Below are 72,089 nucleotides of genomic sequence, written 5' to 3'. Positions count from 1 at the left end.
TCATTCTTTTCGGTGAATTGTCCATATTGTTTGCCAAATAGGTCACTGGCCTTTTTCTAACTTATTTTGAAAGCTCTTTCTATATAAAGGAAGCAAATTGTTTTTTTTTTTCAAATAGGCAAATTGTTTTTCCTAGTTTGCCTTTCATATCGATTTTCACCCATTTTATTCAACCATGGAGAAATTTTCTTACTAAAGTTTTTTATTGTTTATAATTACTTTTCAGCTGGTTCTTTTGGATTTAAGATATAAGATCGTATCACCTGCAAATAACAGCAACTTTGCTTCCTGCTTCCTTATGACTTTCTTTAGTTATTAACAACTGTGACAATGTACATACCTGTACTGTTCCTGATTTTAAGGGAATGCTTCCAAGGTTTCATAATTAAAGATGATGCTGGCTTTAGCTTATGACACCTTTTCCCTAAGGAACTTTCTGAATGCATGGAGAACTTAACAATTTGTTCTTGAGTATTTTTTTTCCATGTTTATCAATAGGTTCTATAGCTTTTCTTCAACGTTAAAGTACCTCATTAGCTTTACCATTTACATAATGGTTTAAAAAGAAGTAACAGGAATCTAGGCTCTATTTACATTGTGCTACTCTATAAATAATTCATAACTACTCAAACTATTTAATCTACACCAAGTCCTTGTGCGATATAAAAAAAGGCAGATAGCTTGCATTACAGATAGAAAAACTGAGTCATGAAAATATTAAAATTCCACCCACCCCATTTCTTCATTGTGGCACTTTTGTGAGTTAGAAGTAGGATTCAGACCTTCTGATTCCTAAATCCAGTGTTTAAGCCACAAGAAAGCACGGTGGCCGTTAGAGAATTTAGGGATGCCCAACAGACGATAAAGCAGGCTGCCATCTACAACCCGTTCTCTTCCAGGTCCTGAAAGCAACCTCCAAGTTTGACTCAGGAGCTTCAAACATCTGAAATGCATCACCCAGCAGCCAGCATAATAGGTTCACGCTCAGTGATACATGATGTTGCCGACATTCCTCACCCAATTAGAATTCCTTTCAGCTGCAATGGAGGTGAACACAGCTGGAATTACAGAGTGGGGTGCATCACCAGCCGCACTGATTGTACATTATTTAAGCCTTGTTTTCAAACAATAAAAGGATTTTTCCCCTTTAATCCAGAAATATGGAAATAACATTCCACTTAGTTTAAATGGAGTAAATTGCATCTATAGACACAACAGTAATTCCAATATTTTAAAAGAAGATTTGCCTGATCCACATGGCTGGAGGCTTTTGTCTTTCCATCACAGCTCTGCAGCTTGTCTTTGACTAGAGTGGCTGTAGGGGCTGGTCAGCTAGAGTCAGTGTTGTGGACTAGAAGCCAGTTGAAGTTTGGGCTTTTCTCTCAATAAAATTCACCTACAACAACCAGTAACTTAAGTTGTTTGGTGACCCCAAAACACACATATTTTTATTCTCTATTTGTTAAAAATAATTTAACTCTGAAATAGTTTTGAAATTATGAAAATTTGATCCAAATAAGAATCCTAAAAGTTAGGGTTTCTCAACTAGAAAATAGTAAATTATTTCATCCATTTCAGAAGATCTTTTGAACTTCCCTTTCAGTCTTAGCACTCACTAAAATGCTTAATTCAGCTACTTTAACTTTTAAACAGTGCCCACAAATGTGTTACACAATAACCAAGCTAGTTAACTGGATCATTGAGCTGATGTTGAAATATTATGGGTCTTTTTTTATTATTCATGAAGAAATACTTCTTCATAAATGACTCAGCCCCCAGAATCATCCTGGTTCACTCAGTGTTCCACATTAGAACTTGACAATGTGACCAAATAGAGAAAATGAAAATTTGTACAAGGAAAAACTCCAAGTCCAGATACGACTCTCATGGTTGCAAAAATAGGAGTTTTGAACTCTGACAAAGACTTGAAGGCAAAAATTCTAGTTTGATAAATCACAACTACTATAAAAATAGAAATAAAGTACATGAAACATTTCATTTCTTAAGTCCGTTAGGTGGGTCAAAGAAGTATAAAGAAAATGGATTTTTAAAAAAGGTTTTAAGACAACACAAATGTGATCAAATCACAAATAAAATCAATAATAAAATCTGTATTTGGCAGCGTGACTTTTTTTTAGCATGTGACTCCTTTTAAAGTATAATTGCAATTTAAGTTTTGCAATACTATTTGATTTAACCCATCCCACACCCTAAGATAATTCCGCTGAAAGAAGTGCCTTGACTGTACCTCATAAACGTGAAGCCAGCCCTGAGGAAAATATGCAAACTCAGGTGTAGCACATGGTTAAACGGCTAGAAATTCCACCTTATCTGAGTTATAGTTGTTAAAAGTTTTGCCTACCTTACATAAGGGAAGCTTTTTGCTGGTACAATGTGACAAAGGCAATGCTCTTGACAACTTTATCTTTCTTAAGAAAAACTTAACTATTTTGAATCAATTAGGTCACCTGTTATTAATCAATTAAAGTTATTAACAACTATTTACTACAACTGTTTCTAAGTTTCACCCTCTGGATGCCAAAACACAAGTCAGCCTTCTATCACATGTGACACAACTTTAAAAATAGTCTCCATTCCCCCATGCTACCACGAAGTCTCCCTGCTCTTCCAACTAGAAATTAGAATTTTTCTTGCAATACAGTCATGCTCCGAAAGATATAAAAACACAAGGAGCACTGGGAGTATTTTAAGGCATAAAAGCACAAAAAAGTTTAGGCATTTGGTATTTCAACTAACCGGTTAATATTAGAATAAAATTTAATTTATTTGAAGAGCACTGTGGAACCCTTAGATCTCAAAATTCCATCTTTTTACCCAAAATGGCCTAAATAACGTATCTGGGATTCATTTGTGTACCACATAAGAACAAAGTTTTTACAAATCCTGTTTAAATTTAAAATAAAAATGTTTTCCAAGTGTTTGATGTGCCAACAAACTCTAAAATGCCCACGAGATAATGCTCTTTAACAAAGATCACTTAAATTGAACATGTTATGCCCCCAAAACCTACTGAAATCTTTAAAAACCATTATCCTGCTAAAAAACCACAGACATTAATTAAAATTATAGTCTTTCAAAGACTCAAACATTCTTCTACTGCTTAAGCCAGGTTTCCAAAGCAGTTCGACATACTACTCAGTTTTTGAAATCAAAAGGGGTTCCACAGGAAGAAAAAGAAAGCATAAATGTAGTCAATACACAAACGTAATGCTTGGCATAAATCAAACATGAGTCCTGTGTTTTAATATGAATTTCTGAGTATCAGGATTGAGACCTAACAGAAAGCGTAAGCACCCAATGGCAGTTTGGAATAAGCCAAATTGATAGATCTCATGAAGAGAATCAAAGAATGTTATAGAATTTAAATCTCATTTTACATATGAGGAAACTGAGAGCCAGAAAGGTTAAATAATTTGTTCCATATTATGCAGTTCATGGCAGATCTGACCAAAATCCAGTCTCTTAATTCTAAAGACGACATTCTACTCACCACCAAGTATAACTGTGGATCCCAAAGTCCTAAACACTCTTTTATAACTCCAGTGTCTTCATATTTTCATCAAATTACACTCTGTGTGCTACTCACTAGAATAGCTCTCATTTCTAAAAGTCATTTTTTCAAATATTACCCAAGGAAATAAACTCTGAAATCTGTAACAAAAGTATACAACTTTTGAAAAATGTCTATTTAACTTGCCAGAAGTGAAGGTATTTCAAACTTCCCCTGACAACCTAAAGATGAGGCCAAAACCTAGCCTATCTTCAACAAAATATCTAGCTCCAACGTTTCCATGTAAATTAACTTTCAACAACTAGCATCACGTGTGTCTGCAATCATCCCTAAACTCTCAAACCTGTTGCAAGATCCTCTGGTAACATTAACAACATCAACTAGGGGAAAGGGAAAAGGTGTTTCAAAAGAACACATCACCTGATCCATGGCTATCGAATAATATTAAAATTCTTTACAGCATTTATCTATGCCATTCCTGAATATGAACATAATTTGGGAGGACAAACCAAGCTCTCCTTTTCATGAGGAAAAGGCCCACACCCAGAGCTGCCTACTAGGATTGATTAATATACACACTTGACACAAACATTGTAATTAAAACTTATTCCTTTTAAAACATTAATCGCATTTCTACTCAGAAAATCAGTTACTTTTGCTTTTAACAAGAAAACTGAAACCAATCTGATGTCAATTATAGATTACTTTGTAAATGAAAACCAAATTAAGGTTGTCAGTAATTAAAGTTTTACAAGCATTACAAAGTAGAAAATGTGGCTTTTATGTAACCATAAAAATAACAATGTATGTACTGCTTCTACAGAGTGAGAAGTGTTTCCTACCAGTCTTGGAATAAAGGATCATGTTTCTCCAGAAGCAAAGATCCCTGGGATATGCCTGTTACTTTACAAAACCAGGGTCTAGGTTTGGATCCCAATCATTAGCTGATCTGGTCATATTATCTGGTCATAACTTTATCTGACATCTATTTTATACCTAAAACTAATTACAACCCTCTTCTTGAAACAAAAAAATGGATCATGCAACAACTATGAACTTTCAAAGGAAATCTGAGTTTGAAAACAATCACCCATTGCTGTTTTCACGGATTTTGCCAATGATTTAGGGCAAAATACTCATTATCTCTTTGAAAAGGATTGACTTTGGAGTCCTCATCAGACTAGCCACTGAACAGACAAATTCAGGGGAAAACCCCTTACAGGGATTAGCCTGAACTTTTTATTTCCTTTTCAGAGCTGGAAATACTCGAGTTTGGAAAGTCCCCCAGCAGAACTGTATTTGCGAAACTACAATCCGGCCTCAGCTATGAATTTAAAGTGGGAGCCGAGCAGAAGCCCCATAGTGCTGGAAAGAGAGAGAAAGGGCGAACTGGTAAAAGGCTTCTAGGGCTCGCGAGCGAGGGGGCACCTCCAGCAAACACCGTTGGCATCTACACACAGCCAAACCACCACGTCGCAGGCCCACAGTAGAGCTTCGCGCTCACCCTTGAAGGTGGCACTATAGAGCCACCTAGAAGACACAGGCATTTCATTGAAGACTAAATGAGTGAATCAAGGAGTCTGCGGTAGTACAGCTACCAAAGCCTCCAACGCGTGCGTGTGTTTGTTTGAGGGGGCGGCGGCGGGAATCAACGCCTAATCCGGGCTCAAGGATGCGTGAGTGGGAGGGGACGATGGTAAAGTGCGATGCAGAAAAGCGAAGAATGGAAGAAGAAGTACAGTCAAGAGTAGATAGTGAACCGGAGAGAGAAAGGAAGTGGACTAGACTGAAGTGGTCTGGCCCAGAGGGGAAGTGAGAACAGGCCCGGGAGAAGATACAAGATAGGATTGAGGAATTCGAGGCTGAAGGAAGGAAAAGAGGGTGACCACCAAGACAGAAACAAGAGAGCGGGAGAAGCTGGGAGATAAGGGGAGGAGGGCAGGCCTAGGTAAAATGAGAGAGGCGAATTTAGGAGGAAAATGAGAGAGGCAAGCTTCACGAGAGAAAGAGGCAGAGACAGAAGGGAGGAAAACTCAAAACAAAAAGGAAGAAAAAACTCGGGAAGGAAACCTCAATCGGGAAAGTGTCATCTGATAGAAACCAAAAGGGAGAAAAGCACACAGGGACAAGGTCAAGTCAGGGACAAAAGCAAATAGAGGAGAGGATGGGAAGAAAAGGAGGAAGCCAGAGACCAGAGGAGAAGGCATAAAAAGAACAGATAGGGAGAAGGAAAAAGCAAGAAAATGAAGGGGGCAGGAGTCAGGAAGGAGAAAAGCAAGGGAGACAAAGTGGGGAAGAAGAGATCAAGGGAAGCTCAGAAGGAACAGATGGGGGGAATGAGTGAAAAGCAGGGAGCAGAGACAGGAGAGCTCAAAGAGGAGCAGGAACTGGAGAAGGGCATGAACAAAGAGCCTGGAGAGGAGTGTGGGATCCTGGGACCAACAACCAGCAGTGTGAGAGGCATATCCCTAATAGAGAACACCTCTAGAAAATCCCTAGGCCTGCTCTCAAAGAATGTCCTGCAGTCCTAATGGTCGACGCTGGGGGGGGGGAGGCAGTGTGGGGCCTCCCAGCAGCCGTACCTGTCAGACGGATCTTGATGCTGGAGCCGTTCCTGCGCGTCCCGGGGTTCGACATCTCCCGCCAACGATCGGGCAGCCGTGGATCCAGCGCCGCCGCCCCCCGGCCCGGCCCGGCCCGGCCCCGCCGCCGCCTCAAGGTTACGGCTCCGGGCTGGGCGCCGGGGTCCGAGCCGGGACACAAACTCCGCGGCCCAGGCGTCCGGGCGGCGGGCGGATGGTCGAGCCAGGGGATCGGCGCTCGACTCGGCACCCCCGACCCTCGCTCGCTCCCAGCCCAGCCCAGTCCAGAGCCTCCGCCGCCTCCGCCGCCTCCGCCGCCTCCGCCGCCTCTGCCGCCTCCACCACCACCTCAGAGCCGGACGCCCGCCGCCCTCGACGCTTCCGCCGCCGCCTCCCGGAGCCGCGCGCGCGCCCGCCGCCGTGCCGGCCCGGCCCCGCGCGCGCCCGGGCCGTGCGCCCCCGCGCCTGCGTACGTGCGCGTTCCCGCGGGGCGGGGCGCGCTGAGCGGCTACGTCGCCCGCCCAGCTGCGGGCGCGCGGTGTCTCGAGCTTGTGACCCGGCTTCCCGCTTCTTCCAGGCCGAAGGCCACCTCTGTGGGATCCTGGAGGAAAGGGGAACCCCGCGCCCGGAGGCCAGCGGAACGGGCCGCAGGTGTGCGGAGACGAGGTCCCTGGTAGCCAGTGCCAGGGGTGCCCAGAGGCGGGCGGGAAGGTCTCCCTTGATCCTCGCCACGCTCTCTGAGGGAACCTATTTGCGGATGCGGACGTTGAGGTTTCGGAGAACCGAGCTTATTTTCCAAGTCTGACTCAAGGCTCTGGGCTTCTGATAGTTATTGAAGAGAGAGTTACATGAACTTGTGGCCTGTTACTACACAAGCACCTTGCACAAATAGGCAATATCTTTTTTTTTTTTTTTTAAGTAAAGAGCTTTTAGATCATGCAATTTCAGGGGAGTGATTCCTCAGAGACAAAGTCCTTTAGGTGTGTTTGCTCAACCAGTGCTCTCTATTGACCCGTAACAAAGTTGCCAGAATCACAGGAAGTGCCACATATGGACAAGGTGAGCAAGATTCAAGAGAAGGATAAAGTAGAGACAGATGTAGGCGATTGTTATTATCCAAGTCCGCATACAATTTAACCAAATAAAAAAGCTTTACAGCGTATATTTCCCTGCCTTCTGCTCACACTTCCTTTCCTCCCAGCATTGAGGATTAGAACTAAAAGCTCCAGCAAACCAACTCCTCTCTGTTAATGTGTTATAGAGAGGAAATAACATGCTCATGGAAAAAGCTGGGTTTATCAAACTTGTTTTTGATCAACTAATTCTTTGAACGCATTGATTTGGTTTGTATCCCAAGGAAACCAGGCTCTGAGCCATTGTTACCACCCCGTGCAGCCATGAGCCTTTTCTGAAGTCACAGTCCAGAATAGAGCCCTCTCCCTAGATATCTTTGACATGCCTTCCTGCCTCAGCCTGAGCCTGGTGAAAGCAGAGTCTCTCCTGGGCTGGATTCAAGGCTTCTTTGAGCTTCAATCTATCAAATAAAAGGACAGGCCTACATCATTTCTCCAGCCCCTTGCAGATCAGACATTCAATAACTCTAGTAAACTATCCAAGAATATAAGCTATACTTAAGCAACAGCGTGGTATATCTAGAATCCACCTGTTTCTTTGATAGTGAGTCGGGGTTGGAAAAATTCCTTCCAGAGTCTCTATCGCCCCCAAGTAATCCCCATTTCTCTTTCAGTCTAGTCAGTATTTCTCCCTCCTCTTTCCTTCCATATTGAATAAGTCTCTTCTCTCTAAACTAGACTAAATCTCTATGGCCCCTGTTCTGATCCCCAATTATTTTCTTCACCTAAAAGCATTTTATTTATTAACCTGTTTTCTTACCTGCCTAGATGTCTGCACCTTCTTTGCTCGATTGTTTCCTCAACACCTGAGTCAGGAGGTCACTTCTGGGATTTACTGAAAGGCATTATGTTTACTCATTAACAAGTAATTGCTGTTGTCATTCAGCTAGAAACATCTAACGGTGTCTTTCAACATAGCCTGCACAAGTAGAACCTTCCTAAATGGAAGCTAATATTTTATTCATCGACAAACAAGGGCCACCTACTATGTGGCTAGAGGAAAGGAATACAAATAAGTCGCAGCTATAGCATTTTGGAGGCTCAGTTGACTGGATGAAATGGACATGAACAACTGACAATGATACAGCATGGAGATGTCTACAGAGGGCTAGAACATCGATTATAAGAATTCTGCATGGGATCAGAGAAATGGGAGTGATCTTAGAAGAGTCATAGAAGACAGGATCTAGAACTCAAAGGCAGTACTGGTTCAAGTTTCTTGGGCAAAGAAGTGGGGAAGGGCATTGGAGACAGAAAAATGGTTTGTGCAAAGGCATGAAAATGAATGTATTTCAGTATAAATAGTCACCAGTAGCTGCTGTATCTTCTAGCTTTACACCTGACTCCATTAAAAATTGATAAAGATGATAAAAGATATTTGCCCACTTAAAAATCATCAGGCACAATTTTGTGCTAAGGCTGTGGGCCAGCCCTTATATTGAACTTAAGGTGTACCATGATCATGTATCAGATTTTTCAAAAAACTATCTTCTAAAGATATCTGGAACAAATAGTTGGGAAATGTCAAACAATTCTGCTGAGACAGAGATGAAATTCGGTGAATCTCTTCAAATATCCTCTTTGCAATGACTTTACAAAGAGCAGTTTTGACCCTGCTTTCTCTGTAGGATTTGGCAGCTGATTTTACTTCCCCCAGATGTATCACCTCCCTGATTCAGTGTTACTGGGCATTTGAAACATTTTCCAGTAAAAAAAAAAAACAAAAAAAACTCTTTGGATCTGACTGCTGTAATTCTTACTCTGTTTGGAGTCTCAAACCTCTTTTGAGAATATGATGGAAACAATGAACCCTTTTTTGAGAATATGATGGAAACAATGAACCCTTTCCCAAGAAAAACTCACGTGTGCAAATACACACCAAGTTTTGTTATCTGATTTCAGTGGGTACACAATCTGAAACTTGTGACTCTTGTAAAGTCTCATAGCCCCTAGATTAAGAACTCCTAATCCAAAGGAAATGATCAGGCAAATGTCCCGTATGTATTTGTCTAGAAGCAAGCACAGTTACAGTCCCTTTTGAAGGCAATGGGTATGCTGAAAAGAGGGCAGCAATGACCCACACATATCCACATGCTACCCTGGCTCCAGCTGGTACCAGTGCAGGTTAATTGAATTCTCCAAGACTTACTTTGTTCACCTGTAAAATGGAAATAATAATGCCTCTCATCCAAAGTTAAAAATAAATCATGGATTTAATTTAAATCCTTCATTTAACTGAAATCATGGATTTAAATTAAACCGTGGATGTAGATTTAATAGTCTATTATATCAGGCACTCAGTAAATGGTAGTTCTTATTAGTATGCGTAAAATGCATGTACTAGTCTTTGCTCCCAAACCCACTAGTGCTGTGACCGAGTGAAGTCTGTTTGGGATGTTGTACATAGGGCTCCTGGTGGAAGTGGACGGCTATAACAAATGTCTCTTGAGAGCGCATTGCTGTACCCTAGCTGGTGCCTCAGCAGCCAGTTGCTAGGTCGGATTAGCTTTTAAGGTCTTCCCTAGATCTGGGATCTAGGCTCCTTTTACTTTTCACATGAACATCAAGTTTTTTAAACAATTGGACGTACAAAATTGTGATTAGTTAGCACATTTATTTATTCTTTTATGCCTAGAAGCCTTTAGGATCTTCCTCTAAATTACAATCTAAATTTAATATTGCCAATATTTGAGTCTTACTATATGATCATTATTGGTAGGATTAATTACTTGGGTTATTCTAATTGAAGTTTTTATCGAGATAATTGTAGATTCACATGCAGTTGCAAGAAATAACACAGAGAGACTCCTTGAACACTTGACCTAGTTTCCCCCAATGGCAACAATTTGCAACACCATAGTATAACATCACAACCAGGATGCTGACATTGACACAATCCAATGAAATTCAGATTTTCCCAGTTCTACTTGTACTGATTTGATCGTGTGTGTGTGTGTGTGTGTGTGTGTGTGTGTGTGTAAAGTTCCATACAATTTTAACAGCTGTGTAGGTTGAAGTATCCCCCACTATACTCAAAATACTGAACGGTTCGAATACCACGAGATCCCTCATGTTTATAACTACACCTTTTGCCCCACCCCCAACACTTGGCAACTACTATTCTGTCCTCCATTTCTAAAATGTTGTTAATTAAAAAATGTTACATAGATAGAATCATGCAGAATGTCATCTTTTGCCATAGGTTTTTCTCACTCAGCATAATTCCCTGGAGAGTTATCCAAGTTGTTACATGTATCATCAAGTTCATCATTCAAGTTATTACATGTATCAATAGCTCATCATCCAAGTTGTTTTACATATATCAAGTTCATCACCCAAGTTGTTATATGTATCATCAAGTTCATCATCCAAGTTGTTATATGTACCAATAGCTCATCATCCAAGTTGTTACACGTATCAGTTGTTGGTTCCATTTTATTACTCAGTAGCATTCCATAGTATAGCTCTATCAGTTTGCTTAAGGATTCACCCTTTGAGGACAGCTGGGCTAACTCATTTTTGGCCATTACAAATAAACTACCATGAACATTCGTGTACAGGTTTTTATGTGCACATAAGCTTTCCACTTCTCTGGGATAAATGTCCAAGTGTGCAATTGCTGAGTCATATTGGAAATTACATGTTTAGTTTTACAAGGAAACTGCCAAACTGTTTTCCAGAGTGGCTATCGCATTTTACTTTTCTACCAGCAATGTTTCTCAGCATCCTTGCCAGCATATGGTGTTGTCACTATTATTCCTTTTCACCATCGTGGTAGGTGTGTAGTTGCTGTGTTTTATGGTTGTGGAATTATTCGAAGTATAGATTACTTCTTCAAATATATGCATCCAGGTAATTAGGGACAATTCTAGAAAAATAGTCTTTCTTTAAAGCCTTCCTTTAAAAAAAAGTCTTTCTTTAAAGATCCTAGAACTCCACAGTCTATGTTCAGAAACAGCTAAGGTCATCAGTGAATATGAGAAAATTATTGAATTGCTATTATTTATTAAAAATGTGATTTTATTTAGAGAGCAGTTCCCACTTAGATGAGCAGTGTTTTAAACAATTAAATTTATTATCCTAATAAAAAGAAAGACATTTTTAAGAATAAGCTCAATTAAAAAAATTCCAACATGAAAATTTTATTGTAAATAAACAAAGGAGATGTCCAGGCTTCTACCATTCCAAGATTTTACAATTTTTATTGGCTCAGAAAAATAAGATAAAAACTCTCCAAATTCATCATATGTCACCTATAATATACCTGCAACAATAACCAGAGAAATCAACAAACCAAAGGAAATCCCAGTAAGATCCTGAATCATTGTTTATTGGCTAAATATTTTTGGTAGTTTTTGGACAGCATTGGAGGAAGCTCTATTATATTCTAGGTCAATGGTTCTCAAAAGTGTGGTTGTGGGAACAGCAGTGTCACCTGGTCAGAAATGCAAATTCACAGTCACCACCCTAGACTTTTATCAGAAACAGTGTGGCCAGGACACCACCCCTGCTCTTCTAGGATTTAATGCCATCTGTCCTCCTTTTACCTTGGGGTCACTCTCTCAAGATTGTAAGCTCTGGAAGAAGTTCCCAATTGGCTGAATCTAGTCCAGGCCCCATGCCCCGGCTGTCTGGGAACAGCGAGAAGGAAAGACAAAGCCCCTTTTATTTTTGTAGTGAGAACTGGGCACTGCCTCTTGGCCAAACTACACTGGTAGGGCTTTCCTCCTAATAGGAAGAGAACCAAATAGCCCGCCAATGGGCTAATGTCTGCCTCAGGAATGTGATGGGGAGGAGGACAGTAGAGTAACATTGCTATAATTTGATTAAGCTGATACCAATAATTTAGAGTTCAGTTTTTAGTTCCCCAAGCACATACTGACTCGAATGTGAAGATGGAGGCAGCCTAATAAGAGGAAAGTCTGAAGGAAGCCTGTGATTTAAAACCAACTGGAAAATTCATGAATCACACACTCTTGCACTAATTATCAAAAAAGAGCTGTAGTAGGTGCCCATCTGTGGCAAATATTAACCATACTTTCTGCTGGCAAGGAAGTGACTGAACTTCCCAGTCTTACAGATGCATTGGGCCAGTAACCAAATCATCGCTCTATGATTTCTGCCCAGTGTTTAAATGAAACTTATCCTTCTGCTGAGATCCAGCGAGGCTCTAATCTTACCCTAATTGTGCAAAAATAGAAACAACTGCAGATGAAAGTGACAAAGATTCCCCTAGTACCAAAAGGGGTGGGAGCTGTACCTCATTACTTAAAGGCATTAATATAAACAAATTAAATTAATTTGGGGTTCTGGTTTGTGTGAGGAAGGGCTGCTATGTAATTATTAGCTTCTATTCTGCTTAGTGAATGTGATAAAGATTTTCAGTGGCAGGTTCATCCCTTTTTTGGTGCCTACATAGCACTGTGGTGTGCTAACACTTCTTCCATCTATCCATCCCTCCAGCCTGCATCAAGCCCTATGTGGCCAGGATCTCCCTGGATAAATGGGGCTTAGACCACAAAATAGCTTTAGGACCTTCAATTTTTCTTCCCAGGAACTATATTTTAGAAAACACAGTTTTGTTATTTGTATGCACTTATTTATGACTTCACTTTTCCTCTTTATTGTACTGTAGAATATTAAGCAAACATTTATTAATGTGCTAATGTGCAAGGAATTTTTATTTGCTGTTAAAAACATTTTTATTGTGAAATGTGACACATTTACAGAAAAGTGAAACTCCTACATTGTCACCACGAGGTAAAGAGATGGAACATTGCCAGGCCCCAGAAGACACCTGCATTCACCCTCCTGTCCTCAGTCTCTCCCCGCCTGCTCCATAGGTAAACACTCTGCTGCCTCTTACTGTAATCACATCTTTGCTTTTTTTTCATAGTTTCTTCCATTAAGTATGAATCCCAAAGTTTTCTTTTGCCTGTTTTTCAACTTTCTATAAATGGGACCATACAGTATATGCTATTTTGTATCTTTTTTTTTCACTCCACATTATGTTTTTGAGATTTATCCATATTATTGTATTGTGGCTATTGTTCATTTATTTTTATTGTTTGTGTAGTATTCTGTTGCGTGACTATACGTCAAATTATTCATGAACATTTGGATTGCTCCAATTTGGGGCCAATATGAACATTACATTAAATTGCATTTTGACTAATATGGACATTACATTAAATTGCATTTCCCGATTACTAATAGGGTATTTGACTATTTGGGATCCCTTTCATGAAGTACATATTCGAGGTTTGGAGGTTTTTGGAGAGGGGGTTGGTCCATTTTTCTGTGGAATTTTCTGTCTTTCTTACTGCTTTATAGGTATTCTTTATGTAGTTTGGGTATGACTTTTCAGTTTTCTTATTTCCAATTTTCTTTTTATTGTGGCAAAATATACATAATATAAAACTGACCATCTAAACCACTTTTAAGTGTAAAGTCTGTGGTATTAAATACATTCATAATGTTGTGCTACATCACCAAAATATCTTCCATCTCCAGAACTTTGTAAAACTGAAATTCGATACTCATTAAATATCTCCCCATGCCCCGCTTTCTCTGCAGCCCCTGGAAACCACCATTCTACTTTCTGTGAATTTGACTATTCGAGGTATCTAAGTGGAATCATAAAATATTTTACTTTTTATGATGGACCTATTTCACCTAAAATAATGTCCTCAAGGTTCCTCTATGTTGTAGACTGTGTCAGAATTTCCTTCTTTTTTTAAGGCTGAGTTGTACAGCTAGACCACACTCTGCTTGTCCATTCATCTGTGAACACTTGGGTTGCTTCCACCTTTTAGCTACTGTGAATAACATGGGTGTACAAATGTCTCTTTAAGATCCTACTTTCAATTCTTTTGGATATCTACCCAGAAGGGTAATTGCTGGGTCATATGGCAATTCTATTTTCCATGTTTGAGGAACCTCCATACTGTTTTCCATAGCAGCTGCTCCATTTTACCTTTCCACTAACAGTGCACAAGAGCTCCAATTTCTCCACATCTTTGCCATCACTTATTTTCTAGCTTTTTTGATAGTAGACACTTTAGTGGGTATGAAGTGCTAACTTACTGTGGTTCTTATTTGCATTTCCTTGATGACTAATGACATTTAATATTTTTTCATGTGCTTTTTGGCCATTTGTATATCTTCTTTGAAGAAATGTCCATTCAAGTTCTTTACCCATTTCTGAATTGGTTTGTTTGGCAAGGAATTTTAAGAGGTCAATTAGGTATAGCCTCTGCATTTTGTGGCTCACATCTAGTAGTGGAGACCATCACATAAACAAATTATTAAAATGATATATAAATGAGGCAGAAGAGCCAGACTAAAGGCTTCCCTTTCTCGTGGACATCAATATGCTGTTGGTGTCAGTGAACAAAAGGGAGGGTTCAGTTTTTTCACCTGGAAGCATGTGGAAGCTGACTGCTTGCTGAGCATTTTGGCCCCATATCTTAAGTAGCAAGTTTCTGAAGAGGTTCAAAAATTATCAGTGATTAATTCAGGAGCATCACCAATTTAAATGTATTTGGGACATATGGCTGATAACTTTCTCATAAAGCAGTCACCAACCTTTGCTTTTTAAAAGGCTTGAGCAGCTTTCTTGACAAGCCACGTCTATTTCTGCTGTGAGTTTTTACCTTACATCGTCACTTAGAGGTATAATCAATTCAGACATTGCAATTTGCTCAAAAGCAAAGTCAGTGATGTCTTAACTGAGCACAGGACAGGGCTGCTATGCCTCTCCTTGATGAGAGAGTCCTTGGAATCAAATGGGAAAATAGTTTTATTTTCATCAAGGAAAGTACTAGCTGCAAAGAAGACTGTGCTTACTACACTAGAGTTTATGGATTATGGTTGGATGCTCAACTCATTAACAAAAATTTAAGAGACTTGAATGTTAATTGTTATCCTAAATAAACCATATTGCATCTGAACGGAAAATGTTGATGATAACGTGCTGGTCTTAGGAGACCGCTTCCCTTGGAAAAAAGGTGGAGCTAAGTATTATTAGCGATGTTTCATGGAACCCATGGGGCAATGCATCCTTCCCCTGAAGGAGTTTCCACTGTCTGAGTGCACTCCTTTGCAGAATGAATCCCATATAAGTGGGAGGGAAAAGGAGGTGTCAGGGGGTTGGTGCCAACAATGAATGACTCAGGAAAGTTAGGAGCCTGCCAGTTGCCTAGAATGTGGTATTTGGGTAGCACTAGGTTGTTTTGCCAAAGAGCAATTTCTCTTCTTATCAGGAGGAATTGGCCTGGAACTTCAAAAGAAAGAGTTGCTGCCTTGACCTGAGTTCATTTCGATTAGAAATTTCCTGGGGTTTTGACAGGAGAAGAGAAACTGCAGGTGGGAAGCCAGATTTCTGGCCGTGGGCAGAGAGAAAGCCCATGTCTACAATATACCAGGGTTATCAGGGTGGGTACACTCCTTGGAAATCTTTCTAGAGGCATCCCATAAAAATGGCTTTCAAGCTTCCTCTGGATTCTGGTTTCTTGATCACCCAAACATTACTTTCCTTGCCTTTCCTTAAGTCTATAAACATGTCATGAACTGTTTAACAATCATCAGAGTTTCCTTCCCTCAAAATGCATAGGGAACTAGAAACCCAAGACAGATAAAACCAGAATAAACCCCAGAGCAATGAATTCCCTGGCAATCTCCACGTTAGGGATACAACCCAGACCAGAACTGGAATCGGCAGAGTGAGCGTAAACAGTTTCCTATGTACCAGCTGTGTGATGATGGGTAATTCCTTTAAATCTGAGCTTCAATTTCTTCATCTCTAAAATAGATGTCATATCAACATCAAACCATTATTACAAGCATTACTGGTATGGGAGATGATGTCTGTGAAAATATTTTGTAAAAGTGTCATATAAATGATTGTTCTTAATCAAGGGGTGTTTGTATCTAAACCTCCAAGCTCCCAGAGAGGGACTGTTTCCTTCATGTATTTACTCAACTGAATGCATAGGTAGTGACCAGAACTTTATAAATTCTAAAAGTTCCCATAATTTTAAACAACTGTTAAATGTTATGATTCCCTATTTCCCACCCCCATCTCCTCCGAAAAAACCACTTTAAAGGTTTTCTAAACAATCACATTTCTCAAAGACAAGCAATCAGGGATATGAAATATTTTCCCATCTATGATTCATCTAAACTGAGTGAAAGGGTGTTGACTTTGGAGAGACACTCACACACTGAAACGCCTTATTATTGGTAACTCCCAAGTCATTTGTCAGACTTTCATTGTATGTAGTTATGCTTTAGGAATTTAGGACTCAAATCCTAATTCATGCAATACACCATGAGATCACACAATTCTAATGTCTTTGAGGTTTTTAAATTTTTTATTACTAAAAAACTACCAATGACAAAATCGGGATTGCCCGCTATTGTGTTTCCCAGCCAGAGGTTAGCAGTTTGGTGAATGGTCTATCAGAATTTTCTTCTATATAGTCCCAGATATATAATATTCTTACAAATAATACATATACACTGGTATTTCTTGATTCATCGGTTTGTGACAATATCTACAGGCTCCCCATTAGGAAAGATGAGGAGTTGGGTAGCTCACACTTCCCTTCCTTTGCTTCCTTTTTTGTAGTTGCTATTTTTGGTTCTTCTATTTGTACTTCCACATAATTTTGTGAACCTATGTTTGCTCCTCCATCAGCCTGTAACTTGTGATCCCTTCCATGTTAGATGAAGATATAGATGTCACCTTCTGCTCCACTTTTCTACATTGTCACCTACATTTTTTGTCAGCTGAACTTTAACAATGTCAGGGATGAAAACATTCACTTTCTCTTCTGCATGTAGAGCTAATGTCCCCATTTTGTCAGGTGGTATCATGAGTTGATTATTTTAGGATCAAGATCAAAATCACACCACACTTTGGTTTGCTTCACATTTGGCCATGAGTTTCTTATACCATCTCCCCCATTGTTTCTAATTGCCTTACTTTTCTTTTTGATGGAAGAAATAGACATGTTTTCTTCATCATGTCATTAACATCATCTGGCTTCTTAGTTACTCTATTACTTGGATCTATTTCATTCCTCTTGTTGAAGACATTCTACTTGGAGCTCCCTGCCTTTCTGTTCTAACATGGAACAAACAGCTTTCCAGCTTCACTGAACAATTCTTATCTTGGAACTGCTTTTCATTAGACTTCTGGGTTGGTTCCACCATTACTTGTTTGTCTTTTTTTTTTTGGTGGGGGAGCAGTGGTAGATTTTTTATACTCTTTTTTGATGAAGCATACTCTCAAGTAGCTTACTTAGAAATACTTAAAAAGTAATGATTTTTAGTTTTATGTGAAAATACATTATGTTTTATATAGCTATTTTCCATTCAAAATAATTTTTTCCTCAGAACTTTGAAGGGATTGTTCCATTATCTTCTAGCATTCAGTATCCTCAAAGAGACATCTGATGTTAATCTGATCTTATTCTTTTGTAAGTAACTTATTTTTTCTCTGAAAAATTTTAAGATCTTCTATTTATTCTTGGTGTTCTAAAATTTCATGGCATTGGATATAGGTATTTTTTACTATTCATTCTGCTTGGCATTGAGTCCTTCAGCCTAGAGATTCCTTCAATTCTGATAAATTTTCTTTTATGATTTCTTTGATAATATCTTTTCCTGTGTTTTCTCTTTTGTCTTTTTTTGGGAACGCCAGTAATTCAGATGATGGGCCTCCTAAATTAATCCTCTCTCTTGTTTTTCTCCCGGCTTTATTTCTAACTTTCTGGCCTATATTCTGAAAGATTTCCTTACCTTTATCTTCAAACCTTTCTCTTTATTATTTTTTCCTGACGATCATTTAATTTCTGAGATTGTTCCTGTTTCATAGTGTCTTCCTGTTTTATGGCTACAGTATCTATGTTCTCAAATCTGTTGAAAATATATATATTAGAGAGTTAATTTCCTTAGCTTTTCTGACTTATATCTGTTTTTTCTGGAGATAGTTGTTGTTTCATTCACCTTGGCCTTTCTCTTTCATCACGCTGCTTTTCTTATGCCTGACCATGCATATTTAAAGAATAGGAGCCTGGGTTTTTCTGAACAATTGGTTCAGATTTCTTGTATATACATATTCATGTATTCCCATTAGGATCCTCCCATCAATAGATTAGCTAACAGGGTGCCCTATGCATGTGATAAAGGGTTTCTTGACTGGCAGCTGAGTAAGAAGAAAATCATTCTGATTCTTGATCTTTTGTATGTGACTTAATTTCACTCTCTAGAAATTCGTAGGCTCTTTTACCAGAGTTTTGAAATTTCACAATGATGTGCTTTGCTATAGGTTGATTTTCATCCACTCTTCTGAGCCATTCATTGGATTCTTTAAATTTGGAAATGTTTTCTTCTGCTTTGGGAAATGCTCTTGAATTTTTTCTTTGATCATTTTCTTTCTTTTTCTTTTTCTTTTTTTTTTTTTTTTGGATACTTTCTTTCCTCTATTTTTTTGGAACTCTTGGACTGCAAGATTTATATAATTTCACCTTTCTATTTTTTAAATCTTTGTTGTTTTGCTCTACTTTTGGGAGATTTTTCCAACTTCATCTTCCAATCCTACTTTGAGTCCTTCATTTCTGCTGTCATATTTTAAATTTTCAAGCCTTTTTTTTGTTCTTGGACTTTTAAAAAATAGGATTTTATTTTTGCTTCATGGAAGCAAAATCTTTTCTTACCTCTCACATATTCTAAGATTGTTTATTTTTCTTTTTCCTGCATGGCTTTTCTTCCAAATCCCCCACCAATGCCATTTGTTTTTGTCTCTATTATGCCAGAGGCCTTTCTCAAATGTCTAGCATTTCTTGGTCTATTCATGTAAGAGTGAAGTGCTAAAGAGCTGATCAGAAGCTCTGTGATTCCGAGGTTATCTGGCTGGGTTGTTTTCTTGTGGGACCCTCCATATCAGTGTCTTTAGGTCTTTCCTCTTGGAATAGTCAGGTTTTCCAGAGAAAAATCGTCTAGTCTCTTGCCTGGAGGATATCAACATGGCTGGCAGCATTTCATTTACCCAGTGGAATGTGGGAGTGGAGGGGCTCACCATTCCCTATGTAACTTACTCAATCCCCCTGCCATTCATCATGATAAATCTGCATTCAGTGTTGCTGAATGTATTCCAGTACAGAAAGTTTTTTAAAAAAATCCAACTGTGAAAATAAACTTCCAGTTTACTGCCAGGGTAAAGGGGAAGATGATCAGCTTCGTGGAATAAGAAGAGACAATGGCATCTTTTTTCTTTTTAACCTTTAGTTATGGAGAATTTCAAACATCCACAGGGGATAAAACAGAATAGTGTGATAACCCTCCATGGGTACATTTCCAGCCATCATCACATTGCTAGTTCTGCTCTGTATGTACATCTTTCTTCCACTTTCCTTATCCTGTGTCACTTTGAAACACATTCCAAATATCGTTTCATCTGTTTTCATTCAGTACATATCTCTAAAAGGACATTTTAAAGGAACATATTCTTGATTATAAAACCTAAAATTAACAATTCTTTAATATTATCAAACCTCCATAAATGTCATATGTTTTTATTTATTTTTATATTTGTTAGTTGCAGTCAGAATACAAATAAGGTCCATATATTCTGGCTAGTCAATGTGTCTTTTCACTTGCAATTTATAGATTCCCCCGTGTGCAATTTTTAAAATTGGAATGTATTTGATGAAGAGACTGAGTTGCTTGTCCTTGAGTTTCTCATGGTCTGGATATTGCTGATTGCATCTCTGAAGTGTAGGTTAACATTTTTCTCTGTCTAACATATTTCCTGTATATTGGTAGTTGGATCTGTATGTTTAATTGCTTCTTGTTATTGTTCATTCTTCAAGTTCACTGATCCTTTCCTCTGTCTGCTCCATTTTGATGTTGAGTCCACCCAGTAAAGTTTTAATTCCAGTTAATGTATTTTTCAGTTCTAAAACTTCCATTTGGTTCCTCTTTATCTCTTCTATTTCTTTGCTGATATTCACTGATCCTAGGCTATCATTGAAATGATGTCTTTTAAAATGTGAACAAATGAGAGAGTGGCAGAATATGGTAGTCAGCCTCCAAGGTGACTCCCTGTCTCTTAGTCTTCACACCCTGTGTAGCCCCTCTCACATTCAACCAGGGTTAGTCTGTGTAAACAATAGCATATGGCGGGAGTGATGGCACATCACTTCAGAGATTAGGTTGTAAAGGACCGTGATTTCTGTCTTGGGCACTCTCTCCCATGCATGCATACTCAGATCACTTGCTCTGGGAGAAGTGAGATGCTCTGTAGTTGAAAGATTACAGCAATCTGTGAAGAGACCCATGTGGTGGGGAACTGAAGTCTCCAGCCAACAGCCATGGAGGAACTGAGACCTACTATCTACCACGTAAGTGAATTTAGAAATATATCCTCCCCTTATTGAGCCTTCAGATGAGACTGCAGTTCCAGCAGAAGCTTGAAGGCAGCCTTATGAGAGGCTTTGAATCAGGACCACCAGCTAAGCTGTCTCCAGATTCTGGCCCACAGAAACTGTGCAATTGTAAGTTTTTTTAAGCTGTTAAGTTTTGAGGAAATTTGTTATGTATTATCAGATAACTAACATATCAGGTGTGTACCTGAGTCTTGGCTCTACCACTTACTAAAAGATGCAGGACATGCTGGATAGCCTTGTGAGCTCCAGTTTCTTTACTTGGAACTCAATGACCATTGTTTTCTCATCTACTTCTTTGGGGTTGTTATGAGTCTCACATAAGATAAAACATACAGGTATTTATCAAACCTAACTCCCCTATTTAAAGATGAAAACTGGAAAGCCAAAGGAATGAAAAGAATTGACAAATGAGCATTAAGGTACAGAGGAATTATATGACTTGTCCAGGCTTCAACTATTTAGAAAAAGAGCAAGGACCGGAATCCAGGGCTTATGACTCCAAGTGCAGTTATTTTCCCTATGATGCTTAATGTATCACATGCTATTAACATTAAATAGTAACTCTGTGTTTCTGGAAAATAGGAAGCAAGTAAATTGCAAATTGTACATGATTAACCAAGTGGATTGTATTTCTTCTATGGCACATGATAAATTTGAAATAAATCCAAGAGGGTCAGAGTTGTTCCAATTCAGCTTTTACATCATAAAGCCAACACAGAGCCAGTTAACCCTTCCTAAAGCTCTTCGTTGCTCTACCAGCCATCCCAACGTGCTCAGTCCAAGCACATAGACGCCCAGCCAAAAGGTGACTAATACCATCTCTTCACACCCAAACCATGTACATTAGGCAAATAGCTCCTTTAAAACCTTGCTAGACAAGTTGGTATCAGTATCATTAAACTACAAATACCCCTTTGTAATGCAGTTTTAGTAAAAAAAAAAAAAAAAAAAAAGTTGACTGAGAGGAGAGAAATTAACAGTATTTTGAGCTAACAAGGTCAGACCATTTGGGCAACAGTGATTAACCTCAACAGGGTTACAAACATTTTAATTAACATTTTTTTCCTTAAAGAAATACTTTGGTAAACCACCTCACCTGTTTTCCCCTCAACTTTAGTCTACTGACAAAGGAGAAAGTGACATTTTAAGATGTTGAAAAAAACTGATTTTGATCAGATTTTAAAAATATATATGTCGACACAAAGGAAAAATGAAAACAAAAATAGTTGTGTTGGAGTGGTAGGGTCATTTTTTCCATTCTTAAGTTTTTAATTTTTTAAAATATATTAATATGTAATATATAATAAAACGTTATATAAATACTACATAGTAATATATTTATATATAATTTATATTATATATTTACATTATATTTTTAATTTAAAAATTCAAATTTATATGTCTGTCTTGACAGAATGGGATTTAATAGATCTTTGGGATTTAAATAACTAGTTATGGTTTAATTTTTCACTTTATGTGCATCAGTTAAGATTCTTTTGTTGCAAGCAACAGAAACTAACTCCAGCTACTTAAACAAAAAGAGAATCTACTGGAAGGGTACGGGAGAGAGTATAGGACCCAAAGGGAGGCCTTAGAGAAGCAGGAAGCAGGTAGCCACTGAGTGTCCACCCCCCTGACCGTAAGTCCTTGCCACTGGCGTAAGCGAACACTCGCGAACTCTGTGTCTTCTGTGCTCAGTCCCTGGGTCTAAGGTGCAAAATGCTCAGACAGTGAGATTCTGCTTGGCCAAAGATGTGCCATGCTAGGATGTTCTAAGCTGGACAAAGGAGGAAGTTGAATGAAATCTCCCAGATCCCCTCGATTTTTGTGTGGGAAAGCAGAACACATTGAGGATAACTTCCTACCACACAACACTCAGCAGTGGGCAGATAGTCACCCTAAAAGGAGATGAGAATACTGATTGGCAGGTCTAGTGTCCACTAAATCGTAGATTTATTCTCACCACTGGATGAGAAGTTTGTGAGAACATGAACTGTCTTCCAGCAGTATTTTAGATGGACACTCACATCTTTCCTCCTCACCTATCAAAGACCAGTGAATACATGCTTTGGGCCTGACATTTTGGTGTGATGCTCTATATATGGGGTCCCAAATCCCGGACCATGGACCAGTAATGGCCGTGGTCTGTTAGAAACCAGGCTGCACAGCAGGAGGTGAGCGGTAAGTGAGGGAGCGAATCTTCCTCTGTATTTGTAGCCGCTTCCTGGTGCTGGCATCACCTCCTCAGCTCCACTGCAGATCATAAAGTATTAGATTCTCGTAGGAGTGCCGGTCCCTGGTGCCAAAAAGGTTGGAGACTGCTGCTGTGTATAACTTGATCTAATCTCTACACTCAAATTATATGAATCCATTATCAATACCTAGTGCTGTCTTTCTAGGTCCTTCCCATCCCAGTTAGTCCCTCTCCTTTTTATTCCCTTTTGATGGCCCACACAGCTTTCCCTGAAAACTGTTCTGTATTATCAGGCATTACATAAAAACAAAAAGGGAAGAGGATCCCCATGTTTAATACTGGTTAAACCAAATATACAAGTCAAAGTCTGTCTAGATTGCTACAGATCATTCTACTCTGTTTTGAAGATCTTACTTTGAGATCCTTAAAGGTAACCATTAAACCACATATTTTTAGGAGGTGAAATCCATATTGCTTTAAGACACAAGTGGTTTAATTGCATTTTTGATAGAAGTGACAGTGTCAAAAATTTTATTAACGTTCAGTTTAAAAAGCTTTATACCGGGGTACACCAAGATACAGGAGTGCTGCTTCTTAAAGAAGTTAACCTTCAGGGTTTGGTCCTTGGTTCAGAAGCTGTGGAGCTTTGGTAGTTTTTCAAGTACTTTAAGAATTCATGATCTTGGTCCAGGACTGGCAATATTGTGCCATTTTCTTCTTCCTTCAGGGGAGAAGAGATACTGTGACCCTTCTAGGCTCTCAACACATTACCACACAAGTGACTCCTTAACATCTTCTGTGGATTAGACTTTGCTCTAAATTGGCCTCAAGGCTCCCTCAGAGGAAAGACTGAAGGAGGGAACCATTGAAATTTCTCAGGATGGACCTTAAATGCAGTGTTTTTTTTGTGTGTGTGATAAAACATATATTATAAAATCTACCATCTTTGATCATTTTTAAGTGGAGGGTTCAGTGGCATTAAGTACTTTCACATTGTTGTACAACCACCACCATCCATCTCCAGGACTTTTTTTCTTTCCAAAGCACAACTCTGTGCCCTTTTAATGACTCCTCACTCCCTGGAAACCACCACTCTACTTCCTGTCTTTATGAATTTGACTACTCTAGGTCTCTCATGTAAATGAAATCATACAGTATTTGTCCTTTTGTGTTTGGTTTATTTTTAAATGCAGCTTTGCTACTCAGAACACTAGCCTTACAGTGAGTAAGGATACAAGTAGGTGTGGTTGTTACTTCTAGATGCGTCTTCAACCTGGATCCCTTATACAATTCCTATGGATCCGAACCTCCTTATTTAATAGACAGGTCTCCTAATTACCAGGTTTTCACAGAAGCTTTAAATTCAGATGATACTAATCACCACTCTGGGTCTTCTCTGCTTTGAGAGCATCCTTGGTCCCAGACCAAGATTAGCTGCTGCTGGTTAGCAACAATCACCACCATGGTCACACTTACTGTATGGCTTTGGATTTTGCTGATGATTCAAGTTTGACACCTAACAGAGTATCATTCGCTCTTTAAACCCCTAACCCCATGTTTTACCTGGCCACTTGAGAATTTTGAGCTCATTTTCCTTATATGAAAAATATCTAACACAATGTAAATCAAAACTACATTTAGATACCACTTCGCACCCATTAGGATGGCTATGATAAAAAAAAGAAAAATTAGTATAGGTGAGGATTTTGAGAAATGGTAACCCTTGTAAGATGGTATATTCACTATGAATAAGAGTATGGTGGTTCATCGAAAATTAAAAATAGAATTACCATATGATCTGGCAATTCTGCTTCTGAGTCTATACCCAAAAGAATTGAAGGCGAGAACTTGAGGAGACATTTGTATTTCCATGTTCATAGTAACGTTATTAACAATAGCTAAAAGATAGAAATAACCCAAGTGTCCACCAACGCATGACTGGATAAAATGTGGAACATTATTCAGCCTTAAAAAGGGAAGGCATTCTGACATTTGCTACAATAGGGATGAACCTTGAAGACGTTATGCTAAGTGAAATAAGCCAGTCACAGAAAGACATATACTGTATGAATCCACTTAAGTGAGGTACATGGAGTAGTCATACTTACAGAGACAGAAAGCAAAATGGTGGTTACTGGGGTGGGTGGGGAGTTAATTTTTAATGGATACAGAATTTTGGTTTAGAAAGATGAAAAGTTCTGAGATGGACAGTGGTGATAGTTGCGCAGCAATCCGAATGTAAATACCACTGAACTGTACACTTTTTAAAAACTGTTAAAATGGTAAATTTTGTCATGTATATTTTACCGCAATAAAAGAGAGTTTAAAACAATGTCTAAGGTTATCTGATCATTATTCCCTGCTCCTACAGAGTTTGTCCCCAAACATTATATTCTAGAAAGAGACAAAATGCAGTTAGTAGCAAAACAATGTTTCAAAAGCTGGCCTGCCTCAGTTGTTTGTATTTTTCAATAATAAGTCACTTTAGCATCATATCCCCTCCTGTCCTACTCCCCATTCCAAAGGATGCAAGTAGGGAAAAAAGAGTGAAATTTGAAACCGTAGGCAACAGGACAAGCTTCTATGGGGCTAGGACAGGTTCCAGAAGGCTGTTCTATGCAAAGGCGGCCCACACAACACAGGGAGGGAAGAAACTCAGAGCTAAGTCACCAGAGAAGCCCATCTGTCCCATCACACACCTCACAGTGGCAGCGCAGGCACCTGCCAGCTGATCACCTGCTGAGGTGGCCCGCCAGGAGGTATGGGCACTCTTTTACACTCAGAAGTTACCTACCTCACAAAAGTGGTTCTCTATAATACTCAAAGCAGTCAGGGCAACGTGTTGGTTCTCATGAAGTTGCAAAGCCTCGATTCTATCAACCCCACCAAGTTCTTCGATCAGGAGACACAGGTTTTCTTTCTCCGAAAGCTTCTCTGCTGCCTGGGGTTGGGAGAGAGAAGCAAGATTCTGGGCAAAAGCCTAAGAGGGTGCAGCTTGGCCCATGGATCTGACCAAGGCTCCTGCTCCAGGACAGGCAGTCTGGGCTTCACTTTTCCTAAACTGACATGATTGTCTTCCCGCTTTGGATATTTATATGTACTTAGGTTTCTTTTCACCACACAAAATACACCTTTTTTTTTTTTCTGAATGCGCTGCCATCCATAAATATATCACTATTGCTATTTAGTAGGTATCCCCATTTTATTTAATAGAAATTGTTTTAAATAACCGTTTGCAAGAATGTTCCAGCAATGCTGTGTAAATGCAGGTGTTCTGGCCCTGCACTCCCTGAGAGCATTGAGAGAGAAGCCAGGAAGCCCTCAGTAACGGCAGCCACACCACAGCAAACTGTGTAGTCCCCGGAAACAAGGCGAGAGGGTTTAATCCAGTTCTGGTCATCGGATTTATCATGGGGCCTGCCTATCCATTCACTCCAACATATGTCTATACGCGATAAGTGAGGCACACAAAACTAGAAATACAGATGTGATTTAGAGAAGGCCTTTTGTAACTCATAATTGTTAGGGTGAAGAAAGTATAATCTAGTAAATGATCAGAGGTTTACGTTAGAGAAGATGTGCCCAGAAGCCTTGGAAAGTAATACAAGATCTTAATGAACAAGGCTGTGCCAGGTTGATCACGGGATAATGACATTCCCAGCAGAAGGACCATGAGGACAAAGTTTTGAAGGAGTAAGTGCTGCATCTTAGGAGAAGAGGGAGTAGTTCAGAGAAACAGCATATATGGGGAAAGTGGAGAGAGATAAAGAAAAAACTGTGCTGTCATATCTAGAAGGTCTCTGCTTGCTTTTTTTATGAGCAGAAAGAAAAAACCTCCTGTGGATCAAAGTCATCATTCTTTGGGCCGTACTGTTTACCTGATGAGAGTCTGTACTGTCTGTCTAAGCCTTGACACCCTCTAGGTCTATCTGTAGGTCCAAATGAGTTACTGGTTTTGAGGGAAGAAACTAGGGCAGGAATCCACATGCTAGGTTAGCCTCAGAAAGAAAAGTGGGCCGTAGGGGACCACCCAGGGCAGCAGAAGCCCTGGAGAAGGATTTTGGACTTTAACAGCAAATGGCCCCAAAGTTACTTCAAAGAACCCCAGCTATACTCTGCTGCCCATTTGAAGCTTTCTGTCTCAGCTCGATCTTTCTAATGTACTGTCCCAAGTGCCTCTATCTTGGACTTCGCTGGTCCATCAGATGTGATTTGCTCAGACTCTCCCCAGAAAAAATCCCAAGTGTTTAATTTAAATGAAGCATATGAAGTTACATTTCTATAGCTCACAAGTGTGCTTTCACAAATTTGTTAGATCCAACTTTGTCAAGTCTCTACTCTTTGTCTGTGTGATTTGCTCAAAGTCTCAGTGTCTAGTTGGGCTATGTTTCAAACCTGTTCTTGACTCAGGTCTGTTCTTTCCAAGACAGTTACATGAAAAGGGTGCTTCAAGTGGGCTTTCAAAAGGAGTTCTCTGGTGTTACTTTAGAATTTTTCTAAAGGATCTTAACCAAGATGGTGCCAGATGGTCCCTGCCTCATGGTATTCACGCCTTTGTGTAGGCATGAGTGTTGAATAGGGCTGACCTGTGTAACCAAAAGGATGTTGTTGAAATGATACCCTTTATAGGTCCTAAAAGACATGGGGACTTCTACTTTGCTTTCTTAGATTATATGCTCTGGAGGAAGCCAGCTGACACGAGGTGAGGACACTCAGGCAGTCTTATGGAGAGGTCCATGTGGTGAGAATAACTTGCCAGGCATGTGAGTGAGCCATCTTGGAAGCTGATCCTGGAGCCTCCATCAAGCGTTCAGATGAGATTGAAGCCCCAGCTGACTGACATCTTGAACCTCACGAGAGACTCCGAGCCAGAACCTTCTAGCTGAACTCTCCCCTGATTCCCAACCCCAGGAACTGTGTGAGATGATGTTTGTTTGAAGCCACCAAAGGGTAATTTGTTATTTAGCAAAATAGAACTGACACAAATAGTACAAAAATATTGGCTTAACTTAACTTTATTTCAGAAGTAAGAATTTTCTAGACTTCTAATTCAAGGCTTTGTAGTCCATTTTCCCAGCCATATAGTTGAATAGAACAGGAGCTCCAGCATGGCCCCTGAGGATCGATCCCAGCTAACTTCCTGCTGCTTCTTTAAGTGTATCCTGTTTTAGTCTTCTAAAGGGCTTAGTTGTGGGGCTCATTGACTACTTTTTTCTTGCTTCAAAACTTCTTACTCAGAGTAAGTGACAGACCTTACGGATTTGGCCCCTGGGGGCCTTGAACCTGAACCCCCTCCCCCACCCCCATCCCAGTGCTTTGCTCTGCTCTGGCCACACCCTCCTCCTGCTCTTCCTTTCACCTAGAATGCTCTTCCCCAGATACCACAAGGCTTACTCATTTCTTTGAGATCTTTGCTCAAATGTTATTCCTCAGAGAAGTTTCTCCTGACAATTGCATGTCAGGGATCACCATGCCCTCCTCACTCTGAGCCATCACTGACTACTTCTTTACCAGATATAGTTACCTATCCCTCCCTACCTGAAGTGTCTGTTCACCTCCCCACTACCACACAGCTCTATGAGACCAAGGACTCCGCTCTGCCATCTCTTGAGCATCTAAGCAGTGCAGGGCACAAAGACACTCTTTGAAAGGCCTCTTGCTATTCTTATCCATAGAATGTGTGGTCAGAGGGAGGGGATAGGGGAGTAGAGAGGAAAGAGAATTCTACTTCGGTTTTAAAAACCAAATTGTTTACTTGTGCCATCACCATTTCTACACACGCACACACACACAAAATCCACGTCAATGACAAACCTTAGTAGTTTTCAGTTTTGTTACTAATGACAAGTCAAAACCCAATTTGTTAGTTTGTTTTTTTGAGTATGTTGTTGTGGCTGTTAATTGTTTGGTTTAGTTTTTACAGTTAAAGACTCTCCATTGAGAATTAAAAGCAAAATTTACCAATGTCAAAAAAAAAAAAAAAAAAAAAAAAAAAAAAAAAAACAGAAGAAACAAATTAAATGCCTTAAGTTTAGAGATTGCTATTTAGAAAGCAGCCTGTTCAGAATGACTCACCTGGAGGAGAAAAGTGATGATGTCAAGGATGATGATGACAATTTTGGCGTCTTGGACGGTGAGCAGGTTTACCAGTGGCTCCAAGACTCCAGAGCGGACAAGCTGTATCAACTGGTCCACAGTGCCCCCCGTTGTGAAGTTAGCCACTGCCCAGATGGCCTCTTTCTGGACTTTAAAATCTCCCTGCAGAAAGAGAACATTTACATTCTTTACAGACCCTGAAGAACTCACAGTGATGCTAACTTGGTTCAGTCTCCAGATAGGCTGGTGATGGCGAGGACTATATGTGAAATTTGCACAGAACACTTTGGCAACTTGCCTCTAGATCTTGAGCAGAAGACAGTGTCTTCGAGATGCCAAGAAAGAGGCAGGCAGACTCATTCGGGCTTTTAGAGGGACATTCTAGGTTCAAACAGACTCGTTTCCTTAAGTCAGGTTATGGGAAGAATAGAACCAAGGCAAACCAGTCCAGGCAATTGATGTAGATTAGGGATTATGCTTGAATTTGAGATTATAGCGGCCTATGTCTACATTTCTAGTCTTTCTGCCCCAGTAACACTTTGGGCCAGGAACTCCATAGCTACAAAGTTGAGCGCACAGATGTGATCTTGGGGACTGAGTCAGCACAGAGGTGACAGAAGAAGGTCACTGAAATATCACTCAATTCATCCCTTGTATTTATAAAAAGCATTTGGCCCAGAGATATGGGAGTAATTTATCACAGATCCTTCTATCCCTGGACAGAAGAATTATTCTCATTTTGTGGCCTGGGAAAATTGTGACCTCAGTTTAAAGCAAAAATCAAAAACCAAACAACTTAAGGCTCCAAGCAAGCTATAGTTCAAAAGGCACAGTTTGAAATAAGAGTATTTCTTGATTCATGACAAGATATTTCTGATTAGAATATGTACAGACTCACAGTAGAACACAGGATAGGAAGTGTCTAATAGATTGGAAAATGCTGTGATTTGGGTTGCATACCTGGCCTAACTTTTCCTAGTTAATGAAAACCTGGGGCTCGCCATCCAACCTCAGAGCAGAAATGCCTAAGCGAGAAAACACAGCTCATCCATTAAAAGGTGGCAATAAGAAATGCTGATGATCAGAATTGTCCTGGGGAAAGGAAGTGGAAATCAGGAGGAAGAAGTAAGCTTTACTGTATTTCTACTTTTACCTGGATTTTCTGTGTATGTTACCACTTTAATCAAGGTGATTTTTATGCACAAAAGGCCACCTGTCTTCAGTGTACAATATCACCATAACCAGATATGTTTTTCCTCCTACACAAAACAAAATCTTTTTCCTCCTTCATCAAGTAGAGAATGAATGGCACATTCTTTTAACACTACATAAAGATAAGCCATTTTTACCAGCTCAAGATTTTTCTGGATATTTAAGCTGTGGGGCCACCCTTTCATTGAACAATGCTTGTTTAGTTCTCTAAATTTTTCATGGATTGTCCAAAACGAGATGCCCCTACCCCTTCCTTTTTAAAGGAGAGCTAGAAAACTAAAGTTTCATAGCTTTGTTGTGATCTCAATTCATTTGCTTCTTAGCCTGTGTCTGAATTCCTGAAGGAATTCAATACAGGGCCAGTTTGAAAGCGGACTTTTGTGGTGGACACTGAGTGTACCACTTACATTTTTTAGCAGAGCCACCAGGGGAGGCAGCATGTTGCAAGTGATCAGCTGCTGGATGTGCTGGTGGGGCCCCGCAGCAACATTGCTCACGGCCCAGGCTGCCTCCTTCTGGATGAAGGACTTAGGGTGCATCAGAAGCTGGGGCAGCACGCCCAGCACTCCTGCGTCAATGGCCACCTGGGTCTGGTGATCCGTTCCAGTGACGATGTTCCCCATGGTGCGGAGGGAGGGGGTCTAGAAGAACAAGATTAGAAGTGTAACTTTGTATTGCAAATATATTACAGTGGAAGGTGACAATCACACCGAGATCTGTGCCCTCTCAAACATGAGTCATGCTATGCTTATGGCTGTCTGGAAGCCTGTGAACTTGATTATATCCATAACCCTTATGAATTCAGTGAACCGATGGCTATCGATATGGCTTAAAGGTACTTGACAGCCTCTCAACAGTTCTGGCTCGAGTGGGATAGAGGCCAAGGGATACCTTTATTAAGAAATATGCTGTCCTTTTTATATTCTTACACTGGGAAAACTGTGAAGTTGATCGTAGTGTTTATAATTTAATAACATCTACTGAATTTATATTTAGCACCAGTGTCAAGTTTCTGCTGTATATTTAATTGGAGCTAATGAGATCCCAATGGCATTTGTTGGTATCTTCACAACCTCCCTCTCAATAACTCTGAAGGTCCCCAGGATGGGTCTACGAATGGGCTCAAGATATCTGTCCTAGGAGGGTTGACTGTGGATTTATTTGTTTCTCTGTACTGTAGTGGCAGCTCAGCATGGCCCATCAACAGTTCTAGAGTTTTCCTAGCCTATTATGCTGTAGTGAGTATCTCACTGCTCAAGTGAGAAATGGAAGTAGTGCCATAAGCTAATCACAGCCTTGCCAGGATTGGCATATAGGCCCTAAATCCTCAGAATAAGCAATTTATAGGGTTATAAATATAGGGTTATAAACGTGAACAGGCTCTGTTCACACCCTCCATGCCACCAGCACTAACTCCCAAACTAGCCTTGATATCTGAGGACTACTATACTAATCTCAGATTAGATTATCACTGAGGCTGCATAATACACAGTATTAGGCATAGAAATCAAAACGGGCACCCATATTTTAAACTACACTTTCAAGAAGTATATTATGCAAGCGACATGTTTTGTAACATAGCAAAGTATTTGATACTGGTTTTACTTACTTTTCACCTATATCTGAAGTAGTCTTAGAGAACTGGGAAGAGGATAAGAAGGAATTTCCTTCTATATTTGAGTAAGAAACTCAAATGTTACAAGAGCTTTACATTAATATACATACACACACACACATCCTGTATTAGCCAATTTGTTAGACTACTGGCATAGACCATTAGGAGGAAAGGCCTCAAAAGAAGAGTTCACTGGGTAGAGGGATTATAGGCAATTTTAATTCGGTGCTTTTCTATATTTTTTAGTTATCACATTAAGAAAAAGTATGTTACCTAATACCCACTAGTGTTTTGGATCAAAATAGACTCGAGAGTCTGGCTTAGAGAGTAGCAGAGACCAGGGAAGAGCAGATGACAAGCTTTGCTCTAGGTGAAGGATTAGGGCTGAGTGTGGGAGGCCTGGGGGTGGGAAAGGAGCAGAGCTTGCTGAAGTGAATTCGACTCACGACTCTAATCGGGAGGCCCACACAGACATATGGGACCTGGGATGTTTACCAAGACATTGAGTTCTGAGCTGGTCATGAGCTCAACCAGCCTGGGCAGGACTCCTGTGTCAACCACGTGGCCAATGCGTTCATTGCTGCCTTCGGTGAGGTAGGACAGGGCCCAGCAGGCATCAGAAAGGACCTCGCTGTCTTTGTGTTGCAGGAGGTGGGAGAGGATGGGCAACATTTGCTCCACTGCCTTTTGGCAAGGGTACGGGTTCTTGTTTCGGCACAGGTTGGACAAGGTCCACGTGATGTTCCGCAGAAATGTAATCTGTAACGAGAAACTGCTTCAGGCATCAGGTGCAGGGAAGAAAAAAATGCAAACAGCAGTGTGTCCTTGCCATCTTTAATCAATATTATTGACCAGCACGAACCAGAGCAACTGAGCTTCAAACAGGAATTTTTTCTAGGTCATGATGTATACTAGGAACACAGAGAATGACCTTTATGCTTTCTATTCAAATGTTAGATGGAGGTTTCCTTATATTCTTCAAAATGTCCTTTCCAACTCCACTCAATTGATGACCTCATTTCATTTTTCATTGGCAAAACAGAGATGAAGCGGGAGTTACTTGTTCTTCCCATCAGTCTATAACCAACTTGTCATAACCATACTTCTGATCTTCTATTCAAGGATCAAGAGAATCTTACCGTGCCTATGGATTCCATCGCTTTGTGCCCTTAAAGATTCTGTCCCCAGGATGACCCCTCTTCCCTGGATCACTCCTATCCATATAAAAACACCCTCTGCAAACTTCGACCGTGACCCTTGGCACCCTCCTTGCCATCGCCCCACTTTTATTTTTCAGGGTCCATCCTTGAGGAGCCATCTGTATCCACCACTGACCTTGTGGCTTCCCATCTGCGCTTCCACCCCATTTAGTCTGGTTTTTGCCCTTACTTCTTTGAAGTTGGTGATGAAATCAGCTCCTTCCAAGTCACCAAATCCCAGAGTTGCTTTCAAGTCCTAAATTTACTGTCCCTCTCAGCTGTATTTAGTAGCATCTGTGACACCAAACCTGGTTTTCTATTGTCGAATGAGCTGTTTCTTCTCAATCTTCTTGGCAGGTCTGCCTGACTTCTGAAGGTCAGAGCCCCCAGGACTTGGTCCTGGGCTCTCCTCACACTCTAGGTCAGGGGTTGGCAAACTTTCTGTAAAGGGCCAGATAGTAAACATTTTCACCTTTGCAGGCCCAGAGAGTCTCTCTGTTAGAACTAGTCAACTCTGCCTTTGTAACACTACAGAAGCCACAGATGATATATATGTAAATGAATGGGTATGGCTGTGCTCCAATAAAACTTTATTTACAAAAGCAAGTAGCTGGCCAGGTTAGGTTTGCCGACCCCTGCTCTAGTTGATCTTGCTCAGCTGGATGACATATATGTGCACAATTTTCTAGACTTGAAAATCCACTGATGTTGCTGCAATGGTACCTCTCACTCGCTTTGATTTAATATATATGACTAAGGCTCTGATTTCCTCTTCCCTCCATCCTCCTCATTTCTCTAGGACAGTCATCTAAATAATCTGACCCAGAACCTGGGGCATCTTTGCTTTTTTTTTTCTCACTTCTATGTCTAGAAGAGTGGTACCCAGGATCCATCTGCTTCACCATTTCCCTCTGCTTTAATCCTACAACAAGCAGCCAGAAGGGTCTTTCTGAAAGATCAGACCACTTCACTTTCTGCCTTGAAACACTCTAAAGTAGGGGTCCCCAACTGGTAGTGGTCCGTGGCCTGTTAGGAACAAGGCCACACAGCAGGAGGTGAGTGGCGGGCGAGAGAAGCTTCATCTGTATTTGCAGCTGCTCCCCAGTGCTAGCCTCACTGCCTCAGCTCCACCTCAGATCATTGGGCATTAGATTCTCATAGGAGCCCTGGTCCCTTGTGCTGAAAAGATTGAGACCACTGCTCTAAAGGCTTCCTTGTGCCACCTGGATGATGTCCAAGTCCCTTGCCCTACTTCCCATCTTACACTGCTCTCTCCTTGAAAACTCCCTTGGTCATGCTGGCCTTTTTCAGAATCAATCATATCAGGTTTTCTCTCCCCTTGAGGCTAGGTGTGTATTCCCTTGGCTTTTGGAAGCTACCTTCTCTTCATTTTTTGTTTGAGGCAAAGCTAGAACCCAAATTTAATTTCTAATCCAGGGAGTCCTCTCTTGTTGCCACATCAATCAACTTTGACTTTAAGCTTCAAAACCTAGACCCTGTTATTTAGGAAAAGAACTGGTGAGCCACTAATTCTATCTGTACCCCTTGAATAGAGAGCTTAGTCACCTACTTTTGCAGGACTATAAGCTTAGAAAAACCTTAATGGACTTCTTCCAATGTCCTCAAAAGAAAGATCAGCCATATTGCCTGCTGAGGACAAATTTGGATCAATTTCTACCCAAAGTGATGTTCAGTCCTAGGACTTCTTTATAATTGCCATCATAAGGGGCCAGGCAGTAACCGCATGGCCCAACATTGATTCGGAAGAACTTTCTCAATTTCTGAACTTTGGGAACTTCTTACCTAGGTAGGTTTTCTAATTTAAAGACACTCACTGGTATGGTTGATGAGACCAGGGCCAGTAGATGTGGGATGGCATTGCTTGAGATAACAAAATCTCTTAATTCTGGGCCATCACCTACAAATAGATAAGAATATGACATTCAAAGAAGGAACAAAGAGAATCCTAGGGTAGCTGACTTATTTTTTTAAAAGTCTGTGTAAAAGGTGAGAGTCTAAAACTCATTCCTGCATTGGGTGTGTAGGCAGTATAGCCCTGAACTGGATCTTGGGTTTCCAACATGCTAGCTGGGTGGACTGGCCTAGTGTGGGAAGCAGGTACCACACCGCAGCAATTGCCATAGGCAGAGTCTGTGGATGCATAAAGAAGCCAGCCAGCTGGGCCCAGAAAGTGGATTCTAAATGCTGAGGGCATTTTACAGCATGGTTCTCAGGAAGACAAAGGCCATTGCATACCAAATTGTCTTCCCAGAAGACTTTGACACAGGGCAGTAGCTTCCAAATGCAACTCAGAACAAAATCTAGGAGATAGCTAGGTGTTAGCCATCAGCTATCTGTGACTTTGGCTAAAATAGCAATTTTAGACCACTAGAAGTCACCATTGGGCAAGGCAAAGTTAAATTATACCACCCAATTTTGCCTGTTCCTTACTGAATCAAGCAAGATAAGAGACAAAGTTTCTGCAATAGGTGCCTTATTTCTGAAAGCATTTAAAAAACAGACTGATTTTATATTCTGTGTTTGCTAATCCCAATATCTGAAGTCCTTGGAGGTCTAATCATACTATTTGTTTCTGCTGACTCAGTCACAGTGGGGTGTTGATTCTCTGAACTTGAAATGCTAATATTTGGCTGATCTTATTTTGTCAAAATCCTGAGAGATGCAACTGAGTTCGTTTCCCCCAGAGAGCATTGTATTAATATTCAGCCAGAAATCCAGGAGCTTCCAACCCTGCAGCACTAACTCCAGCTTGTGCTTTCCTGGACACAGGGAATACAGCATTAAGTCCCAAATCTACAAGGCCAATTTTAGAACTATGTTTATAGGCGAGACTTTTACCCCAAGCAAAGAAATTTTTTTGTATGTTCCTTTGGCAACTTTCACTGGAGGTAGAATTCTTTTAGGGTCCTGGGTTATGTAAGGGTCTGTCATAAAGCATACGCTGCATGAGTCAAAGGCTTGTGTTTTGTTCCTGAGCCATTAAGACTTGAGGCTGTAGGACCTGGTACTAGCAGGTGATCCTAGGCAGCCTGTAGCTTAAATATGCACTGTATTATCTGGTTTCAGCTTCAATTTCTGGGCTCTGAACTTGACTCTGAATTTTGGAAAAGCCAGTTGTATTTTCCTCAGCATTTCTAGGCATTTATACTTAAAATACCAAGTCTGAAATACTATCTAAAGGACGCCCATGGCATGCCACATGCCCGGCCCACTGTTTTCTTAGCCCCCTGAGGGGATAGTCTCACCTGCTATATTTCCAAGGGCCCACACTGCCTGCTCACACACAGTCATATGCGGGGAGGACAGGAGCCCAACCAAGGGCCGGATGGCCCCTGCTTCCACAACAGCCCGAGTCTGCTCCGAAGTCCCCGATGCAATGTTGGTGAGAGCCCAGGCTGCCTCAAACTGCAGGCAGGGGTGAAGTGATGACTTCAGGAACTCCACCAGCCTGGGAATGAGCCCCGCTTCTACAATCAGTTTTAGAGGAGGGTTCCTTTCCCGGGATAGTAATTTCCTTTGCAATGAGAAAGAAACAAAACAAAGACCAAAAAGCAAGTCACGTGAATCAGGTTACTAGAATCTCCTTTCTAGATGTAGTTGGCATTCCCAGCTACCACGAGAGACAAACCGCTGGGCCAGAGCTACTTAATATCCTAGAGTTTAGCCTATAGCACTTTGCAGTGGTGAAGCAACATTTTCCCTTTCAGGTATTATCTATCACTGAGATTTCTGTAGAGGCCAATTCAAATTAAGCTATTCATCTCTGACAACATTTGTATATCTTAAGTTGTTTTCAAGGACAGTGTAGAGGAGATATTTTGTCTCACTTTTGGATGGACTAGCCTTTCCTTATATTGTGTCGGCATTCTGCTATTGTCAAGAAACCAAATAGGCCACTGGAGCTCATTTCTAGCTATGAACCTGTAAATAGCAGAAATCTGTTTGGTGATACCTGGCTGCCTGGGTGGCCTGGAAATATAGGTCTGGATCTGAGGCATTCACACCATTGATTATTTCTTGCAGGGTGAGGCTGACCTGCAAGGAGACACACATATTTGGGTCAGAGTTTCTGCCAAAAGGAACCAAGGTGGTCATCTAATCTAGCCATCTAACTGATCAGAGCAAGCTGGCTTGAACAGTATGTCCCAGTCTGCATGCTGGTCTATATTAGGGAAGGGAAGAACATTTGGTGGATTCATAGAACTCTTGGACACTCCTCGCGCTCTGGGAGAGAGGTAATACCTATCTCCACTTGGAACCCCAGCCCCTTTTTACCACATGCAGTATGAACACGCTAATGGATGTCAACAAAAATGATAGTGTAAGGACCTCCAAAAACACTCTCCTCCACTAAAACAGGAAAACTGACAATAGTCGGAATCAACTTTTCAGAACTCTAGAAACTGACCAAAGGCCTGCAGCAATTTGTTTTATTCAAGCCTAAGAGAATTTTCCTCTTCAAGAAAAATGACTAGGTCTAAGTAAGAACAGTGAGCATTGTGATATTTTGCCTTATCTTATTCCCACCCACCTCCGGCTCCACAGTAGCCTTGAAAACCAATAGCTCAGCAGCCACTGGAGAAGGCAAAATGTGTTGGATGCTCCCTTAAAATCTCATTCCCAGAGAATTATTATTTGACCTGTCCGGTAGTTTCCTGGGAGATCCCATTTGTAAGATTTTCTTTATTTTGACTCAGATCTCACACAGTACAAGTCTTTTCTCTGAGGGTATTTGTTAAAAAATAATTAAATAAGTAAAGTTATTTAACTTCACAACTGCTTGGGGAAGGGGGGATGTTGAATAATAGTCAGGGCAAACAATAGACTAACCAAAAAACCTAAAAGGAAAAGCTAGAGAATGAGATGTTCATTGAGGGCTTTGAAAGCTCTGACATCCTGAAAATCTAGAAGGCCCTATGCATATACAGGGCTATGTACATGCTTACAAAAAGCTGAGAAGGCCCTAAGCTCTCACCTCTGACTGGCTCTGATGCTACGTGCAAGCAGACAGGGAAGATTTAAAGCAGGGTTGTCAACTGCCTGGCTGAGTGTTGAAGGCATGCCACAGTATGCACATAGACCCCTCAGCAAAGACTGGTTGAACGTTTAGTTCCAAGGGTTTAAGGAAATCTTTCCAATCATTAACTGACCCCTAAGCTAACTGAACAGAGAACTCAATGGTCACATAAGAATACAGACTTTACAAAACTAGTTCAGAAGTCACGGAACAAACAAATGACAACCAGCAACAACAAAAATCCCTGGGCCAAAGGGGATCTGATATCCCAAGTGACCACATTAGATTACTGAAAATGACCAGTTGTCTAAGAAATTGTAAGACATGCAGAGTACAGCAGGCACACATGAAACAAAACGATCAATAGAAACTGTCCCTGAGGAGCCCAAACATTAAACTTACTAGACAAAGACTTTAAATATGTTCAAAGTAAAGAAAACCATGTCTAAAGAACTATAGGAAAGTATGAGAATGATGTCTTGCCAAATAGAAAATATGATAGGAATTATAAATAGGAGCCAACTAGAAATTCTGGAATTGGAAAATACAAAAACTGAGATGAAAAATTCACCAAAGGGGCTCAAGGGCAGATTTGAACACAGAAAATAAACAATTGGTAAACTTAAAGATAGGTCAATTGCGATTATCCACTCCGAGAAAGATAAGTAAAAAAGAATAACAATGAAAATTAACAGATCCTTACAGATCTGTGGGACACCACCAAACATACCAACATATGATGCATAATAGGATGGAGAGAGAACGGGGCAGAAAGAATATTTGAAGAAATGATTTCCAAAAACTTACCAAATTTGATGACAAATTAATCTATACATTCGAGTAGCTTAAAGAACTCTAAATAGGAAAAACTCAGGAGATGAACACCTGGACACATCATAATCAAACTGTTGAAATCCAAAAACAAAGAGAAGATCTTAAAATCAGCAAAAGAGAAGCAACACATCACATATGAGCCCTCGGTAAGATTGTGAGCTGACTTATCACCAGAAAGCATGGAGATCAAAGAGCAGCAGGATGACACATTCTAAATGCTGAAAGAAAGACTGTCAAGCAAGAATTCTATATGCAGCAACCTATCATAATACAGTGAAGGAGAACATAAGACATTCTCAGATAAACAAAACAGAAAGTCATTTATTAGGAACTCACTCTACGAAGGAGTTCTTCAGGTACTAGAAATAAGACAATAATTCAAGTCACGTTAAGAAATAAAGAACGCCAGTAAAGATAAATATATTGGCAAATACAAAAATCATACACAAATATAAATGTTTTTGATTGTAACTCTTTTCATATGATTTAAGACAGCTGCAAAAAACAATAATTATAAATTTATATGGGTGGATACATATAAATGTGTAAAGAGGTAACTTGTATGACAATAAGAGCAAAAGGAGGTGGGGTGAATGAAGCTATATAGGAGAAAATTTTTTTATATTATTGAAATTAGATTGACATTACTCCAAACTAGGTTGTTTTAAGATGTTAACTATTCCCAGGACAAAAACTAAGAATAATTTAAAAAATACAGCAAAAGAAACAGGGAAATTAAAATATTAAGCTAGAAAATATTTAACATAAAAAACAGTAATGGAGGAATAAAGGCAAAAAAAACATAAGACATAGATAACAGCAAAATGGCAGACATGAGTTCTATTTTTATCAGTGATTGCATTAAATGTAAATATATTAAACACTCCCAATAAAAAGCAAGAATTGGCAGCTTAAAGTTTTAAAACATGACCAATTACATGCTATCTACAAGAGACACACTTTAGATTCAAAGGAACAAGTGGGTTGAAAATAAAAGAACTGAAAGCAATATGCCATGCAAACAGTAACTGAAGAGAGCTAGAGTGGATATACTAATATTAGACAAAACAAACTTTAAGACAAAAATTTTCACTAAAGACAATGACATTTTATAGCAATCAATTTATCCAACAGAAATACAATAATTATAAACACATATGCATCTGTCAACAGCCCTCAAAATACATGCAGCACAGACAGACAGAACTGAAGAGAGAAATTGAAAATTCAACAATGATGGCTGGAGACATCGAACCCTGCTCTCAATAATAGATGGAACACCTAGATAGAATATCAAGTTAACAAAAGACTTGAACAACACTACAAATTAACCAGATCTCACAGATGTCTACACTACGGAACAGGAGAAGACATATTCTTTTCAAGGGCATGTGGAATGTTCTCCATGATAGGCCATGTGTTAGGCCTTAAAACATGTCAACAAATTTATAAAGACTGAAATCATGCAGAGTATGTTTTCCAACCACAATGGAATAAAATTAGGAACCAATGATAGAAGAAAATAGAAAATTCACAAATATATGGAAATTAAACAACAAACTCCTAAATAATCAATGCATCAAAGAAGAAATCACAAGGGAAACTAGAAAATAGTGTTTTTTTTTGAAACTAGAAAATAGTTTTTGAGATGAAACAAAAACAGAAAAACTGGTAAGCTACAGCTAAAGCAGAGCTTATAGGAAAATATATAGCCATAAATGCATAATTTAAAACATAGAAAAATCTCAAACCCATTATCTAACTTTATACCTTAAAAAAAAAAACAACTAGAAAAATAAGAGCAAACTAAATTCCAGCAGAACAAAAAAAATATATTAAATACTAGAGTGGAAAGAAATGAAATGAAATGGAAAAATGGTGGTGGTGGGGCAGGGATTGTGAAACCAAAAGTTGGTTCAAAAGATCAATAAAAATGACACATCTTTAGCTAGGCTGACCAAGAGAAAAAGAGAAGACTCAGGTTATTAAAACCAGAAAGGAAAGTGGGGACATTACTAGTAAACTTACAGAAATAAAGATTAGAAACTAGATGAACAGAATATGCCAACAAATTAGATAATCTAATAAGGGGCAAATTGCTAGAAACACACAAACTAGCAAAAGTAACTCAAGAAGAAATAGAAAGGAAAAAAAAAATATTACACAAAGAGAAGCATAGGTACTAGTGAGTTTCACCAAACAGTTAAAGAGGAATTAACAGTAATCCTTCATAAACTCTCAAAAAATAGAAGAGGAGGGAACTTTTAGCTCATTTTATGAGTCCAGCATTACCTTGATACCAAACCAGACTAAGACATTACAAGAAATAAGTACAAACCAGTATCTCCCATTTTATTTAATGATAAAAGACTGAAAGCTTTTCCCTTAAGATCAGGAACAAGACAAGGATGTCAAGCCTTATTACTTTTATTCAACATAATATAGGAAGTTCTAGAAAGGCTAATTAGGCTAAATAATTAAAAATAAATAAATAAAAAACAAACAAACAAATAAATGGCATTTGGATTGGAAAGAAGTAAAACCATCTCTATTTGCAGAGACATGATCTTAGATGTAGAAAATCCTGAGGAATCTACACACACACACACACACACACACACATTTAGAATGAATAAACAAGGTTTAGGTAAGTTGCAAGGTTAACGTACAAAAATCAATTTTAATTTTTTATACGTTAGCAATGAACAATGCAAAATTAAAATTAAGAACAATTTTATTTACAATAGCATTTAAAAATAAAATATTTAGTAATAAATTTAACAAAAGTGTAAAATATGCTGAAAATCTCATAAATAAATTTAGAGAGGATCTAAATAAATTGAAAATTATCCCATGTTCATGAATTGGAAGACTTATCATTAAGATGGCAATACTCCACAAATTGATCTATAGATTCAAAACAATATCCATTAAAATCTGAGCTACATTTATTGAAGAAATTGACAAGCTGGTTCTAAAATTCACATGGAAATGTATGGAATCCCGAACAGCCAAATAATCTTGAAAAAGAACAAAGTCGAAAGACTCACACTTTGCAATTTCAAAAGCCAACTACAAAGCTACAGAAATCAAGTCTGTGTTGTGCTGACATAAGGATAAACATGTAGATCAATGAAAGAGAATTCAGAGTCCGCAAATACACCATCACATTTATGGTTAATTGATCTTTGCCAAGGGCATTAAGACTGTTCAATGGAGAGAGGATAGTCTTTTCAACAAGTGGTGTGGGGACAACTGGATACTCATGTGCAAAACAATGAAATTAAATTAATTCAAATTTCAAATTAATTCAAAATTCACAAAAAATTAATTCAAAATGGACCAATAACCTAAATATAAGAGCTAAAACCATAAAACTCTTAGAAGAAAAGACAGAGTAAATCTTCATGACCTTGGTGGATTCTTAGATATGATACCTAAAGGACAAACAGCCAAAGAAAAAAAGAGATAAATTGGACAGCTTCAAAGTTTAAAACTTTTATGCTTCAAGGAACCTATCAAAAAAAGTGAAAAGACAACCACAGAATAGGAGAAAATATTTGCAAGTCATATCTGGTATCAAGGATATATAAAGAACTCTTACAACTCAACAATAAAAAGACAAATTACTTGATTTAAAAAATGAGCAGAACATTTGAATAGACATTTCTCCTAAGAAGATATACACATAGCCAATAAGCATGTGCAAAAATGCTCATCATTAGTCATAAGAAAAAGGTCAAAATCATAATATAGCCCTTTGCACCCCCTAGATAGCTATAATCCCAAAATGGACAATAACAAGTGTTGGTAAGAATGTTAGAATGTACAATGGTGCAGCTACTTGGGAAAACAGTTAGCAGCATATTTGTTTCCTATTGCTACTATAAAAACTGGTACAAATTTAGTGGTTTAAAAGAACATAAACTTATTCTCTCATAGTTCTGGAGATCAGAAGTTCATAATCAGTTTAATTGGATTAAAGTCAAAGTGTTGGCAGGGCTGGTTCCTCCTGGAGGCCGAGGGGAGAATCTTGTTTCCTTGCCTTTTTCAGCTTCCAGGGTGCCCACCTGTGTCCCGTGGCATGGGACCCCTCCCTTCATCTTTAAAGCACAACATACTAATCTCTGCTTTCATCATATCACCTTCTGCTCTGACTTGTCCTTCATCCTTCTTATTATAAGGATCGATGTGATTACATTGGACCCATCATATAATCCAGGATAATCTCCCCAATCTCGAGATCCTTAATTGTGTCTACAAAGTCCTTTTTGTCATATAAGGTGACAACCATAGGGTTCTGGGGATTAGGAGATGGAGACGTTTGGGCAGCCATTATTCAGCTTACCACAGGCAGTTCCTTAAAGAGTTCAATATAGAGTTACCATGTGACCCTATTCTATTCCTAGGTATGTACCCAAAAGAATTGAAAACATGTTCACATAAAAACTTGTACACAAATATATATAGCAGCATTATTCATAATAACCAAAAAGTAGAAACAACTCAAATGTCTATCGGCTAATGAATGGATAAATAAAATGTGTCATGCCCATACAATGAAACATTCACTACTCAGCCACAAAATGAATGAAGCACTAATAGATACTACAATATGGTTGAACCTGGAAAACATGATACTCAGTGAAAGAAGCCAGACACAAAAGGGCATATATATTACGTGATTCCATTTATAAGAAATATCCAAAATAGGTAAATCTGTAGGGACAGAAAGTAGATTCGTGGTCACCAGGGGGAAGAAGGATTGAGGGGTGACTGCTTAATGGGTATGGGGTTTCAATTTGAGGTGATGAATATGTTGTGAAATTAGCTAGTGGTGATGGTTGCACAGCCTTGTGAATATACATACTTCAAAGGGGGTGAATTCTATGGTATATGAATTATATTTTAGTTTTTTTAAAGGCATGCTAATAGAGGATAAAAAAGAAAACAACTCCTTCATTTTGTAGTTTCATCTTCCTTGGGTGGACTCTTAGGGACTATCCTAGACAAGTGAAGCTAAGGAGAGATACGGTGCAGAGTCCTACAGCAACTCAGAATGGTTACAGCTACTCTATTCGATGGCCAAGAACAAATGTCAGGTCCACTTGCCCGGATTGAACCAATCTCTGCTCTCTAAGCCTGGCGCAGCGGAGTGATGCATGTGGATAGTGAAAGAGGGACACAGACAGTGGCGGATCATAAAAGGCATGATGATACAATGCTACTGGAGTTCTAAGAAGGGGAACCTCCTGGTCAGGGCATTCTAGAAAGGACTTGCAAAAACAGTGTTGGCCAGGAAGTCAACCCAGGATTTGTACTGAGTGAGGTTAGGGTGGATGGAGAAGGCTGACAGCAGGGAGCAGTATGCAAGTCCCCTGCAAGTCCTCACATGTTAAGAAGACGCCTCTTAAGAGAAACTTCATGACCCCTCATTTCCTGTTTCTGGCTAAGTGGTGGCAAATAAATTTTCCCCGTTAGAATACAGATCCTAGACTCACAGCCACAAAGATAAGGACCCTTAGCTTTCTGGCAAAACCAGTTTGACATTAATCATTATCTCTCCACCCCTTTCCTTCAAGACCCTCAATCAGAGCTTGTAAGTTCAGAACCAAACATTTTCAAGCCAGAGAAACTTCCTAAGGATATTATTTTACACACAAGTGCTCTAAACGCCATGTTCCAGCATACCTCTTTGGTTGGTTGTTCAGAAGCAGGATCAGGAGAGAGGCTGGTGATATTTCTTCTCTTTAAGGCCTGCTCATCCTTCTTGGCCTTCCGGAGCTGCAGGCTGACCACTATCCGCTGTTGCCGCCTTGCCTAGTGAGGGATAGAACTGGTACACTCAGGACTAGGAAGCCAGGCTGTTGTCATGTTTATTCTTTAGAACACCGTATAAAGCATCTGATGTCATTTCACGGATGCAACAGGCTGGAAGAGTTATGTTCACACAGCTAGTCTCAGCTTGATTTATCTCCTCTGCTTTCTCCTACTACACCATAGATAGGAAAATAGTCACTCTTCCCAAAGTAAAGATCACATAAACCCATGGCGGGCCAGGATTCTCAACTGTAGAGACATCTGAGCAAAGCATCCATGCCCTGAGTCTAAGTGCATCTTCACTGGTGCAGACTAGCTCCTGGAGAGCAGGCCTGGGCCTTCCGCTTGTGCACCGACAGCTGGGGCTGTGAATGGAACGCCCAGGCCCGGATGCCCCTGACCATGACCACTGTTAGGGAATTGCTCTCTAGCTCATTCAAACCTTGATCCAGTCCCAAGAGTTTTACTTGGAGACCGGAGTGAGGGAAATTAAAATTAAAAATATAAACAACCCTCTTTATATCAAGCGAAACTCAGACCTTATAGTATTGAGAATCCTGGGGAAATGATCTAACCTATGTGGATAGACGAGTTTTAGGTTGAAGGCTTTTAAGTGTTAATTTAAGGAAGTTTATATATATTAGCTATTTTGGCTCCTTACACAAGCCATGTACTTCTTGCTTGAAAATAGGGTCACTGTAGTGTTATCTGACAAGGCAGGGACACCTTTGGGGCCCACTGAGCCAATTGTACTGTTGCCTCATCACTAAGTGGTCCCTGTGTATTCTCCCTTCTCATCTCCTGGCCCTTCCCTCTGCTCTCCACAGAGGGTTCAATTCTTTTGTTCTAATTGGTTTCCTTTCATCTGTAGTGGTCTTGGGAGCCAGACAGTGATGCTTGTCTGAAAGGGTGTAACAGTGATTTGGCTCTGAGTGGTATCCTAACCGGCCAGCTGTGACCCTGTGCTTTCTCATCCTCACCTGTCCTTCAGATTCCCAAGACATATTCAACCTTGTATGATACAACAATCAATATACACAGATGTGAGACACAGAGCTAGAGCCAGAAAACTGAGACCAGAGGAACTTAACGAGAGTTAGAATCCACACACAGCACAGGCTCCCTGCCCCAGGCCCTTGTGCTTGGCCCAGCGGCTAGAAGAACAGTCTGGACGTTTCAATTCCGAGTTCTATTTCTGGAAGACACGCTTGCTGGCCATACTGTATTGCAAACATTTTAGCTCCTTGGTAAGCCTTCTTGACATGAGTAGCTGCAGCTAAGCATTTGATGCCAGGCATTTGACGTTGCTATGCATTCCCTAAGAGGAAGTTATCAGCCCTGTTTCATAGATGCAAAAACTAAAGCTCTGCATTAATAGTTTCAAGATCACATGGAGACCTTGATTTAAGCCAACAGTTGCCTGACTCCCACGTCCTTGAACTTTCGTCCTCCTCACCCTCAATATTTTATTACGAAAATCTCAAACACACAGAAAGAAAATTTGAAAGGATTTGGCGAACACCCATGCGCCTATCCACAATGAACATTTTGCTGTATTTGCTTTGTCACCCTCTTCTCTCCACCCTCCACTCCATTTTTGATGCATTTCAGTCACATGCTTTTGACTGTGCTAGTCCTTGATAAAGTGAGGCAGTTGCTTCATACTCACAGACGCATCTTTGCCTCTGTACTTAAATTTTCTCAGTCTCTCTTCTGGAGCTTCTAAAGTCGGCATGTTGACTGGAATAAGTAAACCACCTGTCGGCAGGACAGTTACAAAGAGATATTCAGTGTCCATTGTGTGGGTTATTATGTTAAAGCTGTTGAGCTCTAAGCCCTTAGAGGACTCACAGGGGAATGGAGAGCAGACTCAGGAAGTCCGCTTCCACAGGCATCAACATGCCAGGTCAGTAGGTGATGAGCACTGTGGGAACTTGGAGGGGAGCAGCCCTGGGCTGCAGGAGTACAAGAAACCTCTTAAAGGCAGTGTAGTCCGAACTAGGCCTTTGATGGCTCAGGTAGGCTGGAAGTAAAGTACCGAACCTTCCATGTGGCTGTGTCCAAGGAGTTCTATACAGAGCATACATGCAGGACAGTGAGGAGTCTAACCAAGCTACGAGAGAAAGATGGCTCTCTCCTCCCACACCAAATCCACTGGGACACTGGGTCAGGACAGGCTCAAGCGTGATCCACTTCTTTTAATTTTTTGGTAGACTGCCTCAACCCGGGACCAGACCACCATTATCTTTCACCTGCATTACTGCAATTGCTTCCCAACTATCCCCGCTTCTTCACCATTGCCTTATTCTAATATGTTCTCTCCACAGAAGCCATGTGATCTTTCAAAGAAAAGAATCTGATCGTGTCATTTTTCTCACTTAAAGACTCTCTACTGGAGGCCCACTGATCTTAGAAGAAAATTGAAACTCCCTGTGATGCCCTGAGCATGCTGGTCCCAGCCCACCCCGTCCCCAACAACTCTTTCTCACCTAAGAATCTAAGTATCTTCTCACTCGGTTTGTTTTATTTTCTCCATAGCTTTTACCACCACCCAACATTTTCTTGTGCATCTTCCTTCCCCTACTCCCAATGACAACGGGACCATGTGTGTCTTAGGTACGACTCCTTCGCCCCTTCACAAAGCATGGCATAGAGTATGTACTCGAATATTTGTTGGATGAGGGTGGTGGGTGATAAGATCACAAAGGTCGTTGGCCCTCAGTTAGAGGAGGTTATTCAAATCGGGCCAAGTTTGAACTTTCTACAAGGTGGGAGGGAATGACATTTCTTACATATGCATAATGAATATCTGTCTGTTTTCAAGTATATGGAATGGGTCAGACTCCATGCTAGAAAGGAGAAAGCTGGATAAAGAAAACCAGTCTATTGACTCTATTCTTGAGTACATAACAGCAGAGAATTTGGATAGAAAAGACTAATCTAGACCTATCAATTTGGAAAAGACAGTGTCGACAACTTGGAGAATTTTGTGAATAGAGAGTTAAGTCTGATGTCTCAAGAAGAGATGAACTCTATGTGAGAACAGAACAAGAATTGAGTCTTGATGACTTTATATTAGGGCCCAAAAGAACAAAGACCAGCAAGAGACTATGAGAAAGAATGGAATCTGAGACAGGACAACAGTATATAGTTTCAAAGGCATTGCTGGAAACAGCGGCTACCAGGCCAGGGGCAAGTCCCCAAACCAAAGCACCACCAACCAGCCACAGCAAGATAGGAGAACACATCAGCTGAGGCTTCATTGTGGTGACTTGGCCTGTTTTAAAGCATTGGTTTCCTTAGGAGCTTGGCCAAAAATAGCCTATAACTGGTCCACAAATCTGCAAATGGGAAATGCAAATTGCTTTCTGGAGTTGTCTACCTGCCATGACCCCTGTCAGAGCCCAACCTAGAGAGGTGGATAGTGACACAGCGGTTCAAAGGAACATAGAGGAAGCTCCCAATCATTCTGTTAACAAAGTCGTGTTGGTCACCTCCTCATCCCCACCCCACCTCTTATGTAGAGGGGCCTCAGTGACACCCATAGTCCTTCAGTTTCTGTGTATTTAGCAGAGACATCATCTCATAGAAGTTGGCTTTGGCTTTAGATTTAGTCAATGAAAATTTCAAGCTGGAGGCAGCTTTACCTCCCACATCAGAAGCCAGCACATCAGAAAGAGGAGAGACCCTATATTGCAGGACAATCTCAGCCCTGGAACCTCGGATTAGAGCATAACCATGTCCTATCCTTTCATCTACTTTTAAGTAATCTTATATTCTGCCCCATTAGGAAGAAAAGAGTTGCATTTTATGTTCAGAGTCCAGAGTGCTAACCATTACACTATGGAACCTCACTGCTTTTTATGTTCAAAAGATAAATCATTGCTATTAATTACAACACCCTTTAAAAGAGCACCTCAAAAGAGTTTTCCAGTTGCTATAATAACGTTTCAAGAGGACTATCAGTTGGAATTGAGGTTTGGGTTTAATGAGAAGCTAAATCCTATATCTCTGATGTAGGACATGTGGCATTTTATAGATCTCGAGACTAGTATTATGGGCTTATTTCAGGGCCCAATGGCCAAAATACATTGACTACATGCCAAGAATGTAGGATACTCAGGATTAAATGAAGCAACATTAATAGTAAGGTTGAGAGTTTATGTTCTGCAGGTGGGGAAACCAGCCCAGATGCTGTTTCCTACAGAACCTGAGTTCCCACAGCCGTTACACATCAGCTGTTACAGATCTAAGCTAGGACTTCAGCTTAGATCTCATTCCTGCATCCATACTTTGGATCACTAAGCTTTGTAGTCAACAATCTAACAAGGTCTGATTAGGAAAACACCAAGTCACCACAATGGCACTTAACACCTGGGGTAAGATGCTGGAACATAGGAAAGCCTGTGTTTTAGGCAACGGAGACAAGGGAGGCCATCTCTGAAGTGCTCTGCTGTATGTTGCCACCTCACTGCTATCTCATCCACTGGAGTGAGACTGTCTGAATGTGCATAAGAGACCAGTTTGGTACAAAGAGAGGAAATGCTTTTGCTTCTGGGGAGACCCAAGGCACTGCCTAGTTCTAGGACTGTGGGAACTATTCACCCTTCTGCAACATCCCAGAAGATATGGCCATGAGGAACCTTGGACATGGATCCAGGGGTTCAGATGGCTGCCATCTCCCTTAGAATCAAACATCAAGGGGAAAGCTGGTATGACATGCCATAAGCAGAGAAAGCTCAATCTCAGATCAGATAGGGTCCTCCCCTCTCCCTGAGGCATCTTGAGGAAGCAGTTTGAAAGTCACGGATTTGGCCAGACCACTTTATGTGGGGGACATTCTGCAAAGCCAGTTGCAAAGCAGATCCTTCTGGCTTTCACAAGTCACAGCTCAAAGTGTGCTTCCCTCCACTCACATTGCTATTTGCAGCATCCAGGAGAGTTGGGTACCCTGTCATCCTCACCAGTAGCTTCTCTGATTTTGAGCTCCAGAGAAAGCCAAACTGGTTATTCAGGCAAACGTCACTAACTTAGGGGCTTTCTCTACACACACATCCCCAGCCTCAGGCCAGCTCTGGTGCCTCCCACACACTGAGACCACTACCCTGGGTGTCAGGTGGCAGAGCCCTGGGTAAAGGATTCTGACCAAGTCTTATTAATGACCCTGAGTCACTTTCTCTGATTGGGGCATTACAGGCCGTTTTGTTTTTTTCTATGCTTTTCTAGATTTAGCCAAGCTTTGACTGTGAGCATCTTTCATGAACTGAGAACTGTGTTAAATTAAGATATAGATCTCATCATCCAAGAGTTGGCTTCTCTAAAGCAGTATTTTTCTGATTTTAAATTAACACCCTTCAGAAATGTGTTGAGCATTAACTCCCAATAACCCCACTCCTCCTCCAGGTTAACCTTTAAATACTCACACCACCCTCTGCAGGCCCCAGTGGCTGTGCACGTGCTGAGGGGCTAAATACAGAAGGAATCTTGATACATAGTTTTAGGACACATTTCTCCATTTTGCCTGCACTGCGAACATCTTTTGATGTCAGTATATTCAGACCTACATCACTGACACTTCTTCAAACAAAGCGGGATTTGTTTTAAGCTAAAACTACACATGGGGTTGGAGTGAGTGAGGCTTAGTCCCCAGAAAGCATGGAGCTGACCTCTGCTCCAAGGTACATAGGTCAGCAAGCAGGCACCTCCAGGGCAGGCTGGGACCCTGGGGTGGGGGTGAGGGGGTGGTTATGGGCCCCACCTGGGCATTTTTGGCTCCCCACAGGGCTTTACCAACATGAACAAGACATGTCCAGATACCATGTTGGTTACAAGGAGGCACATAGCTAGGCCTTCCTCCATGGTTCACGCTGGCCTAGAGGGGAAGCAAGTGTCACAGCAAAGAAAGGGACAGGATACCCAGTTCTCTTCCTGGTGATCCCACCTCCAAGGCTTGGGAAGGCTTGGTGGGAGGGGGCAGAGTTGGGTGGACGATTCCCACAGGTGAGTATATCCTGAGGGCTATTTCAAAGGGAACACAAGCAAAGGCACAGGGCACGCAGTCCATAGGCTGCTGTGCGGTCACACGTGGCTCCATGTACCCTGTAAACTTCCATCTGGGCTCTGCAGAGTAAATGGACACCCGACATCTGCCGCATCCTCCTTACCCCTCCTGCAAACGAGCCAAGGGCCCCTGAGCACAGTTCCGTAAACCGAGGCTGAATTCAACAAGGAGACCCAGCTGAGGCTGTTTGGGAGCTCTTCCTCCCTGAAGGCTGCTGGCTTTGGGGAGGACAAGACCACAGCACCTCACCAGGGCCCCTAAATAGCTTCATGGTCATTACCCCAAAAGAACAAGGTGTCTGGTCAATACCCAGAGAGAGGGCTCCAGCGGACACAGCCACATGGGAAGCCCCCAGCACCTTCCTGCACAGGAAAGGGCCGCCACCGCTGTTACTCACCTGGCAGGGAACCACAGCCTTCAGCCCCCTCCCCACCCCCCAGGTTGGCCTTAAATGCCCTCAGCAGGTGGCAGGTGTTTCAGGGCATCTGGCCCTTCCCCATAGGGCGGGTTTCTGACATAAGTCAATGGTGCTCAGCCTTGGATGCACATTGGAATCATGTGAGGACCTTCAGGTTCTGCAGCTGCAGCCTTTTGAGACCCTCAGATGAACTATTAAAGGCAAGAGGCGGGGCATCCCCCTCCAGGAACGGTTTGCATTCTGAGTGTTTTAAGGCTTCTGGGATCTAGTTAGATTGAGAGGCCTCTTCCTAAAGTTGGAGTATTAGCCTTAAAGCTGCTATTGAACAGTTAACCAATGTTTATTTCCATGGCAGGCATGAAGATAGGGTTTTGGGCCTGCTTTGTATTGAAATGGAAATAGAGAATGGAAGAAGAAAAACAAAATTTCATGTATTTATTCAACAAACATTTACTGAGTCCTCACTGTGTTCCAGGCCCAGATATGCAACAGTGAACAAGATGCTGGTCCCTGCCCTTTCATCAGGAGCAGAGGTGGGCCTTCCCAGCAGAATGGGAACAGGACAGCAATTAGGACAACACAGAGCAGGAGAGGTCAGAGAGGGCTTCCTGGAGGAGGTGGTACTGCGACCAAGTCCTCAGGAAAAGCAGGAGTTAGCAGGTGAAAAACTGTCAGAAAGATCCTCCAGGCAGAGGGAACAGCATAGGAAAAGGCACTGAGGCTAGGAAAAAAAACTGTGGCCACAGTTCCCCTGGGAATACAGGCCGTTTGGGATTGGCAGGGGGAAGTATTTATTACTGACATCATTGATAATGGCTAGCACAAGGCATTAATGAAAGCAGACTGATTTCTACTTAGTTTTCATTAGTGCTTTTAAATTCTTTACAGTCAACGCACCCTCTCGTTGCCCATATCCCTGGCCAACTGCTTTTTTTCATCATCCTCCCAACTTGGTACTGAAACTGAGGGTCCCTATGACTTTGATTCAATTTAGTTTTAAATCCTAGCTCTAGAAATCACAATCCAGCTTTTCCTCCTGATGATCTGTGACTCCTGAGGCAGCAGAAGTAGCCCAGACCTGACTAATGGTCACAGAGTCTGGACCTCTGGCAGGATAAAGATTAACATCTCTGCCTAAGTTCTGTTTCAGTTCTGTTTGAGCCTTAAGGTGGGAGGACCCCCTGGCTACTTTCCCCTGAGACCTGACAGAGGGAAGCTGGAAGAGACCTCAGAACTGTCCTCAAGACCTGAGAAATGATTCATTACCTTCACCTCGCCTTCCACCAATCAACTCCCAGCAGGACCCCAAATTTATAACACGCGGTGTCTTGTGATTTTTGCCCCGGGGATTCTGTAAACTACAGGCATCAGGGAGTCGAGTCTTCACGGCATAAGCTCCCTTCTCTGTGTCGAACAATTCACTATTAAACTATTTTTCTTCCTATATAGCAAATGCCTGCTTATGTATTTCTCTGGGCCAGTGCGTGCAGGCAGCCAGACTCATTAAAAAAAATCGGGTCCTGGTAACGGCACATCAGTGGTTATTTATAAATGCTTATTCATTATATTGTTAATATAAAAAGTTAAAAAAAAAAAGAATCCCAGAATTGGAGAGTTGATGTCACAATTCCTCGGGGAAGATTTTGTGCTCAAGGTCAATCTTTGGGATTCCACTGGCTCCTGATGAAGGCGGCTGTCAACACCTTTGGCCTCTGCACAGCAAGCTTGTGTATGTGTGTGTGTGTGTGTGTGTGTGCTCACATGTGTCAGATAGTCCCCAGGGTCTGGGGGACTTTAAATTCCCAGATACTGACCCTTAAAGAACTAATTTTAGACACTTTGTAGACACTGTTTGGCGCAGAGCCAGGGATGGGGAGGAAAGGGGACAGTAAAGAAAGAAAAAGGCGAGTGGGAAGACAGCAAAGGACACTGAAGGCTGATTACTTATCAGGTCTGAGGGCTCTCCAGTAAAATCAGAACCTGAATCCCTTCATATAGTAGTAATTTCCTAAACATGTGTTGTTTAGGGCCGGTTCAGAGTCATCGCTCCCAGTTTTCTCACCTACCTGATTGTCCTAAGCATTTTCTTTTCTGGAGGTATGGGGAAAGTCTACAGAATTTTCTTGTCACTGGGGCCTCTGAGTAGCAGAAGAATAAATCACGCCCAGAGTTCAGAGTCCATGTGTGGCCTTCTCCTGACACCATGTACCTCAGAGGAGTAGAGCTGTGGACGAGGCTCCAACCAAGAGCAGCTCCTGGGCGCCTACTCAGTGCAGAAGTGAACCAGACAGAGTCCTTGCTGCCAGGGAACTTAGAACTCACTGCAGTTGTCACTTGAGTGCCTGGGCTCCCATGATGACATAGGGCCTTTCGTACACTGTTATCACCTCACCTTTGTAATAACCTGATGAGAGAGAAGATATTATCACCCCAGATAAAGAGCTGAGGTAAATACTCAGAGACAGCACTGTGTGTTCAGCATGATGTTCTCACTCCCTGCGATGGCTCCGTGGGGGGATATGATATCTTCAAGAGCGCAGGAGGATAAGGCCAAGGTTCATTCCAGCCTGGTCCCTGGCCCCAGAAGGAGCACCATAAATACATGCTGAATGGATGGATAGATGAGTGAATGGATGGATGGATGATGATGATGATGGATGGAGAGATGATGGATGATAAATGGATGGATGAGTGGACGGTGCGTGGATGAATGATGGATGGATGGATGAGTGAATGGGTGGAAGGAATAAGGGATTACCCAGCTGAGTTGGCGTTTGCATTCACTGAGCTTTTCAGACACTGGGCTTTATTGGATCTTGAGAGAGTCACAGAAAATAAGGAAACTCTCTCCTTTGGAAAAATAAGAATAAATACTTCTTGATGAAGGGGAATGATGCTGGAGTGTTGGTAATAGGGAAATGAAAAGTTGAAGATTTTTGAGATAATAAAATAAAAGTGGCACTTTAATGTCAAATAAAATCAAACTGAGATATAAGTCTAAATGCAGTATGAAAAAGAAAGAAACGCTGCTGGAGAAATCTATCTTCAGCAGCCTTGACCACCATATTTCTGGGATCTCAAAGAATTCACGAGTCATTAGGAAATCTCCAGTTGGTTTGGATCAGAGACTTTTCAAGCTGGGCTGAGTTTGGAGAACTCCTTGTCCAGGTGCCAGCCTGTTCCTGCCCCAACTTCCAGAGCGTTCTGTTCAGAGGGGCCAGTCCTAGGCCTCATCTCCCATTTCAGAGCCTGTGAGGAAGCTTCCAGCAGTGGCCTGTTGGGCTTCCCCTGCCCCCTCCCAAGATGACCCTATAGAAGGTTAGGGGTCTCTGGGGCAAGGGGCTATTTCCAGGCCCAGGCTGTGTGTCTACATTATGTCTACATTACGGCTTCACCGCCCCCACCCTAGGAGGGCACCCGCCCCTTCCTCCAGGGTGGCAAACAACATCAGCAGCTGCAATTTCTGGAACAGGACAGGAAGGACCCTCAGCTACCACTCTGGGGCAGAAAACCAAAGGGAGCTGCTTAAGACACACCCAGACGTTTGTTTCCTTTTTTTCTCCTAAAAAATAATTTCGGATCCTTAAAATACTCTTCATTGAAAAAAACTTCAGGCAACGCTGATACAAAATCGTCACCTGAAATCCCACCGCCCAGAACTAATGAGTGTGATCACCTGGCTGAGCATCCTTTTAGGTAAGTTTTTGGTGCCTCTGTTCACAAAATGGGCTCGAGCTGTTCTATAACCTCTTTTTCAAACAAACAAACAACAACAACAACAACAAAAGAACAAGAAACCAACAACCTAAACAGTATGCAGTGGGTCTTGCTCCATGTCAACATATTTGAATTTACATGGTCAGTTTAAAAAATATCCATTGTTCTTTTATTCATATTTCTTGTATTAACTAATCCCCTATGGATGGAAATTTAGGCTCTTTCCAACTTTTCAGTCTTACAATTAGTTAGACCACCCCAACAGCGGTTTCCTGCAGAATTTCCCGCTCTGCTCTCTTCTATGGAAAGCCAGCTCAGAGTTGCTTGGAAGAAGGAGGGAGAGAGAGGAGAGAGGAAGCAGGAGGGAGGAAGGAAGGACAGCCTTTGGGCTTCTAAACAGGTCCCCCAAGGAACTGAGGCAGGAGCCTGGGGTCGGCGGTACCTGGCGAGGGGCTGCTCAGGGCTCAAGTCTGGTGGCAGGGCTAGAAGCCTCAAGCTTGTCTCAGCTTCTCTTTTCCAGATCAGTGGGTACCAGAGCCTGAAGACCCTAAGGTATGGGTCTAGCCTACCCTTGTCCCAGCAGCCTAACAATAACCTACCTGTCCAAACTGTGTGGAATGTGGAAGTGGGATGGTTAGAAAGGTGGCGTTGGGATGCTCCCCTGGGGAGCCGGGGGTCAGGCTTAGCACATGATCCTGTAGACTCCTGCAGAAACTAGCTGAGGGCCACCAAGGCCTGACAGATCTAATCTGATTCTGTTCTCGTCAGCCCCTAGCCAAGTCATCAGAACTCGTGGCTCCACTCCTCGACCTTGTTCCGGGGAGCCTGGCATCTCCAGGGAAGCACAAGTGAATGGAGGTGCAACTTCTTGGCGTCTCCATTCTGAGTCATTTGAGGGGACTCTTAACACTCAGGTAGCGTATTACCACTTAGAAGCATTTTCAACATAAGCTGCAGACCAGGAAAAAACATTTACATAGCACATATCCCACAATAACTTTGTATCTATAATATATAAAGAACTATCAAAATTCAATAAGAAAACAAACTACTTGATGATAAAAAATAGTAAAAGATCTGAACAGAGCCTTCACCAAAGAGGATATGTGGGTAGCGAATCAGTAAGTGAAAAGATGCTCGCCTAGCTAGCTGATGATGATGAGTTAAAAATTTTAAAAAGCATTTTCAAGTCCATAATCCCACGTGATTGTTTCATCAGTTCCGTGAGGTCAGTAATTATTATTATTACTATTCCTATTTTATCGTGAAGAAATGGAGGCTCATGGAGGTTAAGTGACTTGCCCAAAGTCAAAGCTAGGACTCAAAGCACTTGGGAGGTTTTTGCATTCTAAAGATGTTCTAGAAGCCAATACTTAATATCCAATGGACAAGGCCGCACTTTTCATTTTAAGCAAGGAGAGAAAATCACGCCTTACCGCCCCCATCCCCACCCCCACCACCCTGACTAGCGTCATAAGCACTGAGACCCAGCATAGGCTCAGCCCCTATGGGTGCCCAGTAAAACGTGGAGCAAGTGACTATTGAGTGGCCAATAGCAGGAGGTCTTGTAGGCTGGGAAAGGCCTGCCCTGGGACCTTCCACAGCTGGTGCTCTGCTTTGTAGAAAGGGGCCCTTTTCTAGGAGCAGTGGGTCCCAGCCTGGGCCCGGCACACAGCTAGAAATCCGTATTTGGCTTCCTGGCCTTGGATCTGGACAGGGGTCCGATGTACTTTGACTTACCTTGACTAAGAACTTGGTTCCAGCTGAGGTTCTGGGCCCTGATCCTGGCACTGGGGTCCCTGCAAGGACACTGAATGTTGGGGTCTTCAGGCTGACAGAAGGAGCAGAGGGCACAGGATTGATCGTGGTGCCACTCCTCCACCTTTATGTACCATATCTCCTCTGCCCTCCCCAGTGTTGGCACAGCATTTCCTGCCAGAGGCTGCAAACTCCGTTAAGGCAGAGAAATGTCTAGTTAACGATGTATATTTGCTAGGATCTAGCAAAGAACTTGGCACAGAACTCAAGGAACTGAGGAAAGGAAGATGGGGCAAGGCGGGGAGAGATTCACACATAGGGCTAGCAGGCCTATTTCCTAAGCTGTGTGTTTGGGGGCAGGCCCCAGCCCTCTGTGTGTTCCAAGTCTGGGGTCTGTGGCTGTGGATGCCAAGAATAATTCCCATCTCGACTACCACTCGAACAGAATACTGTGTTTGCAGCCATTGTTCCCAACACATGGCCCTGGCTTTCATTCATTCAACAAAGACTGACTGATCATCTAGGAGATGCCGGGCATTTTATATATATGAACTCATTTGATTCTCATAACAAGCCTATTTGGTAAGTACCACTATTATCCCCATTTTACAGACAAGAAAATTGAGGCACGGAATGGTCACAGAGCTAGTAAGGGGCAAACCCAGAGAATTTGGTTTCAGAGTCCAAGTTCTTGACCACCACACTACCACCTCTTAGTAAAGAAACCAGGCCAGACACCTGCCCTCACCATCCTTACATTCTATGAGGGAAAGAGCCCAGAAATCATCTGGTAGATCTGTAATGCACTTTTGAATAATAGTAAATGCTAGAAGGAAAAAGGAAGCCATGTCTCAGACACTGACTTGCTGTGTGTCTTTGGGCAAACTGCTTTACCTCTCTGGGCCTCTGTTTCCTTATCCACTAAAAGCAGGGCATTACCCATCTGCCCACCCACCTGCTCAGGTTGTTGGAAGGATCAAAAGGAGCTAATGGATGAGGGAGCCCCTTGTTTTTGTTTTTGTACAGACACCAACCCAGGACTCCAGGGAATTTTTTTCCCCTTGGGGGATTTAAGTCAGCCAGCTTTCACCAGAAAGGCATCACTAGCTTCCCTCAGACACCTTTATGAGCCAGATGGTTCTTCATCCCGTGAGATTCTTACTGCATTTTCAAAGGTAGAGAGTGTTTCCCGCCTACTCTTGAGAAGTAGCGGTCATCTGGCAGTTACTTTGAGGGCCTTCCCCCGACCAAACATACTTACTGAAATGGAACTTTCTGGAACACTGACCATTAAAAACTCCTCACGAGAAGCTCAAACCATGAGAGATTAAGGGACAGGTGCTAGACGTCCAACATTTGCTCCAGATCCATTTGCCACCCTTCACCACCCTGCCCTGTGTCCCAGGAGGCTGACCTCCACTGGCTGCCTCCCCAGGTCCCTGCTCTCTGGCTTCTGGTTGGGTTTGACCACAGGATATGTGGGAAGATGGGTGAGCAGGCAGGAGAGGCAAGTGAGCCCCTGCCCCGTTGGGTCTGGTTGGGCTGTAGTTACACCATCCCTCTAGGGACACACCTTTCCTACAGCCATATCCTGGGTGTGGTAGCTTTCCCATTGCCTCTCCAGGGGTGGGATGTGCCTCACCGTGCCCTGTTGGTTTCCCTTAACTCTGCCCCCTTAAACTCTAGGCAGTGACCCCATTGGAACATGACTCTCTTTCCTGCTGGGGCCTGGACCTCCTACTGGGAACATCCCCTCCCAGAATCACGGGGTCCTGTTTCTTCCCACAGGCCCCTGCTCTCATTAGCCAGAAGATGAAGACTGTGTGGGAGTAAGCCAGAGCACCCAGAGACCCAGGCTCTGGGTTGCCATCTTCAAGGACAGACTCCGGGCCGGGGCTACCAGGGGAGGGTGCCTCTTGCAGCCTCTCCTAGATACCTGGGCACTGACCTCAAAGTTCCCAGAGGAGGCTCCTCTCCCGCTCTAACTGGAGAAGCTCCGCTTTTACGTTTATGACCCAGACTTCTGCACAGGACCTGCCCATGATGAGTTCTGCTGCTGAGGAATTAAAACAACCCCGTCAGGTTATCAGAATCTGGGGAGCAGCACAGTGGTGAGCATGGTGCTTCAGTGGCATTTGACAACAGCCATGCTTGGAGGCACCTCGGCCAAAATCTTGTTTTAACTTTGGGGAAACTGAGGCCCAGCACGGGAGAAGTGAGGTTCATCCTAAGGTGTGAAGTATTCGGGCATAATTGCTTATTACTCTGATTTTTCATTGCCAGATTCCAGTGATTGGGGTATGAGAAAATGCCATAGATATCCAATGATAATACAAAGTACCTGGAAAATATTAATATGTGCTAAATAAAAGGTTCTTTGGGTTTAAAGTAGCTTCTTCCCAGGCCCAAACCTAGAGAGACCAAAAGGAAATTGGCTCTGTGCTCAGGTGAATTCTTTAATCCTTTAAGAGTAAATTGAGGCATCAACGACCTAAATTCAAAAACTAAAACCACACAACTCTTACAAGAAAATACGAGGGCAAATGTTCATGACCTTGAATTCGGCAGTAGTTTTTTAAATATGACAACAAAAGCACAGGCGACAAAAGAAATAAATTAGACTTTATTAACTTTTGTGCATCAAAGGACATTAACAAAAAAGCGAGAAAGCCTACAGAATGGGAGAAAATATTTGTAAATCATATATTTGATGAGTTTAATGCCTAAAATACATAAAGAACTCTTACACTTTAATAACAGAAAGGCAAACAACCCAATTAAAAGTTGGACGAAGGACCTGAATAGACATTTTCCTAAAGATATACAAATGACCCACATGAAAAGATGCTCAACATCATCACTCAATGTCAAAAAATGCGTGGGAGGCCACAGAGGAATCAGAGGCAGGGCTTTAGAACTAAAAGCTGGCACTGCACCATGATGCCACGTGGCCTCTGCTGGCCACCCGCGGGCTAGAGAAGGCCCACAGCCATGATCAGGTGAGTGAAGTTCAAGCTCACACTGGCCTAGCCTGAACATGTGAAAGGGACAAAGTCATCAACAAATTGGCTCTCCGGACTCATCCATGTCCCCACCCTTGAGAATCAGCCTCTTCCAGGAATGTAGTTACAGCTTTAGGAGGTAAACTCATTAGCCAGCTGTTCTGTTTCTGTACGCGACCTGCACCCCTTGGCCGAGGGCATCAGTTTCCCCACAGGGCCACGAGAGGAAGGCAAATGTCCTAGAATTAGAGCATTCATGATCCCCCTGCTGAACTGGAGCATCCAGATGGCCCTGGATGGGGAGGCCAGATGAGCCACTGGAGCCCTGAGGGGTTCTTTTCCTCTTTCAGGTTTTGCTGGCTCAGACTCGTTGTGGGCAAGTATAAAGGGGGCACCTAGTCTCTTCCAGTGTGGTCTCAGGTGGGTACCATAGAGGATATTGGCAGAGATGGGAAATTGGGTGGGGGCTGCCGTGGAGGGGCCACCTGAGGAAAGTAGATGTAATGAGAGATGAGCAAGGGGGAGCAGGGTATAAGCATTTCTTGAGCACCTGCCTGCCCCGGGGCTGCAGAGTGGGCATCTCATTCATTGTTCCAAGGGACCTGGACCTACTGGTGCCAAGAGAGCTGCCAGGACTCATGCTGCATTCCACATGAGGCGGGAGCAGCTGGGATTCAAATCCAGATCAGCCTCACCTCACTGCACCACCCGCCTTCCATGAAGGGAAGGAGGGGTTGCTGGATTCACACTGAGTTCAATTCCAGCCTGCCCTTCCCACACTCTGTAACACATCTCTTCCCCGCATGGACCCTTTTAGCTTTTGCATTCAGCAAACTGAGCTTTTTTTCCCTATGTTTTGTGGTTCATGATCTTTAAAAATGGGTCTTGGTTATCAAAAATGCTTGGAAAGAGTTGTCATTAGGGAGACAGCAGTGGTTTGGATGCAGGGGGGCCTGGGAGCTGGGGTCACAACTGAGCAGGAGGCCAGGACTATAGCAATGATATTTTAACTTGTGCTTCAGGGCAAAACCACCATTAAAAAAAGTACAAGCAGCCATACTGGAATAGACAAAAGAGAATTTCTAGTCCTTCCTCCCCCATTAGAACAATGAAACATGAACAGTTGTTTTGTTTTAATGACAAATCTAATACATTTTATTGGGGGTAACACTGACTTGGATGATACTTGCATTTTCTTTTCATTTGGATTTTGTCTCATCTCCCTAGTGACTTCCATCTATGTAAAACAGAACTAGAAAAATGAGACAGCAAAAAGACAATGCAATTGAGCCGTCAGGGACAACAAATGACCAAAAAAAAAAAAAAAAGAAAGTTTATGTTGAGCTATCATACCTTCCAGAAAGGGGATAGAGTGGCCCAAGGAGGGCACTGAGCTGCCCAAGGTGACCTGTGGCAGAGCTGAGTGAGACCCAAGACTCTTGGATGCTGGATGAAGGCTGCTCAAAGCTATCAGCAAAAACCAAGGACTCCTCAGTGACAGGTGTCAGGAGGGAGTAAGCAGGGTTCTTACCCTAGGCTCAGAGGTCTTCGGTGGGAAAACATTCCCACCGTGATCTTCACTTCCTTTTACTGAAACATAACCATTTCCTTCCCCTTTTAACACAAGTAACAAATCACGGTCATCTTAGCAGTACCTGCAACTTTGTCAGAAATGGAAGTCGCCAATATTTTCATAGCAGCGAGCTCAAAAGATGGTTAATTGCCCCTGTGCTTCAAAACTACAGTGGTTATTACACCTGCCATTAGATCATGTTATTTGATGTGTCAGTAAAGATGCCTGGAAAGAAGCATGTGAATTACTACATCATGCATGTTTAATATTTTGTTATTTCTAATATTTATATATAATTATATATACATTTTGATTAAATTTATTGGGGGTAACACTGGTTAGTAACATCATGTGAATTTCAGCTGTCTGACATTGTAATACAACATCTGTATACCTCTATTTTGTGCCCACCACCTCCATCACCATATATTCAACCCCCTTTACCCTCCTCATCCTCCTCCCTCTCCTCTTTCTCTCTGGTAACCACCACTCTGTTGTCTGTGTCTCTGAGTTTGTTTTTTTGTTTATTTGTATGTTTGTTTTGTTCATTCATTTGTTGCTTTTTGTTTTACATCCCACATATGAGTAAAATCATACAGTTCTTGTCCTTTTCCATCTGACTTATTTTGCTTAGCATAATACTCTCAAGATCCATCCATGTTGCTGCAAATGACAATATTTCTTTTTCTAATGGCTGAGTAGCATTCCACTGTAAATATGTACCACATCTTCTTTACCCAATCATCCACTGAAGAACATTTAGGTTGTTTCCATGTCTTGGCTATTGCGAATAATGCTGCCATGAATATAGGGGTACATATATCTAAATGGTTAAGTATTTTCAAAATTTTTGGGGTCAATACCTAGAAGAGGGATTGCTAGGTCATATGGTAGCTCTATTAATTTTCTGAGGAAACTCCATACTGTTTTCCATAGTGGCTGCACCAATTTGTGTTCCCACTAGCAGTGCACGAGGGTTCCCTTTTCTCCACATCTTCTCCAACACATATTATTGCTTGTCTTATTGATAATTCTTAACAGATATGAGGTGGTATCTCATTGTGGTATTGATTTACATTTTCCTTATAACTAGTTATGTTGAGTATTTTTTTCATAAATCTGTTGGCCACCTATATGTCTTCTTTGAAAAAATATCTGTTCAGGTTCTCCGACCATTATTTTATCAGATTGTTTGTTTTGTTGAGTTCTATGAGTTCTTTATATATTTTGGATATTAATCCTTTATCAGGGGTATCATTTGCAAATATCTTTTCCCATTTCGTTGGCTTCCTTTTTGTTTTGTTGATGGTTTTTTGCTGAGCAGAAGCTTTCTAGTTTGATGTAGTCCCGTTCATTTGTTTTTGCTTTTCCTTCCCTTGCCTTTGGAGTCAAGTTAACAAAAACCCCTCTGAGACCAAGGTTCATACGTTTAGTGCTCCCATGTCACCTTGGTTGTTCTGCCTGTGCATTTGAGGTAGTGAACTCTTTTCTTGTTTAGATACTGTTCTGCTCTCAACAATTCAGAGGTTGGTAGGCTGGGTACTTTTTTGTTTTCCAGTTATATTAGTTATAGTGCAGGTTTTTGTTTTTTCTTACTTATTTGCACCTCTGGGATCTCAGTGGAGCAGCATCTTCAGTTAAGGAAAATGCCGCATATCCTCTGGGATGGGGAGTGTCCCCTGTGACCGACTCACCTCGGTTACAGGGCACTACCACTGAGCAGGGGGTATGAGGCAGGTGATAGAGACTAGTTTTTCTGAGCTCCCAGCACTACCTCCTTTTTACTAATGGTCACTGGCTTTACTGCGTTTGGGAGGTATCTCCGCTGCCTCTACCATGCTGTCAAGATGGGTGGGACAGGGAGGGCAAGCTGATGATTTCACAGCCCCTCTGTACTGTTTAAGACATTTTAGTTTTCTCTACCTGGATCTGTCAGGGTGGGTGGAGCCAGTTCAGGATCCTGCGGCTCCACTAACCCTCCAGTAATGGCTGTCAGCATGCTGTGTTGTTTTAAGCTTCCCAGCCACCTTAACTGGGGTCTGCTGCAATGGAGAGAGGGAAAGGGAGATGCCTTTTCTTGGGGGATCACTGCTTCTGCCTCTCTTATGCTCCAGGCCACGATGTGAGTGCTGCAGCCTGAGTTTTCCACTGCCATCGCACTCGCTGGAGCCTCAGTGGGCACCAAGAGGCATTTGTGGCACCAGCCTCTTCCTTCCCTCGTCCTGCCTCTCCTACTTGTTCCAATGCATGGATCTTTTGGGAATGTTTGTGTGTTGAGCAGGGGATCCTTGTTGAGTTACATTTGTCTGACTTGTAAATTTAAGGGGAGAAACACAGGAGACTTCTCACTTTGCCATGGTGTTTATGTCATTCCCTAGTTTGATTTTTAAATGTATTTGTTAAAGAATATATCAGGCCACGAAATAGGCAATGACATTGGGATGCTTATATTTTAAAATAGGTTTAGTTTTGAAAAAAATAGAACGTTGTAAATCAATAAGTAAAAGACAAATGGCAAAGAATTAAAATTGTTATGTTAAGATGAAATCTAAATGTATAATAAAAATATGAAAAATGTTTAACCTCATAATTAATCAGTAAAAGGAAAATTAAAACCACAGAAAGATATCATTAGATACCAAAAAACTGGCAAAAAAAAAAAGAGATAAAAGTCTGTTAAATAATAGGCAAAAAGTTATGGAAAATTGAACCTCATATGTTCCTAGTAGAACTTAATAAGAGATTAATTTGGCGATATTTAATAAACCTCAGTTTAATTTCTGGCAACATACTTTAGGGATTGTCTGCTAGGAGTATGACAAGTTTGATGTCACCGGATATGCAATCTAGACAACCCTTTCCTGGGATCTAGAGGTTACAGAAGAAACTTTTTAACCAGGCTGGGGAATTGGGGGTACAGGAGTCTAGCAAGCTATTCTAGAAGGGTCTGTCTTAAAAATTAAAAATGATAAGAGGTATCTAGCTTGTCTACTACTTATTGCCACCTCAAACATGGTGTTTTTTTTGATGACTTGATTAAAAGTTCATTTGTTCAGCAAATGCCTCAACTGCATACAGCTGTTCATACCCTAAAAGCCCTGCACTTAAAGTGATTGTGTATGTATAAGATGATAAAGTACACGATGGAACAAGGAGTCCTGCCAAAGATGAAAAAGTGGGGAAATTCCATGACCTAGGAATATTGCCTTTAAAGGAAAAACCTCTCTTCATTTGACTTCTATCTTGGCACACTCGGTCTGGAGAATTCTATAGAAACTTTTTTTTTTTTCCCACTTACAGTGGCAGCTAGTTTTTAAGGTCACAAATTTCCTAGGTTCAAATTCAGACACTGATACTTGATGACTATATAATCTTGGTTAAGTTGAATATGTCTCTCTGCCTCGGTCTTCTCATTGGCAAATGGGGATAATAATAATATTTATCTCAATGACTGGATTAAGTGAGTTAAAAGTGTAAAATACTATAGTAGGCTAAATCATGGCTCCCAAAGATATCTGGTTCTAGTCCCTGGAACCCGTAAATGTTACCTTACATGGTAAAAAGCATCTCTGCAGAGGTGGTTAAGTTAAGGATCTTGATTTGGGGAGATTATTCAGGTGCACCCTAAATGCAATTGCATGCATCCATATAAGAGAAAGGCGAAGGGAGATTTAACCACAGACAGATATAGAAGAAGGTGATGTAAAGATGGAGGCAAAGATTGGAATGATGTGATCACAAACCAAAGAATGTCAGCAGCCACCAGAAGCTGGAAGAAGCAAGGAACAAATTCTCCTCTGGAGTCTCCAGAGGGAGTATAGCCCTGCTGACATCTTAATTCAACCCAATGATACCGATTTCGGACTCCTGGGCTCTAGAACTGTGAGAGAATAAACTGCTGTTTTAAGTTGTCTAGTTTGTGGCAATTTGTTACAGCAGGCACGGAAAAATAATACAAATACTGAGACCCATGCTTGTAACATATTAAGTGTTATAAAAAGTGTATTACTATTTCAAGAAAATGGCCAGAAGTTCACACTCTGAAATGCTGAGAACTGGACAGCTCAAGGATCATTAATTGTATTTTCAGGGGATTTGTTTGTGTCTGAGTACAGAATGTGGTTCCAGACAGAAGTTTATTTTGATGAGGGAAATGAATAGAACATACCATTTGGCAGTCCACCCTCTACCAGCAGACCTTTTAATCAGGTGCGACAAGAGAGCAGGGACCCCTGTAGCTTTAGATGGAGGCAGTGGCCATACTCCAAAGCCTTCTCCTTCTGCTTAAATAAGATGTCCTATTTATAGTCCAGGCAGCAAAATCACCTGGAAGGGAATGTGAGGTATTTTTCAAAGCCTTGAAAACAGAGATCTTAAAGAGTATCCTGTGGTAAAATTTGCTTCCCAAAGAATGACTCATGTCTGAGAAGGTGGTCTACTATAGTGATTAAGAACCTTTAGAGTAAGATAAACTGGTCCCCTACTGAGTCCCTACTCTGCAGGTACAAGTCACATGAGCCCAAGAAGACATTTCACCTCTCTGAGACTCAATTTCTTTGGGAAACTGTGAGGGGTGTGAGGTGGTGGAGAGGAAGAAAACATTGCCTCATTGGATTATTGTATGAATCAAATTAAATACATGTAAAGTGCTTATTCTTGGACCTGGTGAGCAGTAAATATTCAATATACAGTCCAAAAAAGGTGAAGCCAAAGCATGCATTCTTTCAAAAACATGGAGGATTAAGCAGACAATTGTTTTAAATAGGGCTCAGGGAAAGTGAAAAAATCTGTGCACAAAAAATCCCTTAAGTTTTTTGTTTGTTTTAGCCTCAAACATTGTTTTCTTTACTCTCTAAAGCTTACAAATCCAATAGCACAATGTTTGGGGGTATCATATTAGGATTGGAGAGGTTGTTGAGAGGTTGTTCTTGAAAAGAAAAATAATAGGAGATAGTCCAATTTTTTAATAAAATTAAATTGGGGACATGTCCTGCCTATGAAAGTAGATGCTGGCATTGAAGCAATATTAATTAAAGACATCTTCTTTTTGCCAGGTTTTAGCTCTAGAGAGGAGGTTATGAGAATCATTCAGGCTCTTCATGGCTAGATTTAAAAATGTAATGGAGATGAAAGAATTGACCATATTAAGTGGCTACAGAGGCTACACAGACATGTATTATCTGAGTGCAGAAAGGACAAGGCCTCCCTGTCTGCTTCAATCACAATGCTCATGTGTTGAAAAACATCATGAGATTGTGAGTAGAGTAATGGAGTGGAAACTGAGGCAACTGCCATCTGCTGCCTTCACTAAGTAAAGCCCAAGATGGAAGGCTGAATTTGGCTAACTCTGTGATAGTTTATAGCCCTTATTCTTTTTTTGTCCACCAGAAGCCATTCCCTCCTTCTTCCCTAGTTACAAAATGCCCGCTTTTAAGTCTAAGGGTGGGCATGTAGCCCACTTCTGGCCAATAACATGCAAGGAGAAGTGTGCCTAGGGGTTTCCGGAAAAGATATTTCTTTCTTCAATAATGACAAGGGAAGCTTGTCCTGCTGCTTCCCTTGCTTCCAGCCACTGAAGACAGTCTTGTGATGCTTGGAACTGCAGTGCCTATTATGGGACCATGAGAGGAAGGATGAGAATCAGAGAGAAGCCAACCTTAAACTGTGACACCGCTGAGCTGCTGCTGCCCACTGCAGCCACCACCCTCCTCTGGACTTCTAGTTACATGCAAATGTAAACTATTTGCCAGCCATTCTGTTTCCTGAAAGTAAAAGTATTTGTAATTGATATGTACAAATAAATTCAGATTGTCAATAGTTTAGGTTCAGGGACCTTGGAGCGCACCAAGATGTAACTACAGTTGGCCCTCCCCATCCACAGGTTCTACATCCATGAATTCAACAAACTGTGAATCAAAAATATTCCAAAAAGTAACCTTGTTGCTGATGTGTACTATGTAGTTTGGCTGACGATGAGTGGTTATATCTGTACTGAACATGTACAGACTTTTTTTTTTGTCATTATCCCCTAAATAATGCAGTATAACCACTATGAACATAACATTTACTTTGTGTTAAGTATTATAAGTAATCTAGAGATGATTTAAAGTATACGGGAGGATGTGTGTAGGTTATATGTAAACACCATGCTGTTTTATATAAGGGACTTGAGCTTCCGTGGATTTCGGCAACCACAGGGGTCTTAAAAATCAATCCACGTGGATACTGACGGATGACAGTACATTATAAGATATTTGAGGAGAGGGTGGGAAATGACTTTAAATTACTCAACCAGAGAATAAAAAGAATGTTAAGGAGAAAGATAAGTTAAATTTAGTTATTCCTTGATTTGTTCAAATATTTATTGAATTTGTATTACTTGACAGGCACTGTGCTACAGGGAATACTTTGATGAAAGGGTAGACAAAGTCTCTGCCTTCATACAGTGTGTACGTTTCATAAATAAACTTATGAAAAAATGAATACTGAATAGAAAGATAAATTTTGGCAACAGTGGGAGTTATGGGTTTAGGAAAGAATTTACAATTTCGCTTTTTTCTTTCCACTCCAGGAGTCCCTTTATTGAAAAATAAACCAGACTAAGCATTGGACAGAAACTTGTGATGAGATACATTGAAATCCTGAGATACAAAATATAGTAAATTATAAACACCTTCTTATCTTCAAAAGATGGTCATGGCAAGGTGAATGTATTAAAATAGAAATATGGCTCTGAAAGTATATTCTTTGAAAATAAAATAATTAAAGACAGACTTAGGAATACCATACCAGGCCAAAATTATAACTGCTTTTAATATAGCAATATATATCTAAATTATACCAAGAATTAAGGATGATAGACATTTAAGAATTGTATACAAAGTTGTATAGGATAAAGAAAAAAATATAATTAGACAACTCTCTTATTTTCTTATTCCAAAGTTATTAACCTGCATGTATGTTTACCCAAATTCTCTGCCTTTCATTTTAACAAGTGTCCTTGATCCTCCAAAAAGCCCAAACCCCCTTAAGTGCTCGGGATTCCATCCTTTTCAAGGACTGTACTTTAAATATTCTCTCTCCCACTGCACCATAAGTCTTTGCACCTGATTTACTAACTTTCTTAATTTATTAAATTTCTTCTGGTTTATTCTCATCAATATAGAACAATAATCTAAAATTTCTAGCATTTTCTATCATTAAAGAAATTCTTCTAAACTCCTGTCCCTCTTAATCTAAAGAACTGATTGACTCATTTCTCACTACCAATTTTCTCTTCGATCTTACTAAAACCAGGCTTTTATCCCCTACATTCCACGGAAACTGCCCTTGTCAAAGTCACCAAGAGCCTTTATGTCACCATCTACCCCCCAAGCTCATTCTTATCAAAATTGATCTCTCAGCAGTATTTGACACAGCTGGCCATTCTTTCTTTCTGTGAGGTTGAACTATATGAAATTTCTGGTTTTATAGGTCTAAAATGAGGTAGGCAATTTCCTTCGGCTCAATATAATAGTAAGACTTTTTGTAACTTTCATGATTCCGGTGTCCAGGGTTTTTTCCCTACGACTATCACTTATAAATCTCATTCTTATGTTCTCCACCTTTACTTAACCTTAACTCTTTGTCATAGACCTTATTTTCTACTCCAGCTACCCTCTCCCTCCAGGTGATCTCACCTACTCCCATAGTTTAAATACCTTCTTTGTGCTGATGTCTCATATTGTGAGCTTCTTCTCCTATGAGGTCTAGACACGTATATGCAATTAACTACTTACCATTTACTTTTGATATCTAGTAAGTATCTCAAACTTAACATGGCCAAAATAGAATTCTTAATTTTAACCTCTGACAAGCTTGTCTCCTAGTCTTTATCTCAGTAATGGCACCCTGGCATTCCCAGATATTCAGGACTAGGAGTCATTCTGGATTTCTGCCTTTTAACTCCCACATCCAGCCTATAGGAAGTTCCCTTCCTTTTCCCTCTAAAATAATAGCATATTCATTCACTCATTTCCATTTACAATACCAATAGCCTAGAGCAAGGTTCCTCAACCTTGGTACTTTTGTAATTTTGTGTCGAATAATTTTTCTTTGTGGGGGGCTGTCCTGTGCATTGTCGGGTGCTTTTCACCATCCTTGGCCTCTGTTAGCTGAAAGTAGCATCTTGGTTCCCAACCGTGACAACTAAAAATGTCTCCAGGCATTGCCAAATATGCCCTGGAGCAAAATTACCCCTGGCTGAAACCACTGCTCAGAGCAATCTGCCACCACCTCCTACTGGGATGATTGCAATAGCCAACCAAGCAGGTCTCCTTGCTCCTACTTTTGACCTCCTACATGCAATTCTCCTAGTAAGATGAGTTTTTTTAAAATTATAAATCAGTTCGTGTCATTCCCCTGATTAAAACATTTTACTCAGAACAAAACCACAAATTCTTTATGTAGTTATAGCCACCACTCACATGTCTCATCTCATACAATTCACTAAGTTCCAACCATACCATTCCTCAAACATATCGGGCTTGTTACACTCTAAAAGCCTTTGGACTTGTTTTTTCCTCTTTCTGGGATTTTCTTAGCACTCAGATCATAGCTTAATGTTTTCATTCTCTGTCATCTAGTGCTAATAGGTCTCCTTATGACCTGGGGAAGAGGCACTAGTGAACAGTAGAGGATGACATTGGTGCCTGGGCTAGCTGCTTATGTAGTTCATTTGTTCTGTCTAGTCTTGCTTGTTCTTGATCCTACATGGACTACTCCGAACTTTCTGTGGATTTCTTCTGGGCCTTCGTAACCTTGATTCATAGTGGAAATCAGCTCAGGGTGGGCTGTTCCATGAGCATGGTCATTTGATGTCCTGTCAGAACAATGTATTCTGCTGCAGATGGCATGGTCTTGTTCCAAAACTATTGGTATCTGCATTGTGATTCTTGCATTAATTAGAGTTTGTCATAAATCTAATGGCTCTTTTTGTACCACTGGTATTTCCAATACTATAGGATCTGTCAGGTTATATTGCTTGAGAGGCAGGGCTGTTTGCACTGCTACCTGGATCTACTACAAAACCATTTCAGCTACTTCAACCCCCACTCAAAGATGGCAGCATTTCTTGTTACACAGAATGAAGTCTTAGCATTATTCTCAGTAGTGGAATATACTGTCTCTATGATCCAAAGAGGTCTTCGGCACTGTGCTTCCTTCTTCATGGTGGGAAATGCACATGTAAGAAGCAATAATTTGGCCTGTACTTTGAAGGGGACATCTTGGAATGCCATAGGACATTGAACCCTAAAGTTTTCCTAATGTGGTGGGCCCTTGAAACTTCTTAAAGGTTCTTTCTGCTCTCTGGAGCTCTGTGTCTTACCAAGGCCTTCCATGAATAGATTCTGCCATTGCTTTGGGATATGGTCCCTATCAGGTGCAGTACATCTGTGGCCTGTTTTTGTGGTTACATAAGCCTATGTATGAGCCACGGTATCAAGAGGGAAGATGGGGGGAAAACCTGGGGGAGNGAATTGAGGGCCTCTCTCAATGCTACCAAAAAGGCCTTCTGGCTTTCACACTTAGCTTTAAATTGCCAGTTATCTTTTTCTAGAGCATCAATCAAGCTTCGCCATTGTCACCTAATTCCTTTATTTTTATAATTGGTATTTCCACCATATTTTTTAAATGACTAATACAGCCACGGCATTCCTTTCCACCAGTGTATGATCCCAGTTCACCACTGGTGAAAGTTTAACAATTGCCAGTGGCTATCCATGTTTCACCTTCCAAAAGTGGTAAGGTATTCTTTACTAGCAGTGGATGATCTGGCTCCCAAATTCCATCTGCACTGACTTTCTTGGGTCATTCCTGCCAATGAATGTCACAGGTTGGTTTCCCCGGAAGCAGACTCTGAGATAAATATGAGCATACTGAAGACTTAATGGGAACTGCTATTTTGGGCCATTATTTCTTCAAATATTCTTTCTGCCCCACTCTGTCTTGCCTCTCCTTCTTGGAATCAAATTACACATATGTTAGACCACTTGATATTGTCCTACAAGTCACTAAGGCTATCTTCATACTTTTTAAATCTCTTTCTGTTATGCATGCAAAAATGAAATCAGATCATTTTTTTACACCATGTACAAATATTAACTCAAAATAGATTAAAGACTTAAGACTTGAAACCATAAACTCCTAGAAAAAAATAGAGGCAGTAAAATCTTTGACATTGGTCTTAGCAACATTTTTTTTGCATATGTCTCCTAGGGCAAAGAGAACAAAAGCAAAAATAAACGAATGGGACCACATCAAACTAAAAAGCTTTTGCACCGCAAAGGAAATCATCAACAAAACAAAAAGGCAACCTATCAAATGGGAGAAGATATTTGCAATTAATATATCTGATAATGGGTTAATATCCAAAAATACATAAATAACTCATACAACTCAACATTAAAAAAATAAACAATCTAATTAAAGAATGGGCAGAAGACCTGAATAGACATTTTTCCAAAGAAGACATACAGATGGCCAACAGACATATGAAAAGATGTATGAAAACATCACTAATCGTTAGGGAAATGCTAATCAAAATCACAACGAGATATTACCTCATACTTGTCAGAATAGCTATTATCAATACATCAACAAATAACAAGTGTTGGCAAAGATGCAGACAAAGAATGCTTGTGCACTTTGGTGAGATTGTAAATTGGTGTAGCTACAGTATGGAGGTTCTTCAAAAAATTAAAAACAGAACTACTATATGACTGAGCAATTCCACCCCTGGTTATTTCTCCTATGAACTCGTAACATAAATTCAAAAAGATATATGCACCACTATGTTCACTGCAGATTTAT

The 72,089-nt window shown here is 41.1% G+C and overlaps 2 protein-coding genes and 1 long non-coding RNA gene across 6 annotated transcripts in view; 1 reads left to right on the top strand and 2 right to left on the bottom strand.

Moving 5' to 3' along the window:
- The window catches only part of SMURF1 (SMAD specific E3 ubiquitin protein ligase 1), a 94,363-nt gene extending 87,854 nt beyond the window's left edge, over positions 1-6,509 (bottom strand). For 2 of the 4 annotated variants that reach the window (XM_039880010.1, XM_039880011.1), the window contains exon 1: positions 6,115-6,509. In XM_039880010.1, the coding sequence (XP_039735944.1) occupies positions 6,115-6,169 (55 nt within the window). In that variant the 5' untranslated portion in view covers positions 6,170-6,509. Of the gene's footprint in view, positions 1-5,036; positions 5,095-6,114 lie in introns of those variants that run through there. The other 2 variants (XM_039880013.1, XM_039880012.1) reach the window with 2 other exon arrangements.
- A 30-nt stretch (positions 6,510-6,539) lies between these two features.
- Positions 6,540-8,968, top strand: LOC120616537 (uncharacterized). Its single transcript, XR_005656617.1, has 2 exons — positions 6,540-6,583; positions 6,692-8,968. It is a non-coding gene; the product is annotated as an uncharacterized LOC120616537 (long non-coding RNA).
- Positions 8,969-23,474: 14,506 nt separating this feature from the next.
- On the bottom strand, positions 23,475-46,444 carry KPNA7 (karyopherin subunit alpha 7). The gene is made up of 10 exons (XM_039880342.1): positions 46,379-46,444; positions 44,581-44,709; positions 36,991-37,073; positions 36,284-36,552; positions 34,853-34,935; positions 32,314-32,577; positions 30,611-30,844; positions 28,971-29,153; positions 25,690-25,836; positions 23,475-23,616 (listed from the first exon to the last, which is right to left on the bottom strand). The coding sequence occupies exons 1-10, from the start codon at positions 46,442-46,444 to the stop codon at positions 23,506-23,508; spliced, it is 1,569 nt and encodes a 522-aa protein (XP_039736276.1). The 3' UTR covers positions 23,475-23,505.
- Positions 46,445-72,089: the final 25,645 nt, after the last annotated feature.

This window comes from Pteropus medius, unplaced genomic scaffold (genome assembly GCF_902729225.1).
Source record: "Pteropus medius unplaced genomic scaffold, Ma_sr-lr_union100, whole genome shotgun sequence".
Classification (NCBI taxonomy): domain Eukaryota; kingdom Metazoa; phylum Chordata; class Mammalia; order Chiroptera; family Pteropodidae; genus Pteropus; species Pteropus medius.
This window is presented reverse-complemented; position numbering and strand designations above follow the sequence as displayed.

Coding starts and splice junctions, on each gene's coding strand:
- KPNA7 (XM_039880342.1), bottom strand. CDS start 46,444: ATGCCGACTTTAGAAGCTCCAGAAGAGAGACTGAGAAAATTTAAGTAC. Junction 30,845..32,313: donor GCTCAGAACTCAATGTCTTG/GTAAACATCCCA, acceptor TTGTTCTTCTAG/ACCCCCTCCCTCCGCACCAT. Junction 29,154..30,610: donor TGGTGGCTCTGCTAAAAAAT/GTAAGTGGTACA, acceptor CTCTTTCTGCAG/GGAGATTTTAAAGTCCAGAA.